Source organism: Bidens hawaiensis, unplaced genomic scaffold, assembly GCF_021521415.1.
Source record: "Bidens hawaiensis isolate Kalapana, Puna unplaced genomic scaffold, B.hawaiensis_p1.1 tig00019386_1, whole genome shotgun sequence".
In the NCBI taxonomy this organism is placed as follows: Eukaryota; Viridiplantae; Streptophyta; class Magnoliopsida; order Asterales; family Asteraceae; genus Bidens; species Bidens hawaiensis.
The window spans coordinates 1,092-73,180 of NW_027492945.1; the positions used below are offsets into that span (position 1 = coordinate 1,092).

General features: G+C 36.8%; 2 protein-coding genes and 1 pseudogene across 2 annotated transcripts; all 3 read left to right on the plus strand.

The window, feature by feature from the left end:
* Positions 1 to 6,436: 6,436 nt before the first annotated feature.
* On the plus strand, positions 6,437 to 8,080 carry LOC143558254 (uncharacterized). Its single transcript, XM_077047124.1, has 3 exons — positions 6,437 to 7,196; positions 7,302 to 7,353; positions 7,856 to 8,080. The coding sequence occupies exons 1-3, from the start codon at positions 6,502 to 6,504 to the stop codon at positions 7,991 to 7,993; spliced, it is 885 nt and encodes a 294-aa protein (XP_076903239.1). The 5' UTR covers positions 6,437 to 6,501; the 3' UTR covers positions 7,994 to 8,080.
* A 17,663-nt stretch (positions 8,081 to 25,743) lies between these two features.
* On the plus strand, positions 25,744 to 28,621 carry LOC143558255 (receptor-like protein 6). The gene has a single exon (XM_077047125.1). The coding sequence runs from the start codon at positions 25,753 to 25,755 to the stop codon at positions 28,360 to 28,362; it is 2,610 nt and encodes an 869-aa protein (XP_076903240.1). The 5' UTR covers positions 25,744 to 25,752; the 3' UTR covers positions 28,363 to 28,621.
* Positions 28,622 to 30,636: 2,015 nt separating this feature from the next.
* LOC143558259 (receptor-like protein 6) lies at positions 30,637 to 33,394 on the plus strand (annotated as a pseudogene).
* The last annotated feature ends 38,695 nt before the right edge of the window (positions 33,395 to 72,089 follow it).

Here is a 72,089-nt window from a genome sequence, read left to right on the forward strand (position 1 = left end):
TCGAGTTCGACCCAAACAATCAATTGCAAACCATATCTTTCTCTTGGGTCTCATCGTTGCTTTCATCACTTGACGTCGTGTCTTCACGAGGCTTATGTTTCTGAATCTTTCGTTGTTCTTCGTCATAGCAGACTCTTGCCACAATACATGCACCCGCAAGGTCGATGATGCACACCCCTAACACTATAAAAGCAATAAGCAAAGCTTCAACCATGTTAATCAAATCGATATAAACACTTGAGTTCATTACATTTGTATCCTAATATTATGAGGAATGCTTTGCCTTGCCTTAGACGGCAGGTACTACTATATATATATATATATAGAAAGGCTGGATTATATATTTGGTGCTTCACAAAGATCCAACACGAATGAATTTTATAGAATATTTTTTTAAAAAAGATTTAGAAGAATTTGTAAACGATAGGAATGTTGTCATTTGTTTAAGAAATCAGTGTTATAGAGATGATATTACGTAGGTAATATCCAAAAAGATATTAATAATATGATAGATGTTGCCTTTTGTTATGCTGTTTGTTTTTTTGTGTTTTTTTTTTTTTTGGCTACCTTGTCATTTTCTTTAATTATCTTTACTTTTTAGTATACACCAATTACACTAAAAACAAGATGAGTAAAATACTAAAATGAGACAAATATTGTGAAACTGGTGTCGTATATATACACTACAAAGTATACGCTTTAGTTTGATTAAATACTATTAGGATGCTTAGTTATTCAACCTTTCAATAAATTGTATGTGATGTTATTTAAAACCATAATTAGAAAGAAGTTCAATTTCTTGTTCCAAAAAATATACAATATACATGTTATTAAAGTTTTTAAAGCATGCTATGCATAAAATGGCTATAAAAATACAATATGCTTGAAGTAGCTATTTTCAAGTGTGTAATATTTCTAATTAAGATAATATGATAATAATTTAACATCTAAATCCATGACACACTATTTCCATCATGAAGCTAATTTTGTATATGTATCATTGTCTACGCCATTGATAGTATCGGAAAACTTACATGAGATAAAATTTACGTGAATCCTTTTCAGGGTCAGGTCTATAATTAATGGATCATGCAGAAATGCCTGATATATATACCCCCCCCCCCCCTTCTCCCGGTATGTCATGATTGCAAAAATGTCTAATCTGTGCGAGTTTGATCAGTCATATGGTATCTTCAAAAATAAACTTTACAATCACCTAAAAAAATCTCTTAAGACAATTTAGAAAAAAGTACATATGATTCACACGACTGCCTAAAAGATTGAAGTAATAGTCAAATATTTTACAAGACATACAACGTAATTGATCAAGAGCATTACAATGGGGAGTGGCAACAATCAAGTATGATAATGTTTATGCACGATTTGTTAAACCTTAGACAAGTGAATCAAGAAAATCAAACACGATATTGCATAAAACATTTATGCGACTCTTTTCATTAATAAGAAACAAGAATAAAATATTTTCTCCTTTTTAAAAATAAACATTTTGATGGGTTTATATAACACTCACAATTCTAATCCTACTCAAACTAGGAAACACAATCAAATTAGACTTTTACTTTATTTAATAATAAATAAAATATAACTATGACACCAAACAATTCAACTCAGACACTAAACTTTGGATCTCCACCAAACCGTCCCTTGAGATATTCCGTACCACCCTTATACTTTTCGTATTAATCATTTGGGTCCTTAAAGTTGGTGTTGCTCCAAGTTTTACACTCCCTCTCAATACCAACTTTCATTGTTCCTCCAAGATCTTTCACACCTTGTAACGCTCGCCCTTCCTTGAGCTTGATTCTTGGATTCGACATTTTCACACTACCTTCAGGACTCTTTTTCTGGTGACAAATAAGCTAGTTTCGAGATTACCACTGTTTAGAACTGCATCACCCGGTTTCAGATGGGATACAACTTTTGCTTTCTCAACTTCATGACCAACTATTATGGTACTCAAAGCAATTCTTCCATCTTCACTTGATGCATGCTCCCTCTTGAACTTAACTCCTTTATTCTTTTGTTTATTCGGATCACCCGAACTTTGCATGAACCTCATGCAAACTCCACCGCCAACTTTGTTGGTTTGTTGATTTTTAACGTTTTCTATTCCACCATGACCACCCGTAACATGAGATGGAACTATCTCCTCGTGCACTTCATCCAACACGGTTTTCTTTCTCGTCTTGTCCGATTACTGTCAAAGTTACGTCTTGATCAACCATATTTTCTTCTTCAACCATGATTTCCTCATCATCTAGATTCAAAATAACAATAGATGATTCCAATGTTACCTTCAACTGATTCGACTCTGGCACAGCTTCCTGACTTGTCCACTAACCGGAGTCTTCTTCAAACCATTCATTTACCAAGTTCGGTTTGAATTCGGTGACAGCTGCGTAATTCTGAACCTCGGCCATATTGGCCTTCACATCCCATGGTTCTTCTTCTTTAACAACAGTTGCATTACCTTCCTCCCTAGGTTCTCGACAGTATTTTGCCGTTTACCCTTTTTTTTCCACACCTATGGCACCTAAAAGAAAACTTCTTTGGTTGGTACCTTGATTCCTTGTCTTGGTTCTCTTCATCCCGTGAATCTTCTTCAGAGATGTCAAGTCGACTCTTTCTGTTTCATTGGTCACGTTTCTTGCAATCCCAATATTTACTCTTGCCTTTCTCGCCATAACAACTCTTATTTTTGTTGAACCGATGCTTCTCTTTCCTTTACATGGTTTCACTCTCAGTTTTAATTGACACCCCCCGGCTAACTGTTTTGCCAATGCTTCTTGTCCAGCAAGACTATTCTCGAACTCGGTAATACTCGGTTGGGTCGCCCACCATTGAATAGCGGAAACGAAGCTACGATACTCCGGTTTTAAACCAAGAATGATTATCCTCTTCATACGAGCAACGCTAACCTGAGACTGAGGATCGAGTTCTCCAATATCGCGACACAGATTCTTAACTTTACGAAAATATTGTGAAATTGGAAGATCCCCCGGCGAAACTGTCATCAAATCACTTTCGACTAGTTGCAATCGAGCATCGTTCTTCTTCGTGAATAAGGTCTCCAACGTATCCCATGGTTGCCTTGGGTATTCGAGATCTTGAATGTGATCAAGAACATCATCATCAACCGTTGTCTTGATGATAAACATCACACGGCCCGCTTTCACCTACCACTTCCCGATACTACCGTTAATATCGTTTGCAGGTTGTCTCGTCTCGGTACCGTTCGTTACCTGCCAAAGATCTTGACCTTGAAGATACGACTTGATGCACATTGACCATTGTTTATAGTTGCTTTGGTTTAGTTTCTTGATTCCTCCTATGACTTGGAATTCTGCCATGGTTTTGGTTTCTTGACTAATCGAGAACGGCACGTCGATATTCCTCTGCGGTTGCCGAATTACCAGGAAAATAATAATAATCAGCGGCTGTGGTTTACTTTATGGTCGAAACAAATATCTATCGTCTGCTAAAACAATAAATGATGTTGACTTTTTCTGTTTATTCAAATAAATGTCGTTGTGCAACTTTTGTTCACATTGCAAAAGCTTTTATTTGTTTAATAGATAAACAATATTATCCTATACGTAGTGGGCAAAATTTAGGGGCAATTTTGGGTGATTTGGGACGCGAACATCGCCCCTGGGCGAATTGTGGGGCGATAAGCGGGTGGCGAGAAATATTTATCGCCAGCTTGTGTTTTGTTTATATTATTTTTATATTGTTTGTGATATATATATATTATATATGTATATGTATATATATAATATGTGTGTGTATATATATGAGGCTATAACAGTATTACACCCCAAAAACAAAAACTCACCCTTTGCTGATTGGGCGCCACATGACGCAAAACGCCTCATTTTGTGAAGCCCCTCCACTACACATAGCCTAATATATAGACGACAGTAGCTTTTCTCACAAACCAACCTATACTTTATCAAACAAACAAACCTCACCGACCGACCCTTACTCGCTTTCGGTTATGTAATACGGATGACCCTCAATCAATATTCAAGTAGCCTCCAGTTTTCTCCATGTAACGATCTTGAACCGTTTCTTACACGCGATCGGTTTCCTAGCCTCTTATGTCTTTGATCGGAAATACTACCGCAATCAAGACTTGCCACCAATCGAAAACACGAGCCTGGATCGTTAGGCTTTGATACCACTTGTTAAACCTTAGACAAGATTCTAATACACTAAGGTTTAGGAAGGTTGTGGGTTTAAAACCCACTTCCAACAAGAGATTAAGAAATTCACCTTTCAAACAAAAAAGAAGTAAATCCGTACTTTTAAAATGAAGGATACTAGTTTAGGAGTTCAACTCGGTAAACAGCACATAGTTTGGCCCACAAAAGGAAAACATGGTAAAATATATGAATATTGCCAAATTAGAGGAAGTTGACTACAAAATTTCCTAAATGTCACAAGATTTTGCCTTCAAGTATATAGACGTTATCATTTTAGGCCAATCAGAGAGCGCTACTTATACACTAAGCTCAAAAGAGTAAACTGACAAAACCGACCTAAAACTGAAACAAAAATCAACGACTTGATTTTATGTTTTTTAAAATCCAAACATTTAGTTAGGTTTTGGTTTTGCTTGTAACTAAAAGTCTAAAACTGAGATAACCAAATAGAATATTTTAACCCAAATATATAACAATTAATTAGTTATTATTTATTAACTAACAAAAATATTTATGACCAAATTCATTGTTTAACAAACTTTTTTTTCCGCCCAAAATGACAAAAACAGAAAACTCAATAATCAATCCAAACTCAAACTAAAATCGAACATTTTACAAAAGCTCAAAAACCGACATTTCGCCTTTTCATTTGGTTTTTGCTCAAACCAACCAAACCGATTCACGCACACCCTAGCTAAATGTTTATATCTATTTTTGGAAATTTTATAGTCAACTTATTCTATTTTAGCAATTTCTAGAAAATTTATAAAACCCAAAACCACCCCAGAAAAAGCAGTTCAAATTTCAAACGGCCAAAAAAACCCACAAAAATATCCACCGATTCTTCGAAGCTCAAGAATAATACTCCATAAATTTTATAATCGTCAGCAGATTTGTGGTATGTTATAACCCTTAATACGTTCTTATCAATTTCAACATTGATTTAATAGTGTTTTGTTGTACGTTCGGTTTTATAAATTGGACCTAGAAACTTAATATTCTGAATGTATTCTTTTAATAATGAACTTATAATCTCACAATTTAATACTTTTACTGTTTGATTTTAATTTTACATGCGCGTGTGGTGAAATTAGGTTTAGGGCTTACTGTGTTCACGATGATGAAATGAAATTGACAATTGGAATCAATGTTCAATGTTGTGTTGTTGTTGTTATTATTATTATTATATGCATTTGGTTTCGAATTGGACTTGATTCGGCTTTCGAATGGTTTCAAATTTACGGCAATGTGTTTCATGGTTTATACATACTTCAAGTTTTAGGTATTTGGATTAAAATCATTTGATTGATGACTAATTTAGTGTTGTAGATCTCGCTAGGCACTAGTCGGGCAGTGGGGTAGAGACTAGCAATTAATCGGGATTTATATGGATTAATCAGATTGGAATTTTTATGTAGTTTTTGAAATATACAAATATAATTTAAGTTTTATATATAATTTTTTCAATTTTGACAGAGTTTGACCAAATAGCGATTAATCAGCAACTAATCGGTGGGGTAGGGATTAACGATTAATCGGGGATTAATCGAAGCCTAGTCAGGATTTTTACAACAATGCAGTGGGGTACCGACTTGCGATTATAATTATAATTTTTTATATAATCAGAAGATTTTGACAGAAATTTGTCCTGTTATGACACATTTTAATCCGTGCCTAATCACGATTTTATAACACTGGACTGAATTAAAAGTAGTGTACGGATTACGGAATGGCAAGAATTTGGTTTTGGTATAAAAGAAGAAACTTGAAACTGAATTAGGACTGTTGATACGACAAAACCTTATCTGCGGGTCGACTCATTTGGGTCCGACAGGTCTCAGTTTAGTTACCTTGACGCTGCGTCAGTCAGGACTCAGGAGCAAAGGTTTAGGGCTGAATTAGTGGGGAGTAGGGCTGAATTAGTGGGGAGTTGACTGTTGACTGTTAAGGTCTGAATGTTAGGATGCATTAACTGCCAAAATTATGTTTAGGTATTCCGTCGACCGGTTATTATTGATTATCAAGTGATTCTTGTAGGAGATTACCCCCTCTTGAATCGGGCCAACTGTCTTACTTTTTCAATAAAATCATTCTTTGATTTTCCGGTTTTTTATCAAATGTATAAATGTTTCTAGATACTTCTCTACAGATCTGTTCATATATGCTCTTTGTTTGCTTCTAAACACTCTAATCTTCTTATACATGTTTTCAGCTTCAATAACCGAGTTTCATACATTTGTTTATTGATCCAAAGTTTCTAAAAGATGCATTAGTTATGGATTGGACAGAAAACCAACAATGCGTATTATGCGACAAAGGCGGTGGCAATCTTTTGGTTTGTAACGATGACGGATGCCCTATTTCCGTTCATCAAAACTGCATGGGCTGCGAGCCTCAATTTGATGTTGCTGGAAACTTTCACTGCCCGTATTGTGTTTACAAACAATGCACAGCAGAAGCTAGTCGATTGAAGTCAAAGGTTATGTTGACCAAGAAAGCTTTGTCAACTTTTTTAGAGTCAAGTACGAGAGATGACAATGATCATGAGCTGGTAGTTGAGACAGCTAATAAAGAGAATAATATTTTATCAAAAGATAAATCAGTTGACGAAAATGATGGTGTCGGTTTAGAGAATCGTGATGAAGTTCACGACGCTTTAGTACCCGAAAACACTAATGAGGTTAATAGTGTAAGTACTTGTAAGATGATGGTCGTTTATGAACCGAACTTAGATCATGCTAGTAAAAAGATGAAAGTTGACCAACAAACAAATGGTGAATGTAAATCGAAAGATGTTGACCAAGCAGAAAAGTCAAAAGGTGCAGCAGATGTTTGGTTGATCACAGATAAGCAAACTACACAAAATAAACGAAATACATTAGCGATATTGAACAATGACGGAAGAAAAGAAGATCCCGTTGTGGAACATGGAGCAAAAAAGGAATCTAAGCAGTTATCATTGATCAACAGGTTGGTTTTGTTTTTGTTTACTGAGATTTATAATAATTTAAAAGTGTTTATTATATATCTTTAAGTGTGATTAACTATTTTTATGCTAATCGGATTTATCTTCAGGAATAAAAGAGGTCGGGTTCTTTGGAGTGAACAAGAAGAAGAAATGCTTAAGGTCGGCTGTTTCAAAATCTTTTTTAAGTTCTAGTTATCTTTCGTATATTAACTAGGCTTGTAAATGAATCGAACGAAAACGAACGGAGCATGTTTATGTTTGTTTGTTTGACTTTAACTGAACAAACGATCGAACACCAACAATCAAACGAACGGGCTTTTCTTGTTCTTGTTCGTACGTTAATAGCAAAAGCTAATTAAAAATAATTTGAAGAATAATGTGGTAGCCCTAAAAAGCTAATAAAACTATAATAAGTTGTAACGGGCCAAAAAATTTATATGAATATATTAATGATTGTAAACAAACAAACTTAAAGAAACGTATATAAATAAATGAACGTAAAGAGACATTCACGAACATAAATGATGAATGAGGCATGCATTCATTTAACTGAATGTACATAAAACGAACATCCGGCCGAACAGTTCACGAACTATTCACTAAACGTTTGGTTTGTTTACACGCTTAATATTAACATTAAATTCTGCTGGCCTTCTTGCAGGAAGGAGTTCAAAAATACTCAGCATTAACGAAAAAAAACCTTCCTTGGAGGAAGATTTTGGAATTTGGTCATCATGTCTTTGATTCATCGCGTACCCCTAGTGACTTGAAGGATAAATGGAGGAAAATTGCAAAGTAAAACTCTATGCAAGCCATCATTTTTGGTTTAGTTAGTTTATATGAACATGATTAGTTAGTTAGATCTGAGTTTTGAACATGTTCATCCTATAAAAGGTGATTTTTAGTAGACAATGTGATTTTGCTTCTTTTTATGGTTGTTTGGTTGGTAGATGGTTCAAGTAAGAGAGGTTGAACCTGTTTTCATGGTCCGTTTGGTACGTTCTTCTGCTTTATTTTGAAAACAGACGAGTGTGATTCACTCGAATTTACATGCCTCCTTAAGGGTATTGCTACGCATACATGTTTATATGTTCATGGTTGATCAAAAGACGAAAAGAATGATAAATATCTCATGTACGTATTATGATGCAAAACACAAGTACAAATGCAATTTTAGATGAAAATAAATGAATAAACATTCTATAAGAACCTACGTATTTATATCTGATAGATTTTTTTTATAAACGATAACTCAAACGCTCTCTGGTGATTTTCATCATTTTCTCAACTACAAGATACGAACTTTCACTCCTCAAAAAGACGACCTTATGAACGTACCACTACCCCAAGAGGCCTTTGGGTATCTAAAATTTTGATACCGAGTGTTGGGGTATATTTGCCCATGAGAAAACTAAACCAATATTTCTCTTCAGGGTGTTAATGTGATATCATTCCATTTAATCCAATGGTTCACTAGAAAGTTTTTGGGTGTTCTTATGAAGAAAACAGAAGTTTCAGAGATGGATAAACTCTCTCGTGGTGATACCTCTTGTTTTCTTTTTATTTGATTCCATATAATTAAAATTTTTGTTCAAAGTATACAATGATTATTTGTATGCATCTAGTATGCCTAAAGATGACTTTGTAATGATCTATTATTGGTAATAGTGGATTTGAACCGACCCTAGATCGTCCCATGGTTTTACTCTGCGTTTTTGATACGTTTCCACGCTAAAATTGGTGTGTCGCTTTAGCATTTAAAATACCATATTTGTTTGCATCCTCTCGGTTTATTCGGGTAAAAAAAAAGTATATCCAAATGAAATTTAATTCTGCACTATTTGTTTACCATTTGTGGCTAGATCAAGTCGTTTTTTCCCAAGATCGAGAAAGATCAAAAGTTAGGTTAAACAACTAAAAAACCGTATGTAATGTATCAATCATATCCTTGTTTCGCCAATTAAATTATTAAAAATTAAAATCAATAAAATAGTTCTTTATAAAAAATTTGTTTTTTTAACGGCTACACACACTCATTTATCCCTACTTCTAGTCCTAAACTACTTCAAGATATAATCTACTCTCATGATAAGGTTTGAACACTAGCCTTCAATCTTAAAGACAAGAGCCTTTTCCGGCCAACCAAAGCTGGAATGACATTACGCGAACAATTGTAAAAAGGAAATAAGTTGTAAAAGTGATGTAACTAGCCAATTAAGATAACTAAATATTGTCACTAAATGTACTAATGTTTTTACAAATCATAATATGTTTTTATATTTTGTAGGTTGGGATGAAAGTTAGCAAAGAGTGATACAATTAAGCTAAAGAAAAATGATACAAATTAGCTTCAAACTAGACTCTATTGAAGTTTTGTGGGCTCAAAGTGAATAATAAAATTGGTCATTATATATATATATATATATATATATATATATATATATATATATATTATTCAACTAGGTTAGCTACCCGTATAGCACACGGGTTAGAATAAATAAATTTATTTAAACAATAACATAATGTGACATACAAAAAAATATGTTCAACAGATATAAAGATATATTATATGGTATAATAACTTACACACTATACAATATGGAAATAGAAAATTTATAAATCTCTAAATATTTCTTGATACACAATATGTGTAGGTTTATATGTAAATTTACTTGTTTTTCAAAACTTAGTAGTTTCACATTGTTTCTGATTTTAACTCTAGATAATGCAACAAATAACTGGTCATGAGTTAAAACAAATTATCTAAAAAACAAACCAACAATCTACAATGATTGGCCTTCGCTTTTGTTAATCTTCATTCCAAACAAAAATTAAGTGAAAATTCATTCTTTAAAATTAGTACTTTTATTTAAAGGTGTAGGATTTTTAAAAAATAAATAAATAAAATTGTGAGTTCCAATATTATTTCTGAATATGATTTCGGCTTCTATAGCACGGTTGTCATATTGTATTTTCACATGTAGCTTAATTTCATTGCATAGACTAATTTTCTAGTTAATATTTTAATCAGCATCAATTCAACATCAGCTTTTAGAACTAACCTATGACTTAACAACTTTATATTTTGAGGTCATTTAAAAAGTCAAGAAACTAATACTTTCTTGTAACGTATCAAATGATGTCTGATAGATACCATATGAAGAATATAAGGATATACAAACTCAATTCATCGTCTGATTAACAGTGTGCTAACGTTTAACATTTGTATTCCAAATGTAAGAAGTTGTCTTTACCGCATGAAAAACCAAAACATGTAGTATAGTGTTAATACTTTTGTGGATATTTAAGATGATGAACTTAACATAAATGGGTTGATTAAATGGCAAATTAAAGAAATGTTGTAAATGGCTACTGTTTTAAACCAACCCGTGGATCAAAACTCATTCTAATAGTAAATTGTTTTGACTTAAACCATGTTAGATACTTTAACCGGTTAAAAAACCAATCGTTTGAATAAACATATACACCGAGAATACTTCAATAGTTAATTTGTCTTTTAAAAGTTTGAATGATTAAAAAGAAAAATAATTGTATTTAATATGAGAGAGAGAAAGAAAAATTTAAAATACAAAATTATTAATAATAAAGATAAATGTATTTAATATGAGAGATAAGAGAAAATTTTGTAAGAATTAATACAGTGATGACATGTGACAATAAAAAAGTTTTTTTTTTGTTATATAGTATAGATGTATCATGTATAATCTATGAGTGTACATATTTACATACCACAAATCCCATTGATCTCAAAGTCCAATCTACTTATAAGCTCACTTCGAGTTTTAAAAAAGAGTTCAGATTTAATTGTTTAAACGTCTAGGATTTTATAAACTCAAGCTTGAGGCTGAAAAGTCGTTTCCAAAATCAACTCGTGGCTATTTTTTTTAATTACAAAACCGAAGATGAACTTCAACTCGTCTCTCAATCTATAGTTATTCCTTCTTGCAAACTGTTACAATGTAAATAGTAAGTGACGAACTCATGAACCGTTAGGGTGGGGGTGGTTTACCCACTCACCCAAACTACTCCCTCAACCAAAACCATCCCAACTACACTCCATAAGTTCATCCGAGTATTTATACTTGATCCCAAGTACCCAACCAATACTCGATTTTCCCGGGGTGGTTTACCCACACTACCTGGAGTACTTAGGGACTACTCACTTTGGACTATCAACTCGTGGTTATTTTTTGATATAATAAAGGTATAAATATACACATAAAAATGTATAAAAACTTGAGAAACAACTTTTTAACTTTGCCAATAAAGGAAGAATGGTTTATAACAATAACATTTGAAAAAGGGGGCCTATTTTTAGTTTGCACCCCTCAAAATGATTGAGGCGTCCCCGACTAATCGTCGATATAAATCTATAATTTTGAAATTTAAAGACCATGGATAGATGTTCCCCACCAAGCTGACTCCTATACGTTTTGTTCCACACGTTTTAACTTGTGAAGTCTCCCCCAGGACTCCACTAAAGAAATCTATGGTTTTTGTTTTCAAAGTCTCCCTTAATTTGTTGAAGTATTATTCTATTAAAGAATAATGAGACGAGTTAAATAATTATACATATACTAGCTTTTATCCCGTGTTACATGATTGTTTTACATTATTCGTTTATAATATTTATATATTTTTCTGGATTTTAATTTTATTTATTGTAAGGAAGCTAATAATGTAATTAGGATTTGATGACGAAAGAATTTCACATATTAATGAGATGTCATAACCTGTTTTAAAAGTTATATGGGTTTGGTGAGACCCATGACCCGCTTAATTTTATTACTATAAAATTGTTTCTTAATTATAAATAGCAGGATATTGTTATTATTTTTTAGTACATCCTTATTTTATAGGAATTTTAATATTAAATATACGGGGAGAGTAATTTTTGATTTAATGAGATTTTATAACTCGTTTAAGGCTGTATGAGTTTGGGGAGACTCATACCTATGAACTTGGGTCAAATGCGTGAGAAGTCTTCATTTACAAATAAAACAATCTCTTGACTTGAGAAAAAGTAAGAAGCAACGAGAGCTTTTGAATGCTTCGTTTATATATATTATAGATTTTTATTCTTCTAAATATAATAAAAGAAAAATATTTTTTTTCATGAGAGTTAATATTACTATATTATATAAAAGCAATGGCTTTTGCCAGAAAAAGGAAAACACTTTATTTTATTTATTTTTTAATATTCTTTAATTGCAAAAATGCATTATTAATCATGTAAAATATCAAATACAACAAATAGAGAATGACCGACTATCAAAATCAAACCGATGACCATTGCATTACAAAGAGTTCCACATACAGGTTTTGTTCCAATTCTTTAAATTTTTGTTATTTATTTAGGGAAAATTCCCAAAATAAGCGTTTATGAAAACGTTTTTCAGGTTTTAGGTGACATTTGCAAGAAATTCCCAAAATAGGTATTATAAACTAGTCGTGACGAGTAGTTTATGATTACACACGAATAGTTTGTAGAACCAGTTAAAATTTGCCATGTTTCCTTAAACTAACCGTAACGAGCAGATTACTAACCATTTACTCGTCACGACTAAATAAGTTTTATGCCTCGTAATCAACGGCCACGAGTAATTCATAAGTCCTTTAGTCGCGACGACTAGTTTACCTGGTTTACATTCCCTACACGAGTAGTTTATTAGTAGTTAACTCGCCACGACTAGTTTAACCTTACAATCTACTCGTCGCGACCAAAGAACTTATAAATTACTCATGGGCATTGATTACGAGACATAAAACTTATTTAGTCGTGACGGGTAAATGGTTAGTAATCTGCTCGCTATGGTTAGTTTAAAGACACGTGTCAAGTTTTAACTGGTTATACTGGTTATACAAACTACTCGTCACGACTAGATTATAATACCTATTTTGGGAATTTCTTTCAAATGGTACTTAATACCTGAAAAACGTTTTCATAAACGCTTATTTTGGGAATTTTCCCATTTATTTATATGTTTTTAAATCTTTCATAGCTCCTATATGTAGAAAATTTTATTAGGAAAATTCCCAAAATAAGCATTTATGAAAACGTTTTTTAGATTTTATGTGTCATTTGCAAGAAATTCTTAAAATAGGTATTATAAACTAGTCGTGGCGAGTAGTTTATGATTACACACGAGTAGTTTGGAGAACCATGTAAAACTTGCCACGTGCCCTTAAACTAACCTTAACGAGCAGGTTCACTAATCATTTACCCGTCACGACTAAATAAGTTTCATGCCTCGTAATCAACGTCCACGAGTAATTCATAAGTCCTTTAGTCGCGACGACTAGTTTATCTGGTTTACATTCCTTGCACGAGTAGTTTATTAGTAGTTAACTCGCCGCGACTAGTTTAACCTTACAATCTACTCGTCGCGACTGTATAACTTATGAATTACTCGTGGTCGTTGATTACGAGGCATAAAACTATTTAGTCGTGACAAGTAAATGGTTAATAAATCTGCTCATTATTGTTAGTTTAAAGACACGTGTCAAGTTTTAATCGGTTATACAAACTACTCGTCACGACTAGATTATAATACCTATTTTGGGAATTTTTTGCAAATGACACCTAAAACCTGAAAAGCGTTTTCATAAACGCTTATTTTGAGAATTTTCCCAATTTTATTTCATATATGACTTGGAAAATATCCAAAAGGTCCATTTTACCACTAGAGAGGTGAAGAAAGTATTCATTTATCCAAAAAATTCAATAGTCCATTCAAATCCGTCAGAGCTGGTAATACTAAAAATGTCATGAGACAGAGTTGTCAGCCTATTATAAGAAGCCATATATGTGTAGAAAAAATTTGAGAGGCACGGAACTTTTGTGAGGCCCGACGAAAATTGTGAACTCCGGATAAAACTTATGAGTTATGGCGAAATTTTTATGTGCTGGGAAGAAAATTTTGTGAGTCTGAGGTCCGACGAAAATTTTGTGAGCTACGATGATAATTTTGTGAGGTCCGTAAATTTTTTTATAAATTTATAATACGATATGCAGGTTGACGTGGCTTCTTATTATAGGTTGATAATACCGTCATCAAACATTTTTTTAAATTGGGTTTGACGGATTTAGGACAGACATTGAAGGAATTTTTTTATCAAATAGACAATTTCATGACTTTTAATGCTCGTGTCAAGTAGTCATCAATCATTCAGTCACCAATAGATAACATGAAAACCTAATCCAAAAACTACGGTCAACACCTACTACTACTATTACTACTGTTGTTGCTATTCCTACTTGGGCAGTCCGAGATTATGTGGGAAGTTGTTATCCCAAGGATGTGAAAATTTAAAGGCACCAATACTTGCGGCATTTGGAAGAAATGAATATGAGTCTCTTCTTCCTCGTAACATAATTGATTGGATAGTGATATTATTGGGAGATGGAAGTGGTTTGGTAATTGGAATTGTTAGTGGGAACTTTGTGTATGCAATGTATGGTGACTGGCTCTTTAAACGATTCGGGATGAAGAAAGACAGATGGGTAAGGCCATTAAGGAACACGAGGAGAAACTAATGTCCTTCCTGATATTAGTTTCCAAGATGAATAAAAGTACTTTATGCTTCTTTATAATCATAATAGGATATTGGCCTGTGTCACACATTGTAAGGCCCCGTTACCAGTGCCCTGCATTTGGTGTTGGATTTACTTATAAACACAGTTTTAAATATCAGAGTTAATTAAAACATTTGCGGAATATTAAAACTTTCATAAACATTACACAATGATTCATAACTTGTCTTAAAACATTCATGTCTTTCAAAGTCAAAACATTAAACATAAAACAACTTGCGTCTTCAGATGCCAGACTCTTATTCTTCCGCCATGTGTCCCCGCTCAAGCCAGCTGTCTCATCCTATTCACCTGTGTGCATATTAAAAGTCAGCTACGCTGAGTGAGTTCTAGTTAATCACATATCATGCAATACATATACTTACCTTCACTTATGCACCCGAAGATACATAATAATTACTTTACTATTTTACTTTCATTACATAATTTCATACATACGTACATACTTTATTACTTTCATACTATATATTTACCGTCCTTTCCATCTCAGATATTATTAGGGTCTGATCCCTTCCTTTTCTATCTCAGATATTATTAGGGTCTGATCCCTAACTTCTCTATCTCAGATATTAGTAGGGTCTGGTCCCTCTTTACTTCTCTATCTCAGATATTGTTAGGGTCTGATCCCTTTCTTCTCTATCTCGTATATTATTAGGGTCTGATCCCTTACTTCTTCGTCTTCGTACATTATGTTTTTACATACTCGTAAAATACATATACATTTGTTACTCATTCATACATATTCATATGTTGTGCATATATCTGTCATACACATTCATCCATTATTTACATACCTCCCTTGTCAACACGTGCAATATCCGAAGATCGTTCACGTACCGACAAGCTTTCATTCACATTCGAGATATACATAATTAACATATAAATCATACATAGCATACACTTACCATTTAAGGTAAGTGTATTAACTATCACATCGAGTATGCACACAGCCCCAAAAACATAAAAAGGAAATGGGGCTAGAAACTCACCTGAATGCGGTTACGTTCACCGTTAATGGTAATCCCTTTTTTTAGTTGTGCACGGCTAACCGTATAACAATTACGCGTATTAATTACTATCACTTTCCATATCGCTTTTCTAGTTTAATTATTACCCTCAACGAACGGGGGTCCGGGGGCAGTGCCCCTGGCAGCGGGGTTCTAGGGGCGGCAGCCCCTAGTGGGGTCCAAGGGGCAGAGCCCCTGGCTGGGGTTAAGCCCGATTCGTTAACTCATTTGCTATAACGAATTAAGCCCGATTTGTTATCTAATTCGTTATATTTCGTGATCTGATTCGTTAGTCTGGTTCGTTATCTAACATAGCGAATTGGTGCGTGACGAATCACCTGATTCGTTATCTAGTTCGCTAGCCTAATTCGTTATCCTAACGAATTGGGTAAGTAACGAATCACTAGATTCGTTATCTGATCATAACGAACTAGGGAAAACTAATTCGTTATTTGGACATAACGAATTGGTAAACTAATTCGTTATCTTGCCATAACAAATTGGGTTAATTAATTCGTTACCTTATCCTAACGAATTACACCAATCTTATCCAGACTTTGACTCAGAGGTCAAAGTCAAAATCGTCAAGAACACAGATTAGTCAACAGGTATTAGATCTGCAATAATCCTTCGTTTCTTAACCAAATAACATGATTTAGGTACTGCTGGATTCGGAATCCCAGCGCCAACAAACCCTAACCCTTCATTCATCCAAACATTCGTGTTTATGGGGTGCGATTTAGGTATATATATACAAGTTCTTTATGTTAGCAATTAACCTGTAAATCGTTAATGGTTTTCAGCAAGAATCATCACGTTTGATTTCTTTTTACCATATCTATACAGATCTCAGATTATCTAAATGAATACGGACCTAATGAACGATTCCTAATTATAAATGTACCTTAAACGATTCGAACTACGAACACGGTTAAACCTTGATGTTGTTTTGGTTCTTCACGACGATCTAGCACCGACGGTTTCGGGTTTCCACCTCCGAATCTTGGCTCGGGTTATAGGATGGTGTTAGTGTGTGTTTTTGATGGTGTAGGCTATTGTGTAGAGATGGATAAAAATGGAAAGGTTTAGGGTTTAAGGGGTATTTATACTCCCTTAAGCCCATGGACCTAAGGCCCATTCCATTCTCTTATTTCATCTTCTAAGTCCAATCCCATCATCTTATAGTTTATTTCTCTAAACATTCAACGACACACTATAAAATAAACGAAATTTATTTTATTAATTCTTTCAAACGCATGATGCTACACACACTGGTGTCAAACGTCATATATATGTAGATATTATATAAATTCTTTACCGTGTTCTCTGCAAAACCACAAGATGTAGGAAAAATATGTATAAATGGTGGAACGAGAAACTGCATAAATATACAAATTATTGAATTGCTTAACTAATAGTCATACTAAAAAAGGAAACACAAAATCAGATATAAATAATTAATTGTAGTCAAAATCGGTTTTTAAATTATTTGAAAGGAAATAGTTTGTTATGATTATAGAAAACATTAATTAGAGAGGTTATGATTCTAGAAAATATTAATTAGTGAATTATATAGCAATTCTATAGATGAAAACGGATGACTTGAAAGCCTATATAGATATACTAGTTGAAGGTCATATAAATATCGTGTATTGCTTTAAGAGTATAGTAAAATGTTTCATATCATATCTAATCTAAGTATCTATATAATTGTCTACCATGAAATCATATGTGTCGCTCTCAGGTTGTTCCCCCATTCTCTAGAGCCACCAGATTGCTTGATTTCTAAATTGAGGTTTCTATGCATTTGACCCAAATTTGCAGGTATGAGTCTTACCAAACCCAGATAGTCTTTAAATGGGTTATAACATCTCATTTATTTGTGAAACTCTTTCATAATCAAACAATAATTTTAGCGGGTCATGGGTATCACCAAACCCGAGTAACTCTTAAACGGGTTATAACATCTCATATATTTGTCAAATAATCCCTTAATCATCAAAGAATAATTTCAACGGGTTATTGGTCTTACCAAACCCTAATAGCCCTCAAATGGGTTATAAGATCTTATTTATTGGTAAACACTTTAATTATCAAACCCTAATTTAATTTATCTCATTTACGTGTTCTCCGTTGCTGGTCTATCATCTCCATCGACGGTTAACTTCTGATACTACCCACCACCGTCAACTACATCAACGTCCCCTTTTTCATTAGATAAATATTTGTGTTCATGTTTGTTCATTTAAAAAAATCAACATGCTCATGTTCGTTTATGTTTATTCATTACAAATCTAAAAACCTACACATCTCAATTGAAAATACCCAAATGCTAAGAAAATATAATAACAAACTAATATATATATATATATATATTAAATTAAAAGAAAACTACGTTATAAAATAAAATAAATCATCATAAAATAGCAAAACGATTAAAACAAAAACTTAAATAAACCCCCGTAACACGGAATGATCAAACTAGTCATGTTATATATCTATAATATATATAAACGAAAACATAAAAATCCTACGTGTCGTGATGTGGTCGCTCTCCCTTTTTTTGGAGTCACTAGATTTGCTTAATTTTTAAATGGAGGCTTCTCATGCATTTGACCCGAATTCATGGGTATGGGTCTCATCTAACTCAGATATTTCTTATACGAGTTATAAAATCTCATTAAATTAAAAACCAATCTCACCAAATATTTGTTTTAAAAAATTCTATAAAGTAGGGATATACTAAAAATTAATATCTAATTTATTTAAAAAAAGATATATATTATTTATAATTAAAAAACCAATTTTATAGTAAAAAAAAATAAACGGGTCTTCGGTCTCATTAAACCCTATATAGCTTTTAAACCGAGTTATAACATCTCATTTATTTGTTAAACAATATATCATCAAACCATAAATATATTATTAACTTTCATACAATAAAAAATTCAAAAAATAAATAAATATTAAAAACAAATAATACAAAACAACCCTCGTAGTATATATATATATATATATATAATGGTTCAAATAAAAAGAAGTTGTTTCCTAAGAATGGTAAGAACCAATAAAATTTTGACATTTGGCATTAAAATCTATAGTGAAAGAATAATTCTAGAAAACTATGTCGGTTATAATGGTGAAAGAGTAATTATAGAAAACTATGATGGTTTTTGGTAATTTTAAATCTCAACCATTGATTGATATGATCCAATGGCTATGATTTATTCTTAATCTTCCTATCAAACTAATTATTTTTAGGATAACCCTGCCATATATATATATATATATATAAGGTTGGTATCATTTAAGAACTCTAAAAAAGTTAAGAACTCTTAGGAACCCTTAAAAACCAAACAATTTTTTATTTTTTTTATATATTAACATTATTTAAGAGTAATTTTATCATATTTTATATAAAAAAATTTGATTACATATATTAATCACAAGTTTACATATATGTAAAATTTATGTACTAACAAAGTTACATAGGTGTTAAACAAAACATAGATATGTATAAAAACTATTTTTTCAAAATTGTAATCATAAATATATAAATAAAAAATGATAAAATTACTCTCAAATAACGTTAACATACAAAATTTTTTATAAAAAACGTTAGTTTTCAAGGGTTCCTTCAAGTTCTTAAATAATTTAACTGCTCTGTATTGATACTCATCCTTTATATATATATATATATATATATATATATATATATATATATATATATATATAGGGGAGGGTTATTTTAAGAATCATGGTGAGTTTTAAGAACTTTAAGAACTCAATTTTGAACCACACATTTAATTAAATGATATGAAATATGTGGCTGAGATTAAATTTAATTAAAAAATAAAGCAGGAGAGAGAATAAGTATTTTTGATAATTACACAAGTTTAAACGTTAGTTACACATGTGTAAAAAGTCGATTCGGTGTGAAAAAATACCGTAAATTTTTGTACATCACTTATACTTACGTATTACACATGTGTAAAAAAAATTCGAAAAAAAATTGTTACGTTGAGTTCTTTCGAGTTCTTAAAACTCAAAGTGGTTCTCAAAAGAAATCAATCATATATATATATATATATATGGTAAGGATTTTAAGAGAACCCTTTGCAAATTGAGAACTTTGAGAACCATTAAAAACACCTTTAAAAAATATTTAAAAAACTCATTAAACAAAAAATAACAAAAAATTTAAAAAACCAAAATTCTTATATTTCAATCCGGTTTCATTAAAAAAAACAAAAAATTAAAAAAAAACGTCGTATTATACATATATGTATAATTTTATTTAATCTTTAGTTACGTAATATACACATATGTACAGCATTATTTATCTTAAATTATACATCTGTGTATAAAAAAACATGTAAATGTACATATATGTATATATTATACATATGTGTATATGATTTAGCTAAACCGAGTTTTTTTTATGAAACCGGGATGATAAGATAAGACTTTTAGTTTTTTTACTTTTTTCGTTTTTTTTATTTTATGATTTTTTTATTTTTGGATTTTTTGTGCTTCAAAATAGTTCTCACAGTTCTCAATTTTCAAAAAATTCTCTAATGATCCTAATCCTATATATATCTAACTATCTATATAATTGCCTACTATGAAATCCTACGTGTCACTCTCAGGTTGTTCCCTCCATTCTCTAGAGAGATTGCTTGATTTCTAAATGGAGACTTCTCATGCATTTAACCTGAATTCATGGGTATGGGTCTCAGCAAACCCGGATAACACTTAAACGGGTTATAACATCTCATTTATTAGTGAAATAACCCCTTAATAATCAAAGAATAATTTTCACGGGTTATGGGTCTTACCAAACCCTAATAGCCCTCAAATGGGTTATAAGATCTCATTTATTGGTAACACTTTTATCATCAAACCCTAATTTAATTTCTCTCCTTTACATGTTCTTCGTTGCTGGTCTATCATCTCAATCGGTGGTTAACTTTCGATACTACCCACCACCGTCAACTACATCCACGCCTCCTTTTTCATTAGACAAATATTTGTGTTCATGTTTGTTCATTAAAAAAAATTAACATGCTCGTGTTCGTTTATGTTTGTTCGTTAAAAATCTAAAAAACCTACTCACCTTAATTGAAAAAACCCAAACGCTATAAAATATATTAACAAACTAATATATATGTATTAAATTAAAACAAAATTACGTTAAAAAAATAAATCATCATAAAATAGCAAAACAATTAGAAACAAAAACTTAAATAAACTTCCGTAACACGGAAGGATCAAACTAGTATATATATATATATGTATATACACGTGCTCTGTATCACAACAAATATATGGCGATTAATGGATAAAATAAGTCAAATAAGACGGTTTAATTTGAAAAATCAAATAAGACGGTTTATTATATTATCAAATAAGGTGTTTCTCTCTAATAATTTGAAAAGGTCCAAATTTGACTTTTAAATCTTAAATATAACGGTTTTCATTAAAACTGCGCTTTTCTAAAACGTCTTATTTGATAAAATTTTTTACTAGTGATTATAATTTTAACTTTTAGTTATATACTGTAACATTTAAAGGTACTTTTTTTATTATAATATATAAGATACAAAGAATTTCGAAGGACAAATTTTATTAAAGGTTTTGGGTCTACATATTTTAACTCTATTAATAACCGAATATGCGAATATTTTGCGCGGTTTATTAAAATTAGACGAGTGTGTAAATAGTCATTTTTCATAAAAATTTCAATTTCTAAAAGTAGTTTTAGAATATTGATCCTTTTATACATAACACAAATCGAACTATATCTGGATAAAAGATAGCATCTGCTTATTAAACATAACTTTGTTTTAATATATTTCACATGACATGAATTTAAACTGAGGACCAAGATTCTAAACTACAAGAAGCAACAATCAAAACTCATAACCCACCACCGCCACTGCCGTTACCTCCCCTCCCCCCATCTCCACCTCACTGCTCCACCCTTATTTTGCCACCATCATCACTCATTCTCGGTTTTTGCTTATTTGGTCTTCTAGCATTTCATTTTCTGGGCGATTTGTTTTGAATGACATTAGTTTGGAGGTTTTGATAGTAATGCCCGCCAGGTGTTTGATTAAATGCCAACACCAAATTTTATTTTAATTTCCTTTGTTTCCAAAAACAAAAAAAGTTTTAATTTCTTAAGTGATTTATGAGGGCATGTGGTGGAGAGCCCGGTCCTAGCTCGGGCACGGGGATTTGGCGTTGCCCCCTTAAAAATTTTCATGTTTGCAAAGATGGTATCCCGGGATACAAGGGGTACTCTAGGTTACTCATGCATTTTCAGCGGGATCACTTCAATGTAAAGGAAAGGAGAAATCAGTTAAATGAGCGTCTTGCTTCGGACTTGGAACTCTACAATGACGTTGTCGAAACCTTGCGCTTGCTTAAGAACTGGTTATGCGGGGAGTGCATGGCCCTGCATGCCTTGAATAGGCCTTGTCTGCACGGAAAAGAAGTTGTTAAATGCACCCCACGTGCAGGAGGCGACTTTGATTTTATTGTGGGGATCCCTCAACCCCGCGATTCGCAGGTGGAACTTGGGAGTGGTAAGTCTGAGACGTTTGTGGTAGATGTTACTCTCCTTGAGCGCGTCCTCGCCATTCCTATTACCACTGTCAAGAGTATCCTGCCCGCGTGTCGCATGGCTCTTGCCCAGGCTTTGTCAGGGGGGCTCCGTAAAGTGGTAGATGCCCCGAGGTCTATTGAGGCTTGGGTTAAACTTTTGTTGTTGCCTCGTTGCGTGTTACGTGTTGTCAAACCGGCTACTAGGCAAGAACGAAGGTCCGGTAACAGGAAATCGCTTCAATGTAGCTCCATTATGCGGGCTTTGGTTGTTTGGAAAGATGGGGCAGGTTTAGAAGAGTTGGTGCTGCCGCTCCTTGAACTTCCAGTGATGTGGGATTGCCAACATAAAGAAGAGGGAGGGGGCAATATCAAGCAGTGTCTTCGGAAAGTAGCGGACGGCCATTACACAGCGGCGATCAAAGTCCTGTGTTCATCCGGGGTCGCGCCTGCCGGGGGGGGATACTTTGAGAGCATTGATTGATAAACATCCTGTGGTGGACCCCCCCGACCATGCCCTCCGTTGTGCCATCGGAACCAGCCTTGCGGGTGGACGGTGATTGTGTGTTGGAATGTATTAAAACATTCACGAAAGGTACATCTTGTGGGAGGGATGGTTTGCGGGCCCAACATATTTAGACGCTTTCTGTGGCCAGGGGTCTCCGACCGCCTCCGGGCTCTTAAAGGCCATCACTGATGTTGTCAACTTGTGGCTTGGGGGGCTTTATCCAAAAGTTCTAGTGGAGTTCATTGTTTCGGCACCGTTGACCCCCCTGTTGAATCCTGACAATGGAATTAGACCCATCGCAGTGGGGGCATTCGGAGAAGATTGGTGTTGAAAGTTGCTATGAGTAAAATAGGGAAAAAGGTTGCTGCTTATATAGGGGATTTTCAATTCGGGGTTGGGATCCCTAATGGGGCAGAAGCGGTATTGCATAGTGCTAACAGATTTTTGAGCGCATTTCATTCTGACGGGTCCCTGGCTATGCTCACTGTTGATTTTTCTAACGCCTTCAACGAGGTGGATCGGACGACCCTTCTCATGGAAGTTAGCTGCGTATGTCCATCCATCTTCCAATGGGTCCAATTTTTATATGCCCGCCCCGCCCGTTTATATGTGGGGGATACTCATATCGGGGCTTTTACTGGGGTGCAGCAAGGGGACCCCCTTGACCCTCTTCTTTTTGCGTTGGTCATTCATTCGCTCATCCTTAGGGTGCAGGGGACCCGTCCCTTGCCCTTCCATGCTTGCTATTTAGACGATGGCACTATTATTGGTAAGGCTGAGGAGGTCGCTAGAACGTTGGGTATTATTCGTTCAGAGGGGGCGTCTCTAGGGCTTAGGCTTAATATTCGAAAAACAGAGGTTTTTTGGCTGTCATGTGATGATTCGAAGAAAGTGTCGGGTTTATTCCCTGGAGAGATTAGCAGGCCTGCGATGGGAGTTAAACTCTTGGGGGGAGCGGTTAGTCGGGATGCAGGGTTTATTCGGTTTTTGGTAACTAAAAGAGCTTTGAGGACGGTTGAACTTATGAAACGCCTGCCGGACCTGAGGGACCCCAAAGTGAGTTCCTTTTGTTACGCTCGTGCATGGGGGTTGCTAAGTTAGTGTTTGGGCTCCGGACCTGTCAACCTGAACATGTCAAAGAGGCTGCGTCCATCTTTGATGCGGGCCTGCGGGGGGCAATTGAAGATATTGTTGTGTGTGGAGGACCGCATTTTGGGGACCTCCAGTGGAGGTTGGCTTCCTTCCCTATGCGTTGCGGAGGCTTAGGAATTTTCTCGGCTGAGGATGTCTCCGCATATGCATTTGTGGCTTCCAGGTCTCAGTCGTGGAAATTGCAAGACCACGTCCTGCGAAACGCTGGTGTTACGGGGGTAGATCCTGACTACTCTTTTGCACTTGGTAATATTGGAACAACTCTCTCGAACCTTGATATAGGCGGTTTTACTGATAAGGAGACCACCCCCAAGAAACCTCAACAAACCTTGGCGAGTGCTCTTTATGGTAAACACGTACATGATTTGGAGGAGCGATTCGATATGACCCCGAGACAAAAGGCAGTTTTAGCTTGTCTCAAGGGGGCTCATTCCCAGGATTATTTTACTGTTGTGCCCATTGAAGGTCTTGGGCAACGGATATCGGCAGTTGAATACAGAGCCATCCTTAAATACCGGCTTGTAATTCCCCTTTTCCCTCCAGATGAATTATGCCCCATTTGTAAAAAAGCTTGTTTGAATAGATTCGGTGAGCATGCCCTCCACTGTAAGGAATTGCCGGGATTCAAGTATCGTCATGACTGGGTTAGAGATGTGTTATGGGATGTGCTTAGACGTACCGGGATCTCAGCCAAGAAAGAGGCACCTGTTAACTTTTTGACTGATCCGCGTGAGGGAAGATCTACCCTGCGTCCTGCGGATGTTCTTGTGTTTGGCTGGGCAGGGGGTAAGCATACGTGTGTTGACCTCACTGGGGTGTCCCCGTTGGTAGGGCTGAGAGATAGTGGCTTCGTACCGGGACAGGAGGTTTTGAGAGCGGAGTCTAGGAAGGTTGCTAAGCATGAGACATTGTGTTTGGAGAATCAGCACGTGTTCATTCCATTTGCCTTCGACACTTTTGGATCCCTAGCTCCCGAGGCGGTTCGCTTCTTGGAGCGGGTGCAAAAGGTGGTCTACAGTGACTGGCAGAGCCCGAGGAACCAAGGATTTATATTTAGTAGAATGGGCTTTGCGATTCAAAAGGGGATAGCGGCGCAGCTTGTTGCTCGCTTACCCATTATCCAGTTTTAGAATGTGATTTTGATTCATTACATTTTCCTTATCTTATAATTGTTGTCGGTTCCACTGGAGTAATAACGAGGGACAGGACTTGACTTTTGAAGTCTCCTCATGTCCATATCAACTCGAGCAGTACCCTGTTATGGGTTCATATAAAGTTTTTCTTGTAGTGAGATCGATGTTTAAATTAAACTACTTCAGTTCTCTTCATGGCTTCCATTTTCTTGCAAACCTTTTCCTTTGTATACTTATTACTCGTTCTAACATGCACCGCATCCCTGTTAAGCCTTGATGAAGAGTGTTTAGCGTTGCATGAATTCAAGCAAACCATTCTTCATCAAAATGATGATGCTCCGGGATTTCAGAAGTTAGATTCTTGGAAGAACACCAAAAGCAATACATCAGATTCTGATTGTTGTTTGTGGAATGGTGTGGTGTGTAGCGATAAGGGCCATGTAATCGGGCTTGATTGGAGTCAAGCTTTCGCAGTGGAGTTATCAACTCTAGTAGTACCTTGTTCAAGCTTGTTCACTTCGAATGCTCAACCTCTCGATGAACAACTTTGCTGAATCGCAAATTCCCTCAGAGATTTCTCGGCTGAATCAATTAAGAAGCCTCGATCTCTCTTATTCTGGATTTAGTGGTCAAATCCCAAATGGAATTTCACACTTGATACGACTTTCTTGGTTAGATCTATCAAGGAATCCCCTAAAGCTTCAAAGCACTGGCCTCGAGTATTTGTTGCAAAACATGACTAGACTTGAAAACCTCCTTCTCTCTGGGGTTGATCTTAGTTCCTCCGTACCTCGTTTCTTGGCAAGCTTTTCTTCTTTGAGGTCTATGGAACTTGATGATTGTCAGCTTAAAGATGAATTTCCGTCCGAAATATTTCACTTACCGAAGTTTAAATATCTTAGCATGCAAAAGAATGCTAATCTCACTGGTTTTTTGCCTCAATTTCATAACGCCACCTCACTTGAGTATCTAGATCTCTCTTGGACAGGTTTTGCTGGGATTATTCCAGAATCCATAAGCAACCTTAACCACCTGAATTACTTGTGCCTTCAAGGGTGTCATTTCTCAGGGCGTATTCCAGGTTCACTCCCTAATTTGACACAACTAACATACTTGTATATTTCTGAAAATGGGTTCACAGGACTAGTCCCATCATTCGCAAGTGTTACAAAACTCATAGTTTTGGGAGTTAGTTATAACAATTTCGAGAAGGGAAGCGCATACGATTGGATTAACAAACTTACTAAGCTTAATGCACTGCTTCTAGCCCGTATGAACATACATGCAGAATTCCTGCCCTATCTTACAAACCTAACCAAACTTAGTTTTGTCTCATTGGGGGAAAATTTTATTTATGGTAGTATCCCATCTTCATTTATGAACCTAACCCAAGTAACATACCTAGACCTTGGAAGTAATCAATTGCAAGGAGATATTTTAAGCTCGTTTTCAAATTTCAAAAGTCTTGAATATCTTATCATAGGCTACAACAATTTAAGTGGAACATTGGGCCTAGACTCATTTTCAGAACTCAACAAACTCAAAGCTTTGAGTTTAGATGGTAATAGCTTAACATTTTTAGCTACCACCAACTACACCAATGACACCCTACCAGAATTGAAACTTCTAGGGCTGTCATCATGCAACTTGAAAACATTCCCAGTTTTTTTGCGCATCCAAAGGAATTTAGAAGTCTTAAGTCTTGATGAAAATGAAATTGAAGGCCTCATACCAAATTGGTTTTGGAATAATAGTCGAGAAACATTAAAAATAATTAGCCTTTCAAACAATTTCATCACAGGCTTTCATCAGCATCCCCATTTTATCCCATGGATTTGTTTGGAACTATTTACGATCTCAAATAATCAGCTACAAGGGTGGCTTCCAATTCCTCCGCATACCATAGTAATTTATGATGTCTCAAACAATCATATGATAGGAGAAATACCAACATGGATATGTGAATTGAAATCCATTCGAATCCTAGATTTGTCTTTTAACAAAATGACTGGAACCCTTCCTTCATGTATAATTAACTTATCTAGTTCTTTATGGAGATTAAATCTGAAAGCAAATCACTTTCATGGACCAATGATGAATATGTGTACACACGGAAGCCTCTTGAAGAATATTGATTTGAGCGAAAATCAATTCACCGGTCAGATGTCAAAATCCTTGGTTAACTGTACCAATTTAGAATTTCTCTCTCTTGCAGATAACTCTTTTAAAGATGTTTTTCCGTTTTGGTTGGGAAATCTTCCCAAGTTGCAGGTTCTTCTTTTAAGGTCCAACAAATTTAATGGTGCAATTCAAGGTCTCTCAAGTATCAGCTCACAATTTCTCATGTTAAGGATCATAGACATTTCCAACAACAATTTTAGTGGCCAATTGCCTGATAAGTCATTCCAAACATGGAATGCAATGAAATCTGTTGATCTTGGTGGATCATCTGACATGGGATCCGATTTTCTTTCCAGCACATTTGTGCGTTCTCAAATTCGATACTCAATGATGCTAACAAACAAAGGTGTCAAGAGAGAGTACTTGAGAATTCTAAACATATTCACAGCTATCGATCTCTCATGTAACAACTTTGATGGGCAGATCCCCAAATCACTTCAAGATCTTCATGGGCTTGAGTCACTTAATCTATCCAACAACTATTTTAGCGGGCGTATATTCCCATCTTTGGGAAACCTAAGGAATCTTGAATCTTTGGATCTTTTCCAAAACAAGCTATCAGGGCAAATTCCTCAACAACTGTTGCAACTTGGCTTTCTTGCTTTTCTGAATGTGTCATTCAACCATCTTGAAGGGCCCATACCTCAAGGGAAACAGTTCAATACATTTGAGAATAATTCCTACATGGGAAATCCGGGATTGTGTGGGAATCCATTATCCAAGGAATGTGAGAATTCAAAGGTACCAACAGTATTTCGAACAACAAGTAGCAATGACTATGAGTCTCTCTTACCAAGTAGCAATATTGATTGGCTGGTGATAGTATTTGGAGTCAGTAGTGGTTTGATAATTGGAATTGTTATTGAAAACTTTGTATACGCAAGGTATGGTGATGGGCTCCTTGAACGATTCGGGTTCAGGAAGGCGAGATGGGTAAGGCCATTAAGGAACACAAGGAGAAACTGATGTCCTATTCTGATTTTAAATATCAAGATGAATAATTGCACTTTATGCTTCTTTATAACTATATATGTTTTAAATCATGTATTTATAGTTATATGTTTTAAATCATGTAATATGTAGCTGTACTTTGTGTCACAATAAAAAATTGTTATACATGTTTCTTACAAGATATTTGATGCATGTTTTATTTTTGTATGTGTTTGGCTATGTCATAAAACTCGTGACTTTGTAGGAAATTTTACATGTACGTGTATACAGCATGCGAAAGCGCATTGATTGGATGGAGACGGTTTTCAATAATATAACAAGTTAATTAATTAATTGCTTTATGGAATACAATGATTGCATGCTATGTTGCATAAGGGAATACCAAGAATGCTCTGGTTTCTTGGCATGCTAGAAACGTTGACAAGAACAATGCTTATATGTTAATTTCTAATGTGTTAACGATTGAAATCACATATAGTGTCGTGTAATGTTCTTATATCAGGATTTAAATAATCCGAGTTGGCCCGTGAAGCATTAAAGCCTTAAAGGTGTTTAGATCAGGCATGTAATTATTGTGCAAGAATTTTATGAAATAATAAGTACAACGGTATACATGTAATAAATAAAATTACAGGTTTAGTATTGTAGTAATAAATAGAAGTTGGGGGAAATAAAATTACAGGTTTAGTATTGTAGTAGTTAATAGAAGTTGGGGGAGCCAGTTGTGAAATCATCAACTAACAGTTAGTTGATAATCTTGTACTTAACTCACAAACTGTTGTTATGATATCCCCAAATGTATATATATATTTCGTATTTAATAACACCTAGTTAGTGATATAATTCAGTCACTAAACTAGTTGTATAATATATTTACCTACTAAAATTAAGTGTTGAAGCCACGACACTTGAATAACAGAAAAAAGTAGCAAAAAATAATATGTGAAGATCTTTATATAATGAAGTTTAGTGATTCGAGAGAGGCTAATCTCAATCTCAATTCACTAATAATCCAAAATCATGAACGACTGAAACATTAAACATATCTATATGGTATAAATAATGTAAATAGCCATAAATATATAACTACTCACTAATTTACTTTCACTAAATTTCTGGAAGTAAAAGTCAAGAGTTGTTATAATTAGTGTTAAGGACAAAATACAACTATTTTGGCTTTATATTAAACTTATTTATATCATTGAATTTATTTATATCAAATTAAATGTGAAGCAAAACGATTAAATTTTGCAAAGTACGAACCTACTTTTTATTAGAAGGGTCTTGGATTTTTCAATCGTTTTAGGCCACTAAAATGTTTGGACCGCCACTGATTGTCTAGTAAATATACTGATGTTTTTACAAATATATTACCTCTACATGTTTTTATATTTTTTTGGGTGTGAAAGTTGCAAAAAAGTTATACAAATTAACATAAAGAAAAAGCTACAAACATGATTCCGCTCAAGCCCAAAAAGGGCTTGAGCCGATAATAAAAACGAGCCCCTTTTGTAATTTTTTTTCTCTTTTGATCGTATGATCATTCATATATCATTTATGTGTAGCATAGAATACGAATGATTGTAAGTAGAAACCAAAATCGAAGAGGCGAAATCATGGAGTACCAAGATCGAGGCCACCGAAGGCGAACTTCAACTCTTTTATCAGTTTGTAGTTACTCTTTCTTGCGGACTGTTACAACGTGAATAGTAAGTCACGAACTCAAGAACCATTATAATGGGAAATTTTTGCTTGCTTCAGTCTCGGGTTTCAATGGGTATATATCACTCCTTTATCTGATCAATTTAAATGTTTAAGTTTATAATATAGTATTAAACTATTAATATAGGGAAAAATTAAACTGCAAAGAAAAAAAAATGAGAAATATGAGAAGAATATGTGACCAAAAAAAACCCCTAAACATAATAACTCAAAATATAAAAAAACGAAAAAAAACAAAAAAAAAACTAAGATGCTTCCCCGTCATTCCCGGTCCAAAACAAAACGACGAAAAGACACAATGACGAAAATAAATAAAAAACACAAGGATAACTAAAAACCCCACAATAGATCGCAAATATAACATAATATGCCGAACAAAATAATACAATGTTGATTAATATAACACAATATCATGAAGAAAACACAATGTTAAGGAAAAAAACACAATCAATGACAAAAATAAACACAAAAAACAATGATAAATAAAAGACACAAGATCTTTTTTCCTTAACATTGTTTATTTTAGAACGGGAAAGCCGGTGAAACCATTTTTGCGTGGTGTGTAGCAATCAGGGCCATGTGATCGGGCTTGATTGGGGTAGAAGCTCTCTCAGTGGAGTTATCAACTCTAGTAGTACCTTGTTCAAGCTTGTTCATCTTCAAGTTCTCAACCTCTCGATGAACAACTTTGTTGAATCTCAAATCCCGTCAGAGATTGGTCGTCTTAAGCAATTAAGAAGACTCGATCTCTATAATTCTGGATTCAATGGCCAAATCCCAAATGAAATATCACACTTGATTCAACTTTCTTGGTTAGATCTATCATGGAATCCCCTAAAGCTTCAACACCATGGCCTAGAGTATTTGTTGAAAAACATGACTAGACTCGAAAGCCTCCATCTCTCTGGGGTGGACCTTAGTTCCTCCGTACCTCGTTTCTTGGCCAATTTTTCTTCCTTGAGGTACATGGAACTCGATAATTGTCAGCTTCAAGATGAATTTCCGTCAGATATTTTTCACTTACCGACCTTGAAGTATCTTAGCGCTGGAAACAATTCCAACCTCATTGGTTCCTTGCCTGAATTTCATAACGGCACCTTACTTGAGTATATCGTATTGGATTTAACAGGTTTTACTAGAAGTATACCAGAATCCATAAGAAACCTAAACCATTTGGAACACTTGTCTCTTGAAAGTTGTCATTTCTCAGGGTGTATTCCAGGTTCACTCCCTAACTTGGCACAACTCACTTACTTGTCTCTATATGACAATGAGTTCACCGGATTAGTCCCTTCATTGGCAAGTCTTTCGAAACTCACTGTTTTGGCGCTTGCTTATAATGGTTTTGAGAAAGGAAACGTGTACGATTGGATTAACAAACTTACTAAGCTTAATAAATTGGATCTTGATTATATGAATATACACGGTGAAATCCTACCCCTAGTTGCAAACCTAACCAAACTTAGCTTTTTCTCAATGTCTCGAAATTTTATTATTGGTCGTATCCCACCTTCATTTCTGAACCTCACCCAACTAAAAACTATAAACATTGAATTTAATCAATTGCAAGGACAACTTTCGAGTATGTTTTTGAATTTCAAAAGTCTCGAAAATCTTATTATGGGTCATAACAATTTTAGCGGTACAGTGGGCCTAGATTCATTTTTAGGACTCAACAAACTCAAAGAATTGACTGTAGATGGTATTAGCTTGTCATTTCTAACCACCAACAACTGCACCAATGAAACCCTTCCAGCATTGGAACATCTAAGTATGTCAGTTTGCAACTTGAAGGAATTCCCAGCTTTTTTGCGCTTCCAAACGAAGATGAAAGTTATACTTCTCGACAACAATGGGATTGAAGGCCTCATACCAAATTGGATTTGGAATAACAGCCGAGAAACATTACAAGTGATCAACCTTGTGGGCAACTCCATCACCGGCTTTCATCAGCATCCCCAATTTCTCCCATGGATTAATTTGAATGTGTTTCTAATGTCATATAATCAGCTACAAGGGCAGCTTCCAATTCCTCAAAACACCATATCTTTTTACGATGTTTCAAACAACAATCTTATAGGAGAAATAACACCATGGATATGTGAATTGAAATCCCTTCAACTCCTAGATTTGTCTTCTAACAAGATGACTGGAATCCTTCCTCCATGTTTAGGTGACTTAAACAATTCGTTGTCAATTTTAGATCTGAAGCGAAATAATTTTTATGGGCCGATGATAACTACATGTACGCGTGGAAGCCTCTTGAAGGAGATTGATTTGAGTGAAAATCAATTTACTGGTCGGGTGACAAAATCTTTGGCTAATTGTACCAATTTAGAGTTTCTCTCTCTTGCCGAAAACTCTTTTAAAAATATTTTCCCGCTTTGGTTGGGAACTCTTCCCAATCTGCAGGTTCTCCTTTTGAGGTCCAACAAGCTTTATGGTTCAATTCAAGGTCTCTCAACTATCAGTACACAGTTTCCCAAGTTGCGGATCACTGACATTTCTGACAATGATTTTAGTGGTCAGTTGCCTGATAAGTCATTCCAAACTTGGAATGCAATGAAATCTTTTTATCTTGGTGGATCATCTCCTATGGGATAACAGTTCATTATTGAAAGCACAATGGATTTTACGTTTCAATACATGATGACGTTAACAAACAAAGGTGTCAAGAGAGAGTTTCAAAAGATTTTGAACATATTCATAGCCATCGATCTCTCATGTAACAACTTTGAAGGGCCAATCCCACAATCACTGAAGGATCTTCATGGACTGGAATCTCTTAATCTTTCCCACAACCATTTTACCGGTCATATTTTGCCATCTTTGGGAAATCTAAAAAATCTTGAATCTTTGGATCTTTTCCTAAACGAGCTATCTGGACAAATCCCTCAGCAATTGTTGTAACTTGACTTCCTTGCTTTTTTGAATGTATCCTTCAACCACCTTGACGGGCGCATACCACAAGGGAAACAGTTCAATACATTTGATAATAATTCATACTTGGGCAATCCGGGATTGTGTGGGAAACCATTATCCAAAGAATGTGAAAATTCAAATGCACCAACCGTACTTCAAGTTCCAGCAACAAGCAGCAATGAGTATGAGTCTCTTTTGCCAAGTAACATAATTGATTGGATGGTAATATTATTGGGAGTTGGAAGTGGTTTGGTAATTGGAATTCTTATTGGGAACTTTCTATATGCAAGGTACGGTAATTGGCTCCTTGAACGATTCGGTGTCACGAGGAAGCACAGATGGGCAAGGCCATTAAGGAACACAAGGAGAAACTAATGCCCATTTTGATGTTAATTTCCAAGATGAATAATGGCACTATATGTTTTTTCATAATTATATGTTTTATATATCTTGTAATATGTAAGTGTACTCCGTGTGACAAAAAATGTGTGCTGTATTGTTTTTTCTCAATTTTCTGAATATCTAATGCTTTTTTACTTTTCTGTATGAGTTTGTGTACGCTATATAAACCGAACTTTGTGGAAATATTTACCTGCAGGTATCTTTAGTTGGCAAAATGTGGAAGTACTGGTTGTATGGAGATGGCTATTAAGTATTAACCATGTAAAGGGCAACTTGGTAAATGTGAATTGCTTTATGGGATACAATGTTTGCAAATGATGTTACATATGGGAAGATCAAGAATGCATTAGAGTTTCTGGAATCCATGCAAAATGTAGGATTATTACTTGATGAAATCATCTATAACACATTGGTTTCTTGGGATGCAAGAAACGGCGATAAGAACAGTTGTCATATATTAATTTTCAAGATGGTAAACGTAGGTTCGAAACCAAATGTAGCATTACTTAATGTTCTAATATCAAGATTTCAATGATCCGAGCTGACCAATGAAGCATTAAAGGTGTTTAGAGACATGCAATCATTTTCAAAAACTGTTTCATTATGCAGCTGAACCATGTGACGGTTACTGATGTGCTTACGGATCTTGCCGATCTAAGCCTTTCTTTCTTGCAACAGTTTTGTATATCGAGTGTGTTAACATGTATGGGAAATGCCGTGATATAACTTCAACAACCAACGTGTTCGTTAAAATGGAGAACAAAAATACAGTTGTTTGGAACTCGTTAATTGGAATATAAAGCCTTTTTTTGCTAGAAACACGTAAAGTACAAGTAAAACAGAGGTATGGTACTCAAAGCCATATACAACCTCATACACATTAAGTTTATTTTTTTAAATAAAATAATAATTTTCACATCTCACCGCACGACTTACTTTTTCTTTGGGTATCATAATGCATAGTTCTATAACAAGATACTGTAAGGTACCTTACATCGAATCCTCTCACGAATGGCTATCAAGATTGTACAATCTTTTAAATTATGCTGCAAAAAGGAATCAACGCGTCTTTGTTAACCATCACAATCCCGCTTTTAATGAAGTACCCTTCCGTTTCTCTTGCTGCTTCTTGAATAAAATAAGATGCTAAAAATAAAATGGCAGTAATTTACATGCCAAATTCTTTTACTGGGCCCAAACAGGGCCGGCCTTGGGCATGGCAAGGTGGTCGACCGCCATAGGCACGAATTTTTTTTATTTTTTTAAAATTATTGTTTTTTTTATTAAATACAATATGTGTATTTAATGTTTAAACTCAATTACATAACCAATAATTTGGTCTAGTGGCAAATGGTATTACTCCCAACCAAAAGGTTGTGGGTTCTAATCTCATTTGACACATGTTTATAATACTATTTTTAAACAAAAGTTTTTTACACAACTCAAATTATAACCAAGTAAACCCGTATAAAAATTAAATTGTTTAAACCTAACAAAAACTTTTTTTACTTTAGGCACAAAAAAAAATTCGCCTTCGACCCATTTTATCTTTTTTGCTTTTTCGGAGCCGGGCCTAGCCCCAAAAATAAACCGACTTACATGATGTTACCAAATTTTTGGTTTTAATATTATAAATAGAACTATTGAATGAGCCTTGTATATCAACTTCATTTATTCCATTATGAGGCCTATAGCTACTGGCTAGCCTCAAAGTACAAAACACTGTTCACAGAATTTACAATGTTTCCATGATGGAAACCAAAATTCTTGTGGTAAACGAATTTTTAAGGGATTTTGTTTTTGTTCTTTTTAAATTTTTTCTCCTGTCAAATAGTCACCAATAACCGATATATAACACCATAACCTAATCCAAAAACTATAGTCAAGGCCACCTGAAAGAAAAAAAAAGAAAGAAAAAAAAAGGAAAAGGAAACAGCTAACTGAATAAGTATCAGTTAAACAAAACATGAAGTATTTAAACAAAATTTGTTATTTAAATTTAGAAAATATGAAACAATAAACTGTAAACCCCAAATCCTTTTAAACAGGGAAACTAATCTTTTAGTGCTAAGAAAGTACTTTTATCGAACACAAAGACTATTTAAAATGGGAGATCGTTATAACATGCACAAACATATTTAAATTTTAGTGGTAGTTAGTTAACGGGTAGTGGGTAGTCATTTAATGAGCATTAATTATAATGTCCGTAAGTCATTTATTTTTGAACGACGCACATCATACTTTTCAAATTTAGAATGTCGCTCTCTTACTCTGGACCGATTATGTTGTCTTACTCTGGCCTTATTTGGGCGTTCTCTGGAAAACCATACCGCTTATTGTAACTTAACAGCCGTTATTAAATCACAAGAGCAAAACTCTTATGTAACATACGGTGGGATGAAAAGTACCATTGGCTGCTACTTGAAAGCCATTGTGTTATCATAAGAGCAGAATTCTCTTGCGCAACATATGGTGGGACAAAAGCTACCACCAACTGCTACTTGGCAGCCGTTGTGTCATCACAAGAGTAGAAATCTCTGGCGTAACATACGGTGAGATGAAAACCCGGGTGAGCTCGTAAGGCCTAACTCAAATCCTTCATTGCCATAATCCTTTAAAAGTAACATAAATGGGGATCGAACTTGAGTCTCCACTGAAGAACTCAAGCCTTCCTACCACTTGGCCACAAGTAGGGATTCCGTAAGGCATTTGATTTGATGTTTTAAGAAAAAAATATGCTGAAAAGTTAAAAAAAACGCAAAAATATTTATCTTGACTCCTCTCTAACCCTCTAGTTTACTTCGGCCAACAAATAACCATTGAAACAACATCAGCTTTTTAAACCCTCAAAATGGTTGAGCCACCTCTATAACAAGGTTTTGGGTTGGACAATTTAACTCTTCTAATAAACGAGTATTATGGTGGTACTAAAATTAAGCGGGTTGATCCGTTGAGTTGTTTAAACAGGCATTGTTCATAAAAAAAATTATTTCTAAAAGTAGTTTAGAATGTGATTTTGATTTATTACATTTACCTTTTCCTTTTATATGTGAAGTATTGGATTACAGTTACATAATGTCTGTCGGATCCATTGGAGTAATAACGAGGGACAGAATGAAGGATTAATCTTGAATTATTAGTAAAGTTAAAGGTTTATTTAATTATGTTTTAATTTAGGTATTTGAATTGTAGTAGGTTTAGAAAAGGTGTGTCTTGGAAAGCAAGTTTAGTAGGTCTATAAATATGGTCTAGTTTATTAGTTTTATTGGTGAGAGTTGAGAGAGAGTTAAGAGAGGGTCAAGGAGTCTCATCTCCATGTATGTTTGATAAGTTCGTGAAGTTCGTTTGTTAAGTTCGTTTGATATATGAAAAGAGTCGAGGGTTGTCACCCCAATATCTCGTGTTCGTTTGTTTGATAAGTTCGGTTGATTCGATTGTTTGATCCGCCTGGGCCAACAATTGGTATCAGAGCTACGGCTCGAATACATGGAAAGTTTCGTATTATTTCAGTTTGTCCGGCTGAGAGGTTTTGGTATTAAGTTTGTTCGGTTGTTCGTTATACGGAAGCAAGGGAAAAGAAAGGGTGCTGCACATATTTCAATAGTGTCTTTATTAATTTGTTGGTCAAAGGAATTGCAATTTATTTCTTTTGTTTTGTCGTTACTATCAACAAAAGAAAAGGGCAGATTGTTTTTATTATTTTTTAAACCTTGATGTTGGTTTTGATAATCCTTGGAGCCACCATATTTTTGTGTTGCTTTAGTGTTAGCTGTTGATTCTTTCATCGATTAACTACAAAATTATTGAAGTCCAATATTGGTGAGGTCCATTAAATACATCCGTTAATTCTGATTAGAAGAAACCGAAGAACAATTTGATCACCGAGTCATGGCCAATGATAAAGAAGCAGGAAGTTCGGGAACAATGAAAGAATAGATAGATGGTTTTGTGCTACAAGCACCAAAATTAACGTCGACCAACTATGCGTCATGGTCGGTTATGGTGAAAATTATTTTGGGTGCGAATGGTTTGCATGATGCAATTGATAAGGAAAAGGGGACTGGAATTGAAGAAAGAAAGAAGTTTATGGCATTGGGTGTTATCTTTCAAACCCTACCTGAAGATGTGATGCTTCAGATGGCTAAGTATTCGGAACCAAAAGATGTTTGGGAAGCATTAAGAGTTCGTTATCTTGGTGCAAAAAGAACTCAAAAGGCTCGTGTTCAAATGCTAAGAACCGAGTTAGATGCACTGAATACGGGGGAGACAGAAAGTATTGATGATTATGCTGCGAAGTTGGGTGGAGTACAGTCAAAGTACAAGAGCTTGGGAGCGGTACTTGAAGAAGAGGTTTTGGTAAGAAAGTTCTTGAACTCTTTGCCGGATAAATATTTACCTGTTGTTTCTTCGATGGAGCTACTCGCAGACATCGAAACAATGGCGTTTGAAGATGTGGTTGTACGTTTAAAGGCATATGAAGAAAGAAACAAGTTCAAGAATGTGAATGGAAGTTCGTCCCAAAGTCATCTCATGTTTACTCAAACTGAAAAGAAAGTTGAAAACTACCGAGGACATGGTAGAGGTTGTGGAAGATACAACGGACGAGGAAGAGGGAATCCAAGATGGAATAGTGAACGTAAGAATGATGAACGGGTGAATACCGGAAAAGGAACCCTGGAAAATGGGAAGATAGAAGGAAGTATGTAACGTGCTACAACTGTGATAAGATTGGGCACTACTCGAATGAATGTAAGGAACCAAGCAATGGGAACGATGAAGTGAATTTGACAAAGAAAGAAGATGATGTTGATCCTTCTTTGTTCATGGCAGTTGGTTCAATAAAGAAAGTAAGTTTGAATGAAGAAAGGGTTATCCCTGGTGTGTTTGAAAATGATGAAAAGAATGAAGGTACATGGTACTTAGACAATGGTGCAAGTCATCATATGTCAGGAAAGAAAGAGTTTTTTACTACCTTGGATGAAGGAGTTTTGGGTCAAGTGAATTTTGGTGATGGATCCGAGATTGAAATCAAAGGTAAAGGTAATGTGACTGTGGTAAGTAAGACTAGTGAAAAGAAAACGTTTTATGATGTTTTCTATATCCCTAAGTTGAAGACCAATCTTCTTAGCTTGGGAAAGTTAGATGAAGAAGGATGTAGGATTGAAATAGCCAATGGGATATTGAGGCTATATGATCAGAAAGGGAGATTGTTGATTAAAGTTCAGAGAAATCTGAATATGACGTACAACATCAAGCTTCTTGTATGTTGTAATTCTAATAAATTTGAAGATGAAAAGAGTGAAAGTTATGATGTGAAACCGACTATGAAAGTGAAGGATATTCGGTTTGGGGACAATCCTGAATGATTTGTTTGGAGTTCGTGAAAGTATTGGTCAAGAACGAGTTGATGAGAAGAAGCGAGTTGAGAAAGAAAATGACAATGTGGTTTCAAAGTTAAGTACGGAAGGAACGAATGCTAAGTTTGAAGAATCGGTGAAGCAAGTATGCTATAGTCAGTTGAAAAGAAGAAATAAAAGTAAGAAGATGAATAATTCAAGATTAGAGGGGTGAATGAAGGATTAATCTTGAATTATTAGTAAAGTTAAAGGTTTATTTAATTATGTTTTAATTTAGGTATTTGAATTGTAGTAGGTTTAGGAAAGGTGTGTCTTGGAAAGCAAGTTTAGTAGGTCTATAAATAGGATCTAGTTTATTAGTTTTATTGGTGAGAGTTGAGAGAGAGTTAAGAGAGGGTCAAGGCGTCTCATCTCCATGTATGTTTGATAAGTTCGTGAAGTTCGTTTGTTAAGTTCATTTGATATATGAAAAGAGTCGAGGGTTGTCACCCCAATATCTCGTGTTCGTTTGTTTGATAAGTTCGGTTGATTCGATTGTTTGATCCGCCTGGGCCAACACAGGATCCTGGCTCTTGACTTTTGAAGTCTCCTCATGTCCTTATTAACTCTAGCAGTACTCTGTTATGGGTGTTTATATAAAGTCTTTCCAGTAGTAAGATGTTGAAATTAAACAACTTCTTTTCATGGCTTCCATCCTCTTGCAAACCTTCTCCTTTGTATACTTATTACTCTTCCTCACATGCTTCGCATCGTTGTTAAGCCATGATGAAAAGTGTTTAGCATTGTTTGAATTTAAGCAAACCATTCTTCATTAAAATTATGATGCTTCTGGTTTTCAAAAGATAAATTATTGGAAAAAGATCAAAATCAATACATCAGATAATGGTTTTGTTGCTGATTGTTGTTTGTGGGATGGCGTGATGTGTAGCATAAAGGGCCATGTGATCGAGCTTGACTGGAGTAGAAGCTCTCATAGCAAAATTATCAACTCTAGTAGTTCCTTGTTCAAGCTTGTCCATCTTCAAATGCTCAACCTCTCGATGAACAACTTTGTTGAATCTAATATCCCCTCAGAGATTGCTCGACTTAAGCAATTAAGAAGCCTCGATCTCTCTTATTCTGGATTTAGTGGCCAAATCCCAAATGAAATCTCACACTTGATGCAACTTTCTTCATTAGATCTATCATGGAATTCCTTAAAGCTTCAAAGTGTTGGCGATCTACCATGGAATCCCCTAAAGCTTCGAAGTGTTGGCCTTGAGCATTTGTTGCGTACCTCATTTCTTAGCCAATTTTTCTTCCTTGAGGTCTAAGGAACTTGATAATTGTGAGCTTCGCGATGAATTTCCGTCAGAAATTTTTTGCTTCCCGAAATTGAAATATCTTAGCATTGAAAACAATTCTAATAGAAGTTGCTCCAGGAATCACTTCACTTCCAAAATCATTAGCTCCAGGGAATTTATCTTTAAGCAAATTCAACATCACGTCTTTACTAACAACATAAATACCCATACTATCAATGTAAGGTATTTCTTTAGCTCTCTCTTCGTCGTCCCAAAATTGTAGTATCAACTTTCATAGCTTTCAATTGTTCTCCTTTCGGTTTCTCAGCAAACTCAATTACACGCCCTTCTTCATCAATCTTCATCAAACCAAACGCCGTAGCACGTTTTTCATCCATTGGTAGAGCGTCTACATGCCTACAGTGTTCTCTGTGAGCCTGAATAAATCTCTCATAATCCATACGGTATAAGTGATCTCCAGCAAGGATAAGGATAACTAATATGGGAAAAAGGACTCTATTTAAAAGCACGCTATTTTGAGCTTTTAGTTTAACATTTGTGATCGAGCCGGGGGTCTCACCGGAAGCAGCCTCTCTAACCCTATGGGGTAGAGGTAAGGCTGTCTACATCTTACCCTGCTCAGACCTATCATAGATTTGCTATTGGTAGGATATACTGAGTATGATGATGATGATGATGATGATGATGATATGAGTTTAACATTTGTGATGGTCATTTAGATCGGGTGTGTTTGATAAGGCGTGGATATATGTCAAGCGCTTGTTCGAATCCTCTTGTTTACATTAATGTCTGCAAACAAGTTTTGATTAATACCCTGACCCTAAACAAACAAAATTTTATACAGTAAAACCTCTATAAATTAATAATGTTGGGACCAAGAAATTTTATTAATTTAGCGAGATATTGATATATCGATAAATTAATAAATTATTAATTTAAAGAGTTGGCTTATATTCGTGAGCAACTCTCAAATTAATGTATCTACCTTCAAAATGTCCATGTCCATGTCAGCATAAAATGGATATGAATAAGTTGTTAGAATATCCCGGTGTAAATAATGAGTGTTACGAGGTTCAAAGCATTGAAGAAATTATGGCGGATACCGTTTAAAATCTATTTGATGATGATTCAGTACCTTTGGAACTGGTCACTCGAAAGAAACATTGTAAGCGCTAACAACTCTTCACAACTTTCTGTTGCAATACGAGAATAAAGTGCCTCTACTCTTTAAGTGCAGAGAGATTTAAAGATAAACTTAATATATACTTAAAGTTTAAAAAAAACAAGGTACTATAGATTCATTTTTTAATAGGCGATCCAAGAAATTTGGAATATTTTAGTAATTATTAATTTATAGTTTTGTTGGAACCAATATATTTATATTAGGATTTCAAAAAAAAATATTTTTATTATTTTATCGATTGGTCCCAAGTTGGGACCGAACAAATTATTCAAATATCGAGTATTAAATTATAGTAGTTTTACTGTGTGTTTATTTTTCACAAGTTTAACCCATTTCTACATCTTTGGTCATTTAACCCATTTCTCCTATAACCTTGTGAATAAACCCTTGCATATTATTACATCCAAGTCTTCTAAAATTCTCTCTAACCCCTCACCTCCTCTCTAGTTTTCGACCCACTCTCACACTCACATAAGATCTGAGATCTCGGTCCAACTAGTTGTTTCTGCCAACTAGTTTTGAGGTTGATCCAAGAACAACTAGTACTTAGTTTGTTTGTGTTGTTTGATCCGGTCACGGAACCTACAATTGGTATTAGAGCTTTCAGGCTCTATTAGTTTTAGATCTTGGGTCACAACCTTGGATTTTGGTCTTGTGTGTGAAAAGATGGATTTTTCGAGAAAATAAGTGGTTTTCGTGTTCTTGTGTTCTTCAAGTTTTAAGAAAATAAAGTAGTTCTTGTTCAAGATGATGGTAAAAGTGTGTTAAAGTTTGTGTTTGTGGTTTGTGAATCACAAAAAGATTGTGTTTGTGTTGGTGCATGTGAAAGAATATTTGAAAAGTTGTATTAAACATGCAAATGGTTATGTTTAAGAAAGGTGTTGGAAAGTTGGTTGGTAACATTCTTCTTTTGGGTTAAAGAGAATTCAAATACAATTATTGTTTTTGGTTGGACCCGAATACAATTCATCCATTCAATTACACTCCTTATACTCGCATACAAGTTGAAACTCGTTCACATTGACAACTAGCTTACAAAGACTCGCATACATCACCTCATTCATTCACAATCCCAAGTCGCATACACCTTGGTCGCATTCATTCCTTAGTCGCATACAATCATCATCATCATCATTTGCATACATTCAAGACTCGCATACAACTGCTACTCGCTTAATTTCCTCACTACTCGCATACATCCACACTCGAATACAATTTATTCGCTTACAATTGTCTCCCTTCAGTCGCTTACAACACTCGAATACAATCATCGTAAGCGACCCTTGCCATACTCGATTACAATCATTCCTTGTGTAAGCGACCATTGCCAATCATTGTAAGCGACCCTTGTGACACTCGATTACAATCATACCTTGTGTAAGCAACCCGTGCCAATCATTGTAAGCGATCCTTGTGACACTCGACTACAATCATTCCTTGTGTAAGCGACCCTTGCCATACTCGCTTGCATCCCTATTCGATTACAACCAACTAGCATACATCTCATCCTTAACCCTCTGCCTTAGCCCAACTCGCATACATCTCATCCTTAACCCTCTGTGTTAGCCCAACTCGCATACATCTCAGTCTTAGCCCAACTCGCATACATTTCAGTCACAACCCAACCCTCATCCAACTCGCATACATCACCACTCGCTTACAAATTTCTTCTAGTCGATCACAGCCACTCGCTTACAATCATTATCCCATTCGCTTACAATATCTCCTAGTCGCTCATAATTCCTTTATTTGATCACAGTCCCACTCGCTTACACACATTCGATTACATCATCATCATTAGCTTACATCTCCAAATTCGCTTACAAGTCCTTTACATTCCACTCGCGTACACTTCCTCATTCGCATACATCCATTCTCTTACAATTACCATTCGGTTACACCATCCTCACTCGCTCACACTATCCCACTCGCTTACAATCCCAAACTCGCTTACAAGCCAAACTTGATTACAAGCCAAACTCGCTTACTAGTCCACTCGATTACAATCTAAAAAAAAGTATTTTGGCGGGAAAATTTTTCTTGAACAAATTTTTTCCTGAATGCTCCTCATAAGTGAAACTTCATTCCTAAAAAATTTTGGCGAAAATATTTATTTTTCGAATTTTCGGTGATTTTTGGTGGGAAAATCGAAAAAATTTTCTTAAACGAAATTTTTCTGGGATCCTAGTGTATTGGGTACTCTTCTCTCAGATTTTGTTGACATATTCTGCGGTTGACTGTTTACGCGTTTCGGTTGGCCTAGGGGGAGACAGCGAGTAATTTAAGGAGAAGTTTATTAGTGATACATGTCTTGCAATTCTAAGCTTAAAGGAAGTCTCAACATGAGAGAAGGCCAAAAGGACATGTTAAAAGAAGAATTCAACATGCTTAAACATACTCAAAGAGAATCGGTTGCCTCTCTCATCAACAGATTTGAGTCACTCGTTACTAAATTGAGTAGTGTCGGTATCATCCCTGAGTTGTCTGAGATCAACATGAAGTTGTTGGATTCACTGCCTTACGCATGGAATAGCAGTGTGATTACCATCATGAGAACGACAAGCCTGAATACCTTAACACTCTCAGAGTTGACTTCTATCATCAAGTTTTTTAATCAATGGATGCCAACCTTCGAATAAACAATCAGTCAAAAGAAAATAAATATGAGACAAGTGATGCGGGTGTGAGCAGTCAAGCAAGTCCTATCATCCCCGAGTGTGCTGCATGTGAAAGTAGTTAGGCAAACACCTTGTCAAGCTCCACTGATGGGATTCCTACACCTCCCTCTCGCATTCCCGAGGTACACAAACTTTGCACACAAGATTGTATTGATAAAGGCACTATAGAAATCACCATGCTAAAATCCTAGATCAAATTCGTAGCATTAAATGTCAGAATGATGATCTTAAAAAGGATGCAAAGATTTATGCTACTAGGATTAACACTCATGGTAATGATATGGCAGATCTTAGGGAAAAAGTTTCCATTGCTACAAATTTAGCCAGACGTCATGAAAATCATGTTATTGAACTAAACGCTAAAATTGTTAAATTAGAAATTGAGTAAACCCAAAAGAAAATTGCCATAGAAAACTTTGAGTTAGCTTCTGAAAAGATGAATAAATTAATTGGGTCACAAATGGAGTTAAGTTTAAAGACTGGAATAGGCTATGATAGTTCTGTTGTACCACCTCCTTTTAATGATAACTATACTAGCCTTCCTCACTTTGATTTTAACTCTCCTCCAGAGGAAGAAATGGTCTATGGTATTGGTCCTGTGCCAATTTCAAAGACATTTGTTCCTGCTGCTCCCAAGGCTGTTGATTCAAATGTTCCTTCAGTTCATCCTAATAGTAGTCCACCTTCTGTAGAAGTTTGTGTAGAAGAAAGTGGGTCGGTGGAAAGGCTTGTTGAGGTGAACATATCTAGTTGTTCATCGTCAAGTTGTGAATTCTAGTAAAAGAAAAGTGTTTGAAAATGATAATAAACCGAGTACTTCATGTAAATATGTTCCACCAAATAAAAGATCATTTTCTCAAACAACTAATCAATCACAAAATCCTCAGTCATACAATTATTTTGATAACAACTACTATGGTCATTATCAACAAAATTTTATTGATCCGTATTACACTAATGTTTTTGATGATCGGGGTCAACCATCAAATGTGTTTTATAATCATGTTCCTTTCCACGGATCACCTTTCCCACCACACCAACCTTTTTACAGTTTTGACGAGTTCTATAGTGCTCCTAGGAGAAAATGTTGTTTTGTTTGTGGTCATTCTTCTCACCTTGAAAGACATTGCAAGCACTGGTTCAAGCAACAACTTGATATTCAAAGGCGGCTTAGTCAGTCCTCAAAAGGTGCTTTTAGTAGCCCAGATTCAAGGACTGATCAAGTTGATAATGAAGCCAGTGAAGTGGATGTGAGATCCAAAGTCAATAAAGTAAAATGCAAGAGAAAACCATTTTGGAAAACTAAAAAGGATAAAATCAAAAGGAATCCTAAGACTGAAAAGTCTGAGGATTCACCAAAAACAGTTTTAAAATTCAAAAAACAAAAGTCCAAAATTGCCAAAACCAAGGAACGAGTTTGTGCTTGGATTCTTAAGGACTGTTCTTCAAGCGACGAGTCGCCAAGAAATAAATTGTTTTCAGAAAATAAAATCAAGTTTTGTCGATTTATTGTCGACTTTCCCGAGACAACTAAGTCTCGGGAACTCATGTCTATTTAAACGCTTAGTGCATGTAGGGTCAATCAAGGAGGACTATCAAGAGTATTCGGTACTTAGATAGTGGTTGCACCAAACATATGATGGGAGAAGAAACCTTGCTTTTTGATGCTAAACCATTCGATGGTGGATTCGAGTCTTTCATAAGCGACATGGGATGACAAACTTCAGAGAATGGGAAATGTTTCATACTTTGTGCTTCAACAATGCCAACCTTGCTCAAATGAATCAACCACAACTTGTCGAGCACTTCTCAAGTGATAGATCCAGCATCAGCTGCTGGGTTTTGATTTGAATCTCTTCAACTTTGTTATATGATGTGATAATTCATGCTTAGGATAGTCCATCTGACAACAGCTTTGTTGACCTTTTCACTAAAGTCATCATTCAATTTTGATTAAAACAATTTATCTATCTTTTTGTATATAAAATTGTAAATATTTTTTAAATATGTCACATTTTTAGAGGGAGAAAATGAGTTAACTTTAACTCACCAAAAAGATTTTACCTTCGTTAAGAAAAACAAAAATGAGTCAGTTGACTAACCAAAAATATTTTATATTTTATTATTATTATATTTTATAATTTTGTTAAGAAAACCAAAAAAAGATTCAAATATATATTCTCTCGTTTAGAGGGAGCTTCTGTTTAAAGGGAGTCAGATAATTAAAAAATACTATAAAATCTTGAGAAATCGATTCGACCTTTGGAAAATGATAAGAAATTGTCTTAGGTGAACCTAGCATATGAAAAGAGTAGATCAAAAGCCAACAAGATCATTGCTTGATGTGTAGATAGGTTTGACAAATGAGTAAATATCATAGTGATATAAACTTAAATATCTACATATGCTAGTGGTTACACTCTTATGAAGTTGTTGCCGACTCCAATTAAGTCATATTTATGACGAAAAAAATCCTAATAGTTAGTCATACACGAGCCCGTTAGTGATTGGTCACAATGAAAAATTATGTCTTGCTTTAGCTTCAAATTTTAAAAAAATATCAAAAATTATTGAAAAGTAGAAAAAACTGCAAAATACTCAAAAAGTATTCAAAATCAACAACAAAAATGTTGATAATTTTATCAAACAAAAAGGGGTATATTAAAACCACGTAACGTAGGGGCAAACAAGTAAGTCCTAAACACTTTTTATGAAGGCCTAAGTCAACAAGGCTAGTAAGTCCATGGTTCAACCTTTACATATTGTTTGAAAGAAAAATTTGCAAAAAGTCTATAGAAGCTCAAAATGTTTTGATCGAGTCGGAGTCAATTCGGGGTGATACTGATGAACACAAACTATGCCAAGGTATTGTTGGTACAATGTGCCAGTAGTTCATTAGTCTTTAGTTTATCGTGTCTATAATTAGTATAATGTTTGTTACGTTTTGGTGAACTTGTTGGTTAATGTTTAGTTATTAGCGAAGTTAGCCAGTAGCGAAGTTAGGAACAACTTCGCCAAGTGTGTTTGGCGAAGTTCTCGCAGGCCTATATAACCTAACTTCGGCTTTATGTTTTGTAAGGTTTTTCTTCATAGTTTGTGGACAGCTGGTTTATCGGTTAAGAGCTCTAGAAGCTAATAACAATTAAGCCTTTGTTTTACGTGTTCGTGTTTATTACATATTCATTATGTTATCTCGTATATACACTCGTAATCGTATACTTAGGGGATTCCGCACCCTCCGTGTACGAGATACTCCTGTGTAGATCCGGATAGGAACCTACAATTGGTATAAGAGCTTTTGCTCGTAATCATGTGGTTCGGGATTATCACACGGGTATTAAAATACCTCCGCTAGACTTTTCGCGGAATCGTTTCACGTAAAACACCGTTCGTTCAGTCCATTCCTTTACAATACTACCCTAGTCGCACACCCTCTTTGTCACACCCTCAAAATCCACAAACGGAGTTTTACCGTCAGAGGGTGTGAACTAACAGGATCGGAATCATCAGTTATAATCAAACCATAAAATAAAGTTTCAAATCCATGAAAACGTTTACGAGTAAATAAATGCGGAAGCGTAAAAACCTTTAATCAAAAGTTGCGTCACGCAGGACGACTTAAAACCAATGATAACCGTTAAAAATAAGTTTGCATAATAAAAGCGTTTTCAATCAATGCATGTTCCTAAACCGCGCGCCCTCCTCGGCTACCTGAGAATAACATACTAAAAGTGTCAACACAAGGTTGGTGAGTTCACAAGTATATAAAATAAAACATTTAGCGTTTGCGTTCAGGGTTTTGCGTTACAGCATTTTGCGTTACAGCGTTTTGCGTTACAGCGTTTTGCATTACAGCGTTACCAGATAGTGTTATGTCAATTATATATCTATAGGTAGCTAGCCTATAAAGCAAGTATTACTAAGTGTTCGACACCGAAGCTGACTCGTTTATTAAGTGCCTTGTCACCAGGTCCTCCAGACCATGGTACGTGTTAGCCAAAATTACACCCGCTCGACTTCCAGTCGAGTTTAGCGTTGGGTGGGGTTTGTCAAACCCAGTAGTACTACTCAACAGTGACTCGCTATTCTAAATATTAACCGGTTCGATGTGTAGGACTTCAAATGTTTCGTTTGCCACTTAGCTTTTACAAGTGATATATAATTTATAACAAAATCTTAATGCGTTGTGGAGTATGTTATCTCCCCCAAGTGAAAAGCGTTTGAAAACAGTTTAAAGAGGGGAAAGTGAAACTCACTGTTTGCGAAGAAATTCCCAAACTAAATCACCAAGATGCGCGTCACAGAAAACTCTCTCTAGCGTTCTAAAACAACAAAGAGATTTTTTTAAGTGTCGGAATATTATCGAGTCTCTAGACCCGGCACATAATACCTATGCACATAACATGTTTCGTGTTTCGTTTGTGAATCGTGTGTGACTTTAACAATGTATTTGTGATACGTTACATGTGTAAGCAATCATATACGTGTCATGTATTCATAAAGTACATTACTAGCAATTATTCCCCGTAAGGGCATTTTGGTCAAATCATGACAATTAACTAGCCATTATTCCCCATAAGGGCAATTTGGTCAAAACACGATAATAAATTAGCAAGTATCATATTTCATGCATTTTCACAAAACTCAGCAGCTAGTTTCACCGAGACATAAATTCTACTTAAAAGATTGTACTATTCCACTGATCATAGCATCTCAATTAATTTACCAAAAATCATCACAGAAGCATATATGTCTTAGGTTTCCAGAACATATTTTATTATATTTTTATTCCACTTAGTTTTCTCACAATCATCAAATCATTACAGCAAACTCATAACAGTCAAATTCATGCACAACAGAATGTTATTTGCAATTCCCGTTAAACGAAAAATCCAATAAATGCAAGACCACTTGGGTTAGGTTCCTAACTCAATGAGTCAACTTCCAGAAGTGGAACCAACCCAATTGGTCTCGTAGTTCATGAGATATAACATTTACAAAACAACCTAACAGCAGGTCTAACAGCTCAGCTTTGCATAACGTTTTTGTAAAATCATAAAAGTTAGTTTCCACTTGTCCAAAAATTACAAATTTATACTCTATAGAAACTAGACTTAACCTAGTTTACTGTAGTACCAATAATCTCAACCAATTTTCACATTTACACTTTGTTATAGTCACTTAAACATCAAATACACATTCTGTCCAGAAACTGTTTGCATCCAAACTCAATATATTAACAACCTATGAACTATCATGCATTCATATAACACTCTAGACTCCATAAACACCATCCATGCACATCAATTACCCATTACATACATGATTAGGGTTTTTGTTTGAACTCAAATCATAGACACAACAATCAACATGTAACAACATCAATACTAGTTATCAATCATCATTAATTCAACAACAATCATGTTAACACACACCATACAAGAAATCGGCAGCTTAGGGTTTGTTATTAACCCAACAAACATCAAAATCAAGTAATAAGGATGTATAGGATAATCAATTATACCTTCCTAGCACCTAGTTCTTCAATCAAAAGCTTGAATTGATGGTGTATATGTGTGTGAAAGTGGACGGCAGCCAAGGAGCAAGGGGAGGGGGTTTGCGATCGGAAGTATGGAGAAAGAAATAAGAGTTAGGGTTTAGTTGTTAAGAATATATTTATAAACACAACAAGTTACACTCAAGTCCCTCCACTTTCAATTGTTGTTTTTTTCTAACTTAACTAACTTAGTTCTTGTTTCTTGTCTAGCATTACACACAATATAATCAAGTAACACATATGTTAACACATAATTATTATGTTTGACGTTTTTCGTTTATTCATCAATCGTTTGCGTCAACTCGTTTGCGTTTCGGTGCAAATCCCGAAAGACTACACATGTAGTAAGTGTTAAGCGTCATTTAAACCCTAGTTTAAATGTAATGAAGTGTGTGTTATAGATTCAGTGATCTTAAGTTTGAATTGACGGAGTTGAGTTAACGGAGTTAACCTGAAATTGACGATTGTCACACTCTTGCCCTTAAACCTTTCGAAATCAAAGAATCAGTCTAATAATCAGATTTGACCAGCGAAGTTGCCATCAGTCGTAATTAGGGTTTTGGTGAAGATATATAATCTGGTGAAGTTGTCCTCTAGCAAAGTTAAAAGAGAAAATTATTTAACTTCGCCCTAAGCGAATTTGTCCCTGAGGAGAAGTTAACATAACTTCGCCATCAACTGTTCACGGAACAAAGTTTAGTATAATTTCAGCTCTCGTTTCGGTTAAATATGACCTCGATAAACATCACTGAACTGGTAAAGATGGAGGTTGAAGCTAAGTCAGTGACTAAATCTCCAAAGTTACTTAAATGCACTGATTTTGTTGCTTGGAAAGACAGGTTTGAGTAGTACGTGAAGTACCAGGATGCAAAGATGTGGGTATGCATTCAGGATGGTTATATTCCTCCAACAAGGGAATTTGAAGGTCGTGAGCAATTAAAGAAGTATAATAAGATGGAGGATGATGAGAAGAAGATGTATGAAGCAGAAAGTAAAGCATTAGCAGCCATAACTATGACACTGCCTCAAGAGATTCTACATACGTTCAGGAAGTACAAGTCTGCTAGAGAGCTGTGGGAAGCATTGGAAAACCGTTATGAAGGAAATGTAGGAATTCGAAATTCAAAGACAAAATTGTTGAAAACTCAATTCTCGGTGTTCAAGTACTTTAAGAATGAATCACTTGATGACATCATCACAAGATACTATCATTTGATGACTAAGTTGAACGACTACTCCATAAAGTATACTGAGAATGAGATTGTAGAAAAACTTCTGGACGCTCTTCCACCAAAATGGGATATGTACACTGTTTTGATGAGAGAAGATAAAGAATTTGAAGGTTTTGATTTGGTAAAGGTGGTCAACAAGTTACGTAACTATGAGCTTAATATGATAAGGAAAGAGACTACTGATCATGTTCAGGATCCGGGAATATAGGGTGCAAAAGGCTCTCCAAACTCAAGCTCTAAAACATAATCGGCTGCTTATTACTTAGGTGGCAAAACAAACTCTACTCAAGATGGTCATGTGGTAATGAACATGGATGGAGATATATGCTTTGTTGCTGGTGGAAGTACTCCCTCAAAACCTCAATCTTCAGTTGGTAACTCTTCCACAAGTTCTTCAAATGTGAATTACTCAAATCCTATGAGTGTAAAATCTGCTGAACAACATTTTGCACTTTATGCCTCTTTCATTGCTTCTTATGAGAACTTCATTAAAAGAAAGATAGTTGACCCTGCAACCTTGATGAGGATTATGATCAGATAGATGCTGATGACATGGAGGAGATGGATCTGCAGTGGCAAATGGCTATGATAGTGAGAAGGGTGAAAAGGTTTATGAAGAAAACAGGAAGAAAGTTCATGGGAGAGAGACCGGGGTTTCACAAGTCCAAAGTTCGTTGTTACAACTGTCAACAAAATGGGCACTTTGCAAGAGAATGTACTAATGAAAGAGTTGAAAGGATTCAGAATATTCCTACTCATCAAAATGGGAATGGAAATGGTGCTGAGACAAGAGCCATGGTGTCTCAACAGGATGGCGGATATAATTGGAACATCCAAGTGGAGAAGGTGATTGAACAAGCTAATTTGGTGAACATTGTGACTGGAAGATGTGAAAACGAACCGGTGGAGGACCAAGCGTACATGGCATAAGTGAATGAACAGCTCTCAGAGGTATGTTCTGAACCTCAGTGTGAACAATGTGTCAAATTGTCCGAATAATTGAATGCCTTAACTGATCAGTATGTAAGTTTGGAAAAGGAATTAAAAGATATAAAAGAAGAACACCACTACCCTAAACAAAAGGAAAATAGTTTTTTGGTAAAAATAAATGCTGGTGAAAAAGACATAAGATGCCTTAAGGCTATACTAGCTGAGAAAATACAAGTAATTGACTTAAGTTATGAGGTAGTGGAAGAAAAGACCAAACTTATATCAGAAAAGGATAAACAGATAGATGATTATCAAGTAAAAGTGGTAGAACTAAATAGAAAACTTGAATAGTTTAGGAACTCTTCCATGATGCTTAATCATGTCCTAAGTGTTCAACGTTCTCCTAACAATAAAGGGGGAATTGGATTCTCAAAAGTTCCACCACCTTTTAATAATAACTATACTTATAATCCTTGTAATCAGCCATCTGTATGTGTTGAGACAGATCAGACTGTAACGGGTAACATTGTAGGTTCCTTGTCGGATCGTACACGGGATATCGCTAACAACGCAGGTGCGGAATCCCTGCGCAGGTAGTTACGAGTGTAGAGATAGAATCACACGAGCAATAAATCAAACACGTTATATTGATAACCGAACACGTGACTCACGGTCACTATTACAGAAGATGACACGTAACAATACGAAACACACTGAAACAAACCCTAAAACGACCAACACAAACTGTTTCGTCTGAAACAGTTTATATACACGACAACTTCGCCATAGGCGAAGTTGTCAACAACTTCGCTGATTCAACAAGTTCGCCATAGCGAACTTGTTGACAACTTCGCGCATTACAAAACAAACATAAACAAAACATAATTACATTACAGACTCGATTACAAATGCTAGACTATGAACTACTGACACACATGTACCAACAGACTCCCCCTTGGCAGTAGCTTCATATCTTGATCTTTAAATCTTGAGTCTTGTAATCTTCACCTCTACGCGTGCGCCCCTTCTCTCACACATACCGACACTACCCTTTGATATTTCCTAGCTTGATCCTTCCAAGCAGGAATGTAGAAGATCTTCTTCTCGTTGAGCACTTTCAAATCAGCCTTCGATAGATTAACAAGATGCATCGGGTCGTACACCCGAAGTACTTCTTGTTCATCCTCATCTTCCATTACCGCCTCAGCTGTCTCACAATCCACGTACCACCATTTTAAATCTTTTAGGACGTTCTTGGGCATAACTTTCATCGGTACTTCTTTCAAATGACGGACTGGTTTATACTTCATTACCATCCAAGGTTTGCCGTCAGCCCTCATTCCACGATCTTTGTCTTCTATCAACTTTCCTTTTTGAGGCTTTAGCAGTTCAAACTTTTTGTCTTTAATGGCTTCTTTCCAGACGATCTTCCCAATGATTCTTGCCATATCATCATTACTTCTATTGATCAGCCCCAATCTCGCTAAATCTTTCACCTCACATTCTGGTAAGGAATTCAGAGATCTCAACAATCTCTTAAAGTACTGAATGCCGTCGTACCGTTTGATCACAAATAGTTTCAGCTCTTTGTCGTACAACCAGCATATGATTCCTTTCTTTGACTCTGCATAGCCCTTTATATTATAAGTCTTTCTGAACATCGTTGGCACTGCAGGCTTCTTGGTTTTAACAAACCACTGAGCACAGCCTTCTTTCCAGTTCGGCTGCTCCTCCCATACTGTATCTTCTATCACGCTCTCATCCCCCAATTCTGATCTCTCAACAGCTGGAATCTCATGTTCCACTGAATCATCCACAATCTCACCTTCTTCTAATACATCTTCCACATTAATCTGTTCTCCAATCCTCTCAATCTCATCCATAGGCAACACGTCATCATCATCCATCAACTCATCGTCCTCCTCCTCATCCAACTCCTTCAACGCATCAATAACGTCTTCAACATCAGCGTCGTCATCCACAACTACAACATCATCACCAGCTGCATTTGTAGACTCCCCCTCAGTTGTGGAAGCTCCAAGAGCCTGAGAGGTTCTTGGCAGCTCATCACCTGCACCTGAAGGTGCATTGGGATCATCGTCATGATCTTCTCGTCTTTTCGTTCTCAACTCATCGCCCCTACACGTCTTCTCCCCCTGAGATGCCAAGTAATCCTTGAAGGCATCTATTATTCGTCCATGTTCAACCAGGAGGGCAGCTTGTAGTCGATTGGATTCCACTAGGCGGTCAATAGTCTTTGACTGTTCAGCAACAATCCGCTCTAGCGAAAGAATCCTCTCGGTATCTGAAGTAGGCAATGGAGTTGGAGGAACATCAGCAGAAGTGACCGCAGGTGGTACACTTGGTAACCCTGCAGTAGAAGTGATTGTCGACTCCACAAACCGTGCAACTACCACCGGTGGATTAAGTGGTTGAGGTGGTAGGGACACAATTGTTGGTGCCGACGTCTCGATCGCTGTAACCTGTGCAGTAGTAGGAATAAGAGACATACCAGATAAGGCAGGTGGAGCAAAACGTACTAGTCTTGAAGATTCTCCAGCTCCCGAACCTATCCCTCTCTGTTCTCTTCTTGAACGTCTTAGCACAATCTGTACTGCCTCCTCTTCATCCACTTCATCCTCATCCTCCTCCACGGTTCTCGGCCTCTTTCCCGTAGTCCGTTCCCGAGACACCATAAGTCTTCTTGCCTCAGCAAACGTCTCGTCTAGATCAGAGTCGGCTACCGAAGTAGCTGCTCTGGTAACATCCATAAACTGAGGACCCGAGACATCCATATCAAACAAACCATGTCCACTAAAAGCAGCATCTAGATCAACATGTTCAGCAGTGGACACAGCCTGAGATATAGTAGCTGGCACAGCAGCAGAAGATACAACAGGCGCAGCTGATACAGCATGAGGTGCTGCCGCCTGATGTGGTTGCGGATCCCTGAACTCGTCCCCTCCTGCAGGAACATACTCCGGGTTAATGAGATGCCCGAAAAGTGGAGTATGCCTGGGACGCCGCTCTGGGTTGCTACGAGTGCTCGACGTTCTGCACTGAGCAAAGATACGTTTTGTTACGCACTCAACGTATCTGATAGGGCGTCTTTGCGGTATAGACGGAGCGACATGATTAATAATCATTTGTAGAAACCGAGGATACATAATAAAACGCTCGCGCGCCATCGCCCGTCTCTGACGATCAATCTCGTAAAAGATTAGCTGACTAAAAGAATATCTGCGGTTGTAAGTCAGCGCAATCATAGCCGATTGCATCGTCGCACCCATCCCGTCTGTTCCTGCCTTTCTGCCGGACATGCATACTATCAACACATGCATCAAAAAGCGCCATTGATCCAGCAGAAAGCCTTTCCTCCTCTGCGAGTCCCCCAGCGGACCCGAATAACCCATCCTTAAGTAAGCTCCGTCACGGAAAGGAGCTACGAATTCCGTTGTGTCGTCTCTCGTTTCATCACCGAACTGCAGAGCCAACCGTATGTCTTCCGAGGAAAACTGTATGTCTTGACCATTGACAGTTGCTCGCATCACTGGAGGCTCAGGTCTGCAATCATAATACACCGTCTGCCAGAAATCTTGAATGTTGGGCAGAGATATGGGTAGTGTATTAGTGATCGCGTGAAAAACTCGTGATCGTTGGAGAAATGTGATAATCTCCCTATAGTCTTCAACGCCTCGTGCGTCTGGATCCAAAGTGATGTATTGGTTATGGGCTGGGAAGAATTGTCGTTGCTCATCACCATCATCACCTCCAGCACCTCCAACAGCAGCCATATCTGCACAAAACAAATCAAGTTAGAGACCATATAACCATCTCACAAGTTCGCCGTGTACCATGTGCGAAGTTGTGATGTACAGGCGAATTTAAAGGTGAGGCGAAGTTGGGAACAACTTCGCTTCATCTGTAAGTTCGTCTAAAATCTTATAAAAAATTTGAAATAGGCGAAGTTGTGTTCAAGGCGAAGTTATGGATAACTTCGCCATAGGCGAAATTAAGCTTCAAGCGAAGTTGTGGATAACTTCGCTGAAGGCGAACTTAAGCCACTGGCGAAGTTGAGAATAACTTCGCGTAAACCTTAACTTCGCCTGAATCTGAACCGGCGACTGTTCAGATTCAAACAAGTTATATCCGACGTTTCGGACCGATTTAACGATCCACCAATGAAGAACGGCATGGATTAATGATATTGAGACGTGAAGGACGTCCATGAACACGTAACACAAAGGTGAAAAACTTGGTTTTGAAGGTTCGACGACCCGAGGTCTCGAACCGGGTAAAACTATAACGAACGAGTAAGTTTGGATGATATTGACAACACATACCACGAGTATAGTAGAAACTAGGAACACAAGATCGAAATCGAAAGTGAAGAATAAGATCTGGATGTAATGGTGTTTAGAACAAGTTCGCCGGTAATTCGAAAAAAAAATGATACTGTTACTGTTTACAATCACTTATATAGGGCAGAGTTGGTTTAGGCGAAGTTACGCTTAACTTCGCCAAGGCGAAGTTAAGCACAACTTCGCCGAATTCAACAACTTCGCCCGTAATTTTCAAAATCAGCCCTTTAAGTTTGAATAATCTAGAATTTAACCTTATAAATTACCAAAAAGAGTTAAACAAATATGATCAAGATCTAGTAACCAACAATAAGATAACTACAAAAAAAGACTTAGAAAAATTTTAACGAAATAAGGGATCAAATTTCAGTCTAGTCAGGGACCACTACGTTTTAGAAAAGATCCTAACATGAATCATACTAACGATGTGACTGTCACTTAGATCCGTGTTTAGCTGTATTATGACATAGAGACACAGGTTGTAAGCATGTAAATAACGTAAATGGTTTTCATCGTTTCTGTGATACGGATTAAGGTTCAGTTAAGCTCAAAAGTTTAAGTTGGCAACATCTCAGAGATAATGATGTCTTCTATCTATTCTCAAAGCGTATTTGGCTATACCCAAGTCACCCCGAATTGACTTCGACCCATAATGTCTGATTATCTTGTAGATACACTATGTCTGCCTCCCGTTTTCTTCTAACTCCAGACTTGAGAAGTCTTGATTGTTACTATGTCTCATAAGTATTTAAAAATATACACGTATATATATATATATATATATATATATATATATATATTTTTTTTTTTTTTTTTTTTTTAAATTAAAGATTTTTATCGACTTCGGAGTACTAAATCACTGCAAGTCCCGAATCTGGATCACTGCAGTATCTTGAAATGCTTTCTTCACGGGAATCAGAACACTCACGGGCTCGTGTATGACTGGGTAGTCGCTTTTCTGCCTATCCTTCGAAAAGATATGTATGAAGACATACAAAACTCTTAAGGAGTTTCCACGTAAATTCGAGTAAATTTAAGTTAGTATCACATACACTTTTACGCACCATAAAAAATTACCATGACATACAATGACTGTTCTAAAGCCTTTTAAGCCTAATAACTTCACTAGTTAAGCACACACAATCAGTATATATATCATTTTCCAAGGTTGGATCAATTTTCTGTTAAACACAGCATAGAACTTCATACGAAGTAACAGACTTGAAAATTAATTTCATTTCCCTAAAAAAAACTTTAAATTCAATCGCCCCAATCACGTCAAAGTCGTCAGGTAAACGGCTATCCTGAAGATCCAATGGATCAACTGGACCGACCACATACAAGTATGTGTCCTTCTTACTAAGTATGACCGACTAATTTTCAGCAACTGAAAGAACACACGTCATAGCTGCCCCGGTCACTTTCAGTCTTCCGGTTAATGGCTATCCTCATTCTCTAAGTTGAAACGAGGACCAAAACATATCCTAGGATATGTCCATCAAACTGAGGTAACCGACTAATTTTAAGCAAAAATGACCCATGTTTTTTTTTTTTTTTTTTTTTTTTTTTTTTTTTTTTTAACAAAGACATGGTTACTCGGGATTGATCATCCCGTTTAGCTCAATTAGGTTTTGAAATCTGGATTTATCAAACGCTTTTGTAAACAAGTCAGCAAAATTTTCAAGTGTATCAACTTTTTCGATCTTTATCAGTTTCTTCTCAGCACAATCCCGTATGAAGTGATGACGAATGTCAATATGCTTAGTTTTACTGTGCTTCACGGGATTGTTAATTACTGAGATGGCGGCAGTGTTATCAATTAAAATAGGAGTAAGTAAGAAATTCAGACCATAGTCGCGCAATTGTTGCTGAATCCACAAAACCTGAGAGCAGCAGTTGGATGCTGCCATGTATTCAGCTTCGCATGTTGAAATTGCAACTGATGTCTGTTTCTTGCACTGCCAGGAAACTAATCTTCCTCCAAGAAACTGACAGCCTCCTGTTGTTGACTTCCGACTCTGATTACAGCCACCATAATCAGAATCTGTATACGCCACCAGTTCAACGTCTCCTCCCTTTGGGTACCACAACCCTAGTTTCGGCTTGCCCTTAAGATACCGCAAAATCCTCTTCACACCTTTCATGTGAGATTCCTTTGGGTTTGCCTGAAAACGAGCACAAAGACAAACAGAAAACATTATATCGGGCCTAGAAGCAGTTAAATACATTAATGAACCTATTATCGCCCGATACAGAGTAGGGTCCACATCTGCGTCACCGTCTGATTCAGCGCCCAATCTGTGATTGACGCAGATTGGGGTGTCATATGGAGAACTGTCCTCCATCTTGAATCTTTTAAGCACATCATGAACATACTTTGTTTGATGAATGAACATCCCATCCTTCTTCTGATCAACCTGCAATCCTAGAAAGAAGGTTAGTTCACCCATAGCACTCATCTCGAATCGTTTCTTCATGACAGCCTCAAAATCCTGACACATGGATACTCTTGATGCAGCAAAAATGATATCATCCACGTAGACTTGAACCAGTAAGAAGTCACATCCTTCTCTCTTCACAAACAGCGTACTGTCAATCAATCCTCTTTCAAAACCATTTTCCAGCAAGTAGTCCGATAACGTTGAATACCAGGCACGAGGTGCCTGATGTAACCCATATAACGCCTTGCTCAACCTGTATACGTGATCCGGAAAGTCTGGGTCAGGAAAACCCGGAGGTTGCTCAACATACACAACCTCATCAACTTTTCCGTTTAGAAACGCGCTCTTCACATCCAACTGAAATACCTTCATCTTTTTAAATGCAGCAAACGCCAAGAACAATCGAATCGCTTCTAACCGGGCAACAGGAGCAAACACCTCATTGTAATCAATACCCTCTTGCTGATTAAAACCTTTAACAACCAGCCTCGCCTTATTTCTCACGATAATTCCCTTATCATCTCTCTTGCACTTGAACACCCATTTCGTGCCTATAGCATGCACATTCTTTGGTTTTTCAACCAAGGTCCAAACTTCCATTTTTTCGAACTGAGCCAACTCTTCTTGCATGGCTTCGACCCACGAGCTGTCCTTTAAAGCCATTTGATAATTCTTTGGTTCAATTTGGCTTATAAAGCAGGAGTACAAACATTCATTCATTATACCCGTTTCTTTTATGCTTGAATAAACACAGGTGTGCTCATTCAGGCTACTTCTGGTTTGTACACCAGAGGACACATCACCTATAACATTCTCCAATGGGTGATCTTTGTGAATTCTCGTGGTCGGAACAGCACCGACATGCAAATTGTCTTCCAAATTTGAAGAGATCTCATCTATAGTAGTTTCAGGCTGAGAGTGAAAAGGATTAATAAACTCATCTTCAGTTGAGGCCGCAGGGGTATCGATAGGGTTTGATGTGGAAGGCTGAGATCTTTCTGTCATCTGATGTTGCATTACCTCCTCTTCCTCATCAAATATCATCTTCGTCACTGCTCTTTCGTCTTCTTCAGAAATTTCCAAAGTAGGTACGTTAAACGACTTAAAAAGTTTAACATAGTCAAACAGCTCAGCAGGTCCATTGCTTGGTTTTGGCGGTTGGTAACTAGTAATGTCGGTGTTACAAACCACCTCCACCTTGCAAGTTGTCGTATTGAAGACCCGTCTGTTGGGAGTCCCAACAACATAACCGACTAGGATTCCCTCATCAGCTACTTCACCAAATTTCGAATTAGTCTTCAAAATCGAACAAGGAGACCCAAAAGGTTCAAGACCGCACAAGTTGGGCTTCCTTCCGTGCATAAGCTCGTAATAGGTTTTTCCAAGTCTCTTAACGGTTAACACCCGATTCAGAACATAGCAGGCTGTAGCAACTGCTTCAGCCCAGAACATCACAGGAAGCTTTGAGTCTGCCAGCATAGTTCTGGCTCCTTCAATCAACGTTCGGTTCTTCCTTTCAGCTACTCCGTTCTGTTGTGGAGTATACGGAGCGCTGTATTGATGCTCAATACCCTTCTGAAGACAAAAGATTTCCATCTCAAAGTTCTTGAACTCTGTCCCATTGTCGCTTCTGATGAATTTAACTGATTTACTCATGACGTTCTCGACTTTTGTAATTAGATTCTTCACCATCTGAGTCGTCTCGTCTTTCGTTTTCAGAAAATATACCCACGAGTATCGCGAGTAATCATCAGTTATCACCAAGCAGTAAGAAGTACCACCTAGACTTTGTACATTCACCGGACCGAAGAGATCCATATGAAGTAGTTCTAGAGTACCAGCAATTGAGTTGATCGTCTTGGTGAGATGGCTTTTCTTGTGTTGTTTTCCCTTCTTGCATGCTATGCATTTATCTTCAAAGTTAAAACTCTTTAAGGGAACGCCCATCACAAGCCCATTTTTGACAATGAAGTTCATCTTACGAAGATGAATATGTCCCATTCTCCTGTGCCATAATTCTGATTCTGATTCGCTTGCCTTTGTCATTAAACAGGATTCTCCGGTGACCATTTCAGTAGACCTCATATCCATCACGTATGTATTCGTTTCACGTGGAGCTTTCATTACTATCCATTCTTCTGGTATATGAAAACCAGGCTTCAATACAATCGCTTCATTCTTAGTGAAATGGACAGTGTATTCTTTATCACAAATCTGCGACACACTCAGCAGATTGTGCTTTAATTCCTCCACAAAATTTACATTTTCAAGTGTCATTCTCCCATTCGACACAGTTCCTCTACCGGTAATCCTTCCACCGCTTTCACCAGCAAAACTAACTCTTGCTCCCTGAACAGGTTTTAAATCTTGCAACAAGAGTTTGTTGCCCGTCATGTGCCTGGAACAGCCGCTATCTACAATCCAAAGATTGTTGGCAGCCCTGTTCAACTGTTCCTGCACAATAAAACAAAGAGTTAGAATCTTGGGACCCAAGACCAATTGGTCTTGGATCGATACATCCCGTACCCTGGCTTTCTCAAGTTAGCATCAGGATAATTTCTGTAAGTCCTGTTAGGGAATCTCCCTGCAGATTGAGTGTAATGCCTTCCAAACCTTTGAGAATTGAAAGTGTTATATCTTGTGGTTTGGTTGTAAAACTGAGGTTTGGTTTTATGAAAACATGAATTCGATACATTTTGGCATTTTTTAAAGTTTTCATTTTTAGCAGTAGCATAATGACGCTTATACTCAGTTTTATTTGGCTTCTCATCTCTAAATCTCGGTTTCAAAGGGCAATCTGCAACTAGATGTCCTAACTTGTTACATCTAAAGCAACATCGACTCTCCATTTTCTTGTCAAATGTTGGTTTGGATGTAGAGGCAGTGTTACCAGCCGTTCGTCTCACATAAGGTGGGACGTACGGATTGAGTGGAGAACTCTTTTTAGAAACTTCATTTTTATCTCCATCGGTGGGTAAACCTACCTTCTCTTTTGTCTGACCAGATTCGGACAACTTATCCGAATCTGATGAGACTGGACTTGAAACAGAAATATTCACACTAGAAACAGGCGAACTTGTTTCGCCACAGCTAACACTTGGTTCAACACTTGTAATCTTGATAGGAGTTGTCTGAGAAACCTCGAAATCAACAGATTTCTGAACACTTGGATTATAAGTATAGTTGTGGTTAAAGGGTGGTGGAACTTCGTGATATCCGATTCCTCCCCTCTTTGCAGAGGTACCTGGATCACTCACGAGGTGATCAAGGATTGCCGAGGAATTCCTGAACTGCTCAAGTTTGCGGTTCAGTTCCACCACCTTTACCTGGTGGTCAGCAATCTGTTTATCCCGATCAGCAATCACTTTAGTTTTTTCCTCCAAAACTTCATAACTAAGATCAATTATTTCAATTTTCTCAGCAAGTTTAAGCTTTAAGCTTTGAATGTCTTTTTCACATGCTTTTATTTTAATTTTATAACTTGTTTCTCTTGCTTTTGTAAAATGGTGATCTTCTTTAATAGTTTTAAAGTCAGCATCTAAACGGACGTACTGATCAGTCAAAGTTGTTAGTTGCTCAGACAAATTTTCACAATTAGTACAAATATTTTTATTTCTTACCTCGGAGCGAGTGTCCTTGTCATTTGCCATGAAAGCTGTTTCTTCTTCAATAGCTTTCTCAGTTCCATCAACCTTCTCACATTCAGTCTCAGCCATGTTTGCTTGCTCACCAGAACCACTTGAATGCAGGTTCCAGTTGTACTCACCTGCTTCTCTGGTCAACATGGCGTTAATCTCTCTGTTAATTCCAGAATGTTGTGTAGGCCGACCTTGTCCTCGTTCAACCCTCTCATTTCTGCATTCCTTGGCAAAGTGCCCGTACTGTTGACAATTATAGCACCTTACCTTGGATTTGTCGAACCCAGGCCGACCACCAACAAACTTTCTCCCAGTTTTGTTCATAAACCGTTTCACACGCCTCACAATCATTGCCATTTGCCATTGCAAGTCCATCTCCTCCAGATCATCAGCATCGATCTGGTCGTAATCCTCATCTAGTACAGCAGGGTCCACAATCTTCCCCGGGATGTAGTTTTCGTAGGAAGCAATAAATGATGCATAGACTGCAAACTGCTCTTCAGCAGATTTTACACTCATAGGCATCTTGGAATAACTATTGCTTGATGCATTTGCAGAAAAACTACTTGTGGATGCTTGAGGCTTTGAAGTACTAGATCCTCCAGCAACGAAACATACATCACCATTCGTGTTTACAGAAACGTTTCCTTCATGAGACGAGTCAGAGCCTGACTCCCCTTTAGAGTAATAAGCAGCAGATTCAGGCCTTGAACTTGAGCCTGAGTTAACCTTTGCACCATACATACCAGGGTCTTGTATCTGATCTGTAGGTGTTTCTTTTCGAACCATATTAGGCTCATAAGTTCTGAGCTTGTTCACTGCCGTTTCAAGATCATAATTAGGAAAGTCTCTGTCTTCCCTCATAAGAACGGTGTACATTTCCCACTTCGGTGGGAGAGCATCGAGAAGTTTTTCAACGATCTCTTCTTCTCGGTAAGCAATCGAATAATTGCTAAGCTCTGTCATTAGATGATAATATCTGGTGATAATATCATCCAGCGATTCGTTCTTCAAAAATTTGAAGACGGAGAACTGAGTCTTCAAAAGTTTTACCTTCGATGCACGGATACCCACATTCCCCTCGAATCTATTTTCAAGAGCATCCCAAAGCTCTCTTGCAGAAGTGTACTTTCGGAACGTATGGAGAACTTCTTGAGGAAGTGCCATTGTTATCGCAGCATGGGCCTTGCTTTCGGCCTCGTACATTTTCTTTTCTTCGTCCTCCATTTTGCTGTACTTCTTAACTACGTCACGGCCTTCGTATTGCATAGTAGGAGGGATATATCCATCCTGGATGCACACCCACATTTTGGCATCCTGGTATTTGATGTATTGGATGAATCTATCCTTCCATGCCACGAAGTCAGTTCCTTTCATAAGCCTCGGGGCCTTAGTGGCAGACCCCGCTTCTACTTCCATCTTGACCAAATCGGAGATATTGATCGACGACATCCTTGCACAAACCTGAAAAACCTGGAAAAACAAAAAAAATATTAAAACAGCTCAGTTGGCGAAGTTAAGAATAACTTCGCTTGAAGGTTAACTTCGCTGAAAGAGAACTTCGCTGAGATCTTAAATTCGCTTGAATTGGGCGAAGTTAAGAATAACTTCGCTTAGCTCTGGCGAACTTATAAGTTGAGCGAACTTGGGTATGAAGCGAAGTTGCGGATAACTTCGCTAAGGCGAACTTATGAAGTGAGCGAAGTTGTAGTTAACTTCGCTAAACCTTATATCTTCGCCAAAAACCCTAATTCCAGCGACGGCAACTTCGCCTGAAGAATGGTAACTTCGCCCGATGAACGGTAACTTCGCCCGATGAACAGGGAAGTTTGTTCAGATCTGTTTTCGTCAATCCAGCAGCTCCCGATCAATGCAAAGGCTTGAAAATGACTGTAAAGCACTAGCAAAACTCAATCCCAACAAAAACACGTCCCGCGAATAGGTCAAACGAGACGTTTTCTACACCCGCGTGAAATCCCGAACCTCACAATCGAGCCGATTGGCTCTGATACCAATTGTAGGTTCCTTGTCGGATCGTACACGGGATATCGCTAACAACGCAGGTGCGGAATCCCTGCGCAGGTAGTTACGAGTGTAGAGATAGAATCACACGAGCAATAAATCAAACACGTTATATTGATAACCGAACACGTGACTCACGGTCACTATTACAGAAGATGACACGTAACAATACGAAACACACTGAAACAAACCCTAAAACGACCAACACAAACTGTTTCGTCTGAAACAGTTTATATACACGACAACTTCGCCATAGGCGAAGTTGTCAACAACTTCGCTGATTCAACAAGTTCGCCATAGCGAACTTGTTGACAACTTCGCGCATTACAAAACAAACATAAACAAAACATAATTACATTACAGACTCGATTACAAATGCTAGACTATGAACTACTGACACACATGTACCAACAAACATAAACTTCGACACTCCACCCGTTAAGGTCCAAGCAAGCAATACCGACGTTAATATAACCAATCATGAGAAGGTTGATAAGGATTTTAACGAATTGGTTCAGACAAATTCTCCAGTCATAAATCAAGAGTCCAAGTCTAAGAAGTATGTCGACACTAGTAAGGTAGATGATGAAGTTGTGTTACTAAAAAGGGGGAAGAATGATACTTTTAGTGAAAAGAAATCGTCTTTAAACCCATTCGTTCACCCCTATATGAAACAAAATATCAGTAAACCAACCTCATCTTCTGCGGCTACTCCTGAAAACGATGTTCGGATGAACACAAATAGTCCGAACAAAAGTTGCTTTAGATGTCATAACAAAGGGCACGTTGTCAGTACTTGTCCCGTGAAGAGAAAGAAATCTAAGGGTATGAGGCCAACCAAAACTGAGAATGAAACGAAACCTAAAACTGGTGTTGGAAAAAATGTCAAATCTACTAACATTAAACATTGGGCAAATCCAAGATTCCAAAGAAACCAACCTCGTTTTTTTCCAGTAAATCATAGAACATATAACTTTGAATCAACCAAAACTTTTAATGCTAGAAACTCAAGGATGTTTGGCTGGTCTCATAATCGTTTCTCTAGAAATCTTCCTGTCAGATCAAATGGCAACTTTTCTTAAAGGAATTTTGGGCAACCAACTAGTTAGATGTTGGTTAACCCAAGACCAGGAGGTCTTGGGTCCCCCGCTTTTAATTCGTTTCTTTAACTGTGCAGGAACAGTCAGATAGGACTGTGAACAACATGTGGGTTGTCGATAGTGGTTGTTCCCAGCACATGATGGGTAACAAGAATTTGTTACATGATTGGAAGGCTGTACAAGGAGGAAGAGTAAGTTTTGCAGGGGAAAGTGGGGGAAAAATTTTAGGCATCGGTACTGTTACTACCGGAAGGATCAAGTTGGAGAAGGTAAATTTTGTGGAAGAATTGAAACATAATCTTCTGAGTGTTTCTTAGATTTGTGACAGAGAATACACCGTGCACTTTACAAAGGACGAAGCACTCGTGCTTTATCCTGGTTTCAAGATCCTTGAAAATTGGGTTGTTATGAAAGCTCCAAGAGAGAAGAATACATATGTGATGGACATGAAATTCACCAAGATGGCGACAGAAGAATCATGCCTTTTTTCTAAAGCAACAGAGTCTGAGTCGGAATTGTGGCACCGGAGAATGGGACATATCCATCTACGTAAAATGAATTATATTGTCAAGAATGGTTTGGTGCTAGGGGTTCCATTGAAGAATTTCAATTTTGAATATCAATGTATGTCATGCAAGAAAGGAAAACAGCACAAGAAACCACATCACTCCAAGCTAATTAACTCAATTGTCACACCTCTGGACTTGCTTCACATGGATCTCTTTGGTCCCATAAATGTTAAAAGTTTGGGTGGAGCATCTTATTGCTTAGTAGTGACTGATGACTACTCGCGATACTCGTGGGTGTATTTTCTGAAAGCTAATGATGAAACAGTGCAATTGGTAATTAATCTGATTACCAAAATGGAAAATATTATTGGTGGAAAGGTCAAGTTCATCAGAAGCGATAACGGCACAGAGTTCAAGAACTATCAAATGGAGATGTTTTGTCTGCAGAAAGGGATAGAGCATCGGTTTAGCGCACACTATACTCCACAACAGAATGGAGTGGCTGAAAGGAAGAATATAACACTAATCGAGGGCGCCAGGACTATGCTGGTAGACGCTAAACTTCCTGTGGTGTTCTGGGCTGAGGCTGTCGCCCCAGCATGCTATATCTTTAATCGTGTTTTGACTGTTAAAAGATGAAACAAAACTTGTTATGAATTAATGCACGGTCGAAAGCCTAATCTGAAAGGTCTCAAACCTTTTGGGTCCCCATGTTCAATCTTAAAGACTAATTCAAAATTTGGTGAGAAAGCCGACGAAGGTATTCTTGTTGGCCATGTGGTTAGGTCTCCCAACATAAGAGTCTTTAATTTATCGAACAATAAGGTTGAGGTGGTCTGTAACACTGATATTACCAGTTACAAGTCACCAAAGCCTAGCATGGGACCAGAGGAGGCTTTTGATTATGACAAAACTGTTATGTATTTTAATTTACCATATTATGAATTTGCAGATATAGAAGAAAGGATGGCCACTCAGATACTAATTGATGAAGAAGAGGCCATCATGCATTGCCCAAAGTTTGAAGATAAAAAATCTAACGTGTCCAGTGCTGTAAAAACACCCACTGTCTCAAGTGATGATGACTTCATAAATCCTTTTCACACTCAACATAATTCAAATGAACTTACTCCTAATCTGGGTGAAGACTTGGAAGTTTCTCCTGTCCAAACCACAAGAATCATCCCCTGGAGAATGTGATTGGAAATCCTTCCGATGGAGTAAGAACCAGAAGTAGCTTGGAAGAAAATACATGTGTGTATGTAAGCATCAAAGATACTGGTATTATGAATGAATGTTTGTATGCATGCTATATCAGTCTGATAGAACCGAAAAACTATCAGATGGCATTGAAGGATAGCTCTTGGGTCGAAGCCATGCAGGAAGAATTAGCTCAATTTAACAAAATGGAGGTATGGCAGTTGGTTGAGAAGCCACAAGATAAACACACAATTGGTACTAAGTGGGTGTTCAAATGCAAGAGAGATGAAAAAGGGGTAATAATCCGGAACAAGGCGAGATTGGTAGTCAAGGGATTTAATCAACAAGAAGGGATTGACTAAAATGAGGTGTTTGCTCCTGTGGCAAGACTGGAGGCAATTCGACTTTTCTTGGACTTCGCTGCTCACAAAGAGATGAAGGTGTTTCAGCTAGATGTTAAGAGTGCTTTTCTGAATAATAAGGTCGACGAAGTGGTATATGTCGAGCAACCTCCAGGCTTTCCAGATCCAGATTTTCCAGATCATGTGTACAAACTCAGCAAAGCATTATATGGTCTACATCAAGCTCCACGGGCTTGGTACGCAACTTTACCTGCTGGAGATGGCTTTGTGAGGAAAGATTGACAGTACGCTATTTGTGAAGTGGAACAGGAAGGACTTTCTTCTTTTCCAGGTCTATGTGGACAATATTATCTTCGGGGCATCAATGATTTCTATGTGTCAAAGAATTTGAAGCGATCATGAAGAAAAGAGTTGAGGTGAGCGTCATGGGTGAATTAAATTTCTTTTTGGGTTTACAGGTAGATCAGAAGAAGGATGGAATGTTTATTCATCAAACTAAATATGTTCACGACGTGCTTAAACGATTCAAGATGGAATAAAGTACTCTGTATTATACTCCAATATGTGTCAACCACAAACTGGGTGCTGACTCTGACAGTGATGAAGATGTGGATCCCACTCAATATCGTGCAATAATAGGTTCTTTAATATATCTAACTGCTTCTAGACCTGATATTATGTTTGTAGTTTGTATGTGTGCATGTTTTCAGGCTAATCCAAAGGAGTCACACATGAAGGGCGTAAAGAGGATACTTGGGTATCTCAAAGGAAAACCTAAGTTGGGTCTCTGGTATCCAAAGGGAGGTGAACTGGATCTAGTGGCATACACTGACTCTGACTATGGAGGATATAATCAGAATAGGAAGTCGACAACCGGTGGCTGTCAGTTTCTTGGTGGTAGATTGGTGTCATGGCAATGTAAAAAGCAGACCTCAGTAGCAATATCCACCGGTGAGGCAGAGTATACGGCAGCATCAAATTGCTGCTCCCAGGTTTTGTGGATACAACAAGAAATTCGAGATATGGTCTGAATTTCAATCATACTCCTATTTGCATTGATAATACTGATGCAATCTCAGTAACTAACAATCCCGTAAAACATAGTAAAACTAAACATATTGACATTCGTCATCATTTTATATGGGATTGTGCTGAGAAGAAATTAATCGTGCTTGAAAATGTTGATTCTCTGGAAACTTTTGCCGATATTTTTACAAAAGCTTTTGACCGGTATCGTTTTCAAAACCTTATTGAGCTAAATGGGATGATCAATCCCGAGTAACCGTGTTTTGTTTCTATCCTTTAAAAAAAAGAACTTCACTATCGCTGAAAATTATGTCGGTTGCTCAAGTTTGAAGGACATATTCTTGAATACGTTTGGTCCTTTTATCTGCTTATAGATTCAAATGATAGCCATTAACCTAATAACTGAAAGCATATGGGGTGGTTGTGATGTGTTTCTATTCTCTCGCTGAAAATTATGTCGGTAACACTAAGTTTGTGGGACACATATTCATATGTGTTTGGTCCTATTAATCTACTGGATTTACAGGATAGCCATTTACCTAAAAGCTAAGCATTGACCGGGGCTTTTAAATTTAAGTTGTTTTCTTTGGGAAATGATATAATCATTTAGTCTATTGCTCTTAGGAAGCCTCAAAGTTTATCTTAAAATTGAGAATTATTCCAACCTTTGTAAAATGATAGGTAAATTGATTATGTGTGCCTAACGGGTGAAGTTATTAAGCTTAAAAGGCTATAGAACAGTCCTTGATTGGGCATGGTAGCTTTCCATGGTGCGTAAAAGCTGAAGTGATACAAACTAAATATTGCTGGATTTACTGTGGAGAGTCATTTTGAAGAAATGTGAATATCTCCACATATATCTCTCAGAATGATAGGCAGAAAAGTGATAACCCTTCATACACGAGCCCGTTAGTGTCTTGATTACCAAAAATATTTTGCTTCTTTGTTTGTTTATTTAAAAAAAATGTGCAATTTTAAGTTGTTTGCTTTTGGCTTTTCAAAAAGGCTTAGAGGGTCAAACTAGAACTACAAGGGTGGGGCATTCAAATAAGTCTTAAACACTCTGAATGAAAGGCATGTAAGTCCGGATGGCTTGTAAGTCCAAAGTTCAACCTTAAAGCCTTAAATGTCTCTTAAAAGGATATAAAAATTTTGATCAAGCACTAGGGGATTGGAGTCAAATTGGAATGATCTAGGGAAAGCCAAATACGCCTTGAGAATAGATAGGAGGCACCACAAGTCCATAAGTGATGTCCATCTAAATTTTATACCTATTGAACCTAACGTGTCACGGAAGCAATGATAATCATGCTAAGTCCCATATACCTGCTCTCAACCTGTTTCTCTATGCTATAATAAAGTTGAACATGAATCCTTGTGACAGCACCCTAATCAGTATGATTCCATGTTCGAATCTTCTCATAAACGCATTGATTGTTCTCAGAAAGACTGAAATTTGATCTCGCCAATCTTATGTTTCTTTATTTTTAAAGTTGTCTTTCCTTTAAATCACGGGTTACTCTTTTTTGCTCTAAGTGTTTCAAAAATTGTTGTGATACACTAACTTCGCCTTGGCGAAGTTATATAGTGGGCAAAGTTACACTAACTTCGCCTCCAGGATTTTCCAAAAGGTATATAAACAGGACATGGGTCAAGCATGGTTAAACTAACTTATCTTCCAAAACCCTCGGCGAACTTGTCTAAAGAATCAACCGTGCTCAAAATTTGTTCTGGTTCTGCTATTAAGGTTTGTATTCTTATGATAATTCACAATTCAATATCAGTTTTGGTGGATTCATTCCTTACAGTGGATTATTATTAATCTTTATAAAACGGTCCTATAACTCCTTAATACTACATCGTTGTTAAGATATTCGTGATTTCGTGTGTTCATTGATGTTAATCGGACATTGGTTAACCTGTGTGGAGGATCTGATTGTGTTAGTTTGCAAGAAAAGGGCATTGTAATTCTGTGGTGTTCTTGAAGCGAAGTTAACTTTAAAGCAAAGTTATCTTAACTTAGCCAAAACATTAACTTCGTTTCCCTTATTTTCTTAGCTCATCTTCGCTGGATCTCTAACTTCGCCATTCACATGTTGGGCGAAGTTACCAGCTGTTCACACGTTTTTCTAACTTGGATTGTTTTGAACTGCAGATATGACTAAGGTTGCGGGTGCCGATGGCACAGGTGGTGATGGAGGAGATGGGGATAAGGGGCAATTCTTTCTAGGTCACAATATGTATGTCACTTTAGACCTGAATACTCGTGGAGCTGAGGATTAGGCGGAGATTATTTTGTTTCTCTTACGCTCGCGGATTTTTCATGATATCACCACGACTCTTCTGATCTCTTTGCCGAATATTGAAGATTTTTGGAGAACGGTTAAGCATGATTGTCGCGTGGAGCCTATGGTTATGCGTGCTACTGTTAATCGACAAGTTGTACAGTTCTCAGCCAATCAGATACGGGAAGCTCTATAATTCGGGAATGAAACTACTCAAGATCCTACTGAGTATCCAGCTACTTTTAGGAACGGGGCATTTCTTCGCATGGGTTACTCAGGTCCTTTCCTTTGGAAGACTCTCAACGTCGAAAGGGGTTTTTACTAAAACAATGGTGTTTCTTTATGCATGTGTTGATTGTGTGCATGTCTGGTCGTAAAGCTGGTTCTGATGATATGGGTGCGACAATGCAATCTGCTATGACCGAGTTGACATACAATAAACCGTTTAGCTTTGGTCAAATGGTGTTTTATGAGATCGATCGTCAACGGAGGGCAGTGGCTCGGGAAAGTTTCTTGATGTATCCCAGGTTTTTGCAGATGATACTTAATCACGTAGCTCCGAATCTTCCACAACTTCGTCTTATTTCTTTTGTGGAAAGTGTGAATAAAAGGATCTTTGCTTAGTGTCGAACATCGAGCGCACGAAGTAACGTTGAGCGTCGTCCGAGAGACACAAAGTTTTATTTGGGTATCTTGTGAATCTAGCTTATGTTGCTCCACCAGATGATGGGTTTATTGATCCTGCTCCGGCACAAGTTGATATTCCTCAACCACCTCCAGTGGTTCAAGAGGTTCTGTTGTTGACCCCATTGTGTCTGTCGCCGAACAGGTCGATCTTGATGTTGCCTTTGGAGGGAAAGGTTTGTTTGATATGACTGTGGTTGATACTTCTGAAGTTCAAGTTCCGTTAGCTGATGTGTCTGGAGTTCATGTTCCTTTAGTTGCTACTTGTGTGGGTCCACCAATAAGATCAACTGAGGATTCTGAGGAAACTTTGTCTGATTTTTCCATAGATGAGACTGTTGAAGCTCAGAGTGTTCTAGCTACTCAGGAGAGGATTCAGGGAAAACGTAAGAAAGATTCTGATGATGACAGTGAGACTGACTTTGAAGAGGAGATGTATGCTTTAGTCCGTCGATCCAAAAGGGCTAGAGCTGGTGAAAGCTCGAGTGTTGTTCACTTTGCTCCTCCACAGTTGTTTGGTATGTCTACACTTGTACCATCCTCATCTGCTCCATTACTAGTGACATCTGGTATACCAACGGTGGCTTTATCAACACCGTCTATTGTACCATCTACGGTTGAGATGTCAGCGCCAGAGATTGCTTCTTTACCACCACGAACTGTTTCTTCATCTAAAGTGGTGGCCATGTTCGATGAATCTACTATGGTGGCTACTGTTGGGTCCTCGGTTACAATTCCACCTCCTGTTACTATTCCGTCTACATCAGAGATCTCAGTAATTTTGGGTATCCCTCCACCGTATGCTCAGGACATTTCTCACGTGCCGT

What these genes read in the sequence shown, in the direction of transcription:
- LOC143558254 (XM_077047124.1), top strand. Translation starts at nt 6,502, where the DNA reads ATGGATTGGACAGAAAACCAACAATGCGTATTATGCGACAAAGGCGGT. An exon ending in CAGTTATCATTGATCAACAG is followed by an intron (nt 7,197 to 7,301) that starts GTTGGTTTTGTT and finishes ATTTATCTTCAG; the next exon opens with GAATAAAAGAGGTCGGGTTC. An exon ending in AAGAAGAAGAAATGCTTAAG is followed by an intron (nt 7,354 to 7,855) that starts GTCGGCTGTTTC and finishes GCCTTCTTGCAG; the next exon opens with GAAGGAGTTCAAAAATACTC.
- LOC143558255 (XM_077047125.1), top strand. Translation starts at nt 25,753, where the DNA reads ATGAACAACTTTGCTGAATCGCAAATTCCCTCAGAGATTTCTCGGCTG.